Here is a 68540-nt window from a genome sequence, read left to right as displayed (position 1 = left end):
CATAAAATGATACTTTGAGTGCCCCAATGAAAGACTTGTGTATCTTAACCTTTTTCCAACGCTCTCAGGTAAATATGTCTTGGTCATGTATTACCTGGCTTTTTCTAAGTACAGGAATATGATGCAGCTAACCGATATCTATAAATCGATAATAGTAGTCTAAATAATGGTGTGATGCGGAAACCCATTCCAGTTGAGTTCCACCATGCATGACTCAGAAAATAGGCTCCTAACTGTGAGATGCGTATACACGTGCGCATAAAACCGCCGTGCTTGCTGAAATGGGTCTTTGCTGGACACCTCCCTCACCGTTCCTCATGCCAATGTAAACACCATGTTGGCTTTAATGCAGTATCACTTGGAACAAAGAGGCATTCTCTCCCAGGCACCGGGGGAAATTGATTTCCCACATGGTTTCCAGAGGCTTTGGGCACAGACACCCAGCTGCAAGAGGTGTCTGTGGCTGGAAGCCTCAGCAGCCGGCTGTCATGTGCCCAGAATGACTCCAGAACGATGAGCTCCAGTGCTTGTGAAAGAGTCTCGAGCAGAGTTAACATGTATTTTTGTTTTTATTCTTCGTGTTGTGCTTTCATCCTACCCACATGTCACGTTTACTCCTGTTACCAGTTCCTCAGGAAATGATCAATGCCCAGAAATAGGACTGTAGTCGAGGCCCACAAATGTAATTTAGCCCCAATTGAGCCTCAGTGAGTGACATTTGGTATCGGGGATACTGTGTTACTGTATTTATTTTTTAATTTACTCATCAAGCACATCCCAATTGAAAGTAAAACGTCATTGCAAATCTTTACATTTTAGCCTGATGGCTCTTCAATTTGCATCAAAACTTGACTCCTCTCTAACTAATCTAAAGTGATCAGTTGACCTATATTGTATGTTTTTGGAGGTGGGAGGAAACCTGTGAGCCCAGAGAAAACCAGCGCGAACACGGGGAGAACATACAAACTCTGCACAGATAGGCTTCAAGCCGTCCTGCTGCGAGGCAGCAGCGCTAAGAACTGTTATATATTGGATAAAAACCTGTATAATGCCCCCATAGGTAAGGCAACTGTCAGTTAGCTTAGCTTAGCATGAGGTCAGGAAGCAGATGGAGAGTTTCCAAAAATTTCAGACTGATCCATAATCCAAGATCTCTTCTGGATCATCACCAAAATGTAATAATCTGTTCCTGGTAACATTCCCAACATTTCCTGAAAGTTCCATCAGGATCCGGCCAGAACGTTTTGAGTTATCTTGCCAAAAGATGGATAGACAAACAAACGTAACCACCTCGGTGGAGGTAAAAGTCCTCCTAATAAACACCATGTCAAATCGTTTGCTTGTTCATCACTGCTGATGGAATTACCGGTAGAATTGAAAATCATGTTAGTCGAGCCACTTCCAACATCGTATCTATTTATAACATAACTATTTTTAACTTCACAGCGAGCAACAGTAGTTGAATATCATTCCCTTAGTTTCTCAGTGAGTCACGATGTTTGCCAAAATACTTAACATGTTTTAAGATTTATACAATTTATCACACACTTGAATGAATTTTCAAACTGCTTCCATGTGTCCTTGCTGCGCTGGATGAAGCCCATTCTTTAGTCTTTCGCCTCAGAGCTCCTGCTTTACAAGCCCTCTTGTTCCATGACAACAGCCACTCCTTGTTTACCTTTGCCTTTTTGCATTGTAATTCGCGTCAGAGCAACAGAAGCCCAGCCTCAGGAGGCAAACGTCAGGCTCCCTGCTTCAGAGTCGTAAAAAGGCAGACGTGTAAGCCTGACATTAAAGTTTGTATCATCTTAGAATATGAGACACATTTATGAAACAACATGCTTAATTTCTCCCTCCAACATATATGCGTTCTATTTTTACACCTTCTTTTTTTAGACAATTCAATAGCCTGACTGTCATAAATGAGTGTATTTCATAAAGCCTACTCAAATATTGACCGTGTTAAACACGTTGCTGCATGGATGAAAATGGACCTTTGGTTGAAGTTTGCACTTCCTGAGACCCTTCAGGAGGTTTTTTTCTTTTTACCCATTATTTTGTCTGTTGTTGTTGTTGTTGTTGTTGTTGTTTTTTGGGTTTTTTAAAGGATTATACAAAATCTCCCAGATAGAAACTTGGTGAAATGAAGGGAATATTATGGATGAATGGGGTGTCCCCTGATTTTCTTTTATTTTTTATTTCTTACTCTTACTTTCCCTATCGAAGGCAAAACAGCCAGTCCAATTCCCACAAGCTTCAGGGAAGGGAAGGGCATGACTAAGGCAAGAAACCAATCAGTGTTCGTTCGGACGCACATAAAAGAGCCACAAAGGAACCACAAAGGAACCTGGAATTTTGTTTAAAAGTGTTTTTCATTATGCCGAAAGGGCAAATTCCAACGTCTTCATTAACTACGTAGACATAGCTGAACTGGAATCTAGGAAATTTTGAGGAGGAGTTAGAATAGCTAAAAGGAAGGTATGCGCTATAACCATTATATTTCACTCAAGTACAAGTAATGTTGTAATATCTAAGGCATGTAATCCAAGCATTTGTTGTGACTTTGCGGTTTGTCTTGTTTGTTCGGTCACATGACTAACAGTTTTTGTCTATATTTAAAGCTTGAAGGTGACGTCTCTAACTTCTGTCCTGTTAGTGGCGCTCATGTTTACTGCCTTTAAGATCAACATTGGCCAATGATGCCTAATTCCACACTGATCCAGGATTCAACTGTGTGAAATCTGATAAGCTCTTCTGAAGAAGAGCTAAGCGGTCATCACGCGAGAGGTCCCATCTGTAAAGCTTGCATCAGGATCAGATAAGAGAAGCTGATTTAGCCCTTATTTAATGTTCAACTGTGGACTGATCTGTTGGAATCTTGAAAACAGCTTTGCTAAAGCAGCAAATTTACACTGTTCAACCATGTCATGCTATAGTTTGACATAATCTGAGTTTAAAGAGCATTTTTCTTTTAATAAATTTGACAGTGGAATAGGAATAGTTGAATGAAATTATTTCATGTTTTTATATGTTTATTTGCTTTTCTGCCACGATTAAAACATTCATGTTTTAAAATAACAGGATGATGATGAATATATTTATTAGATAGAATGTTAGAGTACAAGTACAGTCACACAGTAGCATGTATTACAGTACAAATAAAGTCAAACATCCTGCCTAAGAGGAGCATTTCAAAAAAGCCCTTGCGGTCTTGTTTCCGTTGAAAGTCCGTAGTACATAAATCATCGACAATTAACAATACAAATTTAACAATACAAATAAAAATAAAACATAAAAATAAAACCAATATTCGATAACTCAATTATCGAGGACAAGTACAGTCAGCAGATGCTTATCTTAGATTAGCATAAAGACTTACATGAGTAAAATAACACCATGATTTTACACTTCAGTCTTTATAGGGAAAAACACAATCTATAAATATGTCATTGATTACATTAATCTGTATCTTCCAGCAGGGCAGGATTAATTTAGCTGTTTTCCCTGTGTCTGATCATTATGCTGAGGATTTCTAACCAACTGCTGTCCTAAATATATGCTGCACTGAACTGAGAGTGGTCTGGATTTTGTCATGTACCGGTAACTCTTAAATACATGGCGGATAAGTATAATCCCTAAACTATTATACTGTACTTATTTAGAAAACCTTGACCCCGAAGTGTAAAACGGGAGACAAATCCTATTATTTAATCCCTGTTTGATTTTCTTGCCTCGCTCCGTGTCTGCCTGACTGCGGTTGGACACACCAGCCTGCGTGTGTCCAGACCTGTTTGGTATGCAGACTCCTGCTGTTTACAGCTCCGAGTCAGACTCCAGGCCCGGAGTTTCCGGAGCTCCATCCAAACGCGTTCGTTGCATTTTGCTTCAAGCCCGATGTCTAAATATTCCAAATGGAATACCTCCTTTTGAGAAAATGAGATGTTTGGCTTTGCATAATCTCTTGGCTGCTGTTGTCATAGGTAAAATGGTATGCCGGTTTATAGCTTAAGAAAGGAACTGGAATGTTGTCAGTCACCTTGTTTTCATTCAAGCAAGAGCGGCCTGCATGTACTTTTCTGGGCTTGATATCCTCTTTCCTCTGCCAGTATTATCTGTGCCGGGACTTGTTAGTATCGGTATGCATGCATGTAAGTGCAACAGACCTGGGACAAACTGTTGTTAGAAGCACTTTGGGCCTTGAATTAAGCTTTGGCTTTAATGGTGTTATGCAGCATTTATGTAAAAACGATCTATTCTACACACTTGCCTCTTTTACGTGTCTTAAAAACTCTTTCAGGCTTGTGTACTGTTTTAAAAAAATAAAGCCCCAGATAATTTAGCTTGTGCAGTCTAGTCATGCATCAAATAGCTGCTAGACAGCAGCCAAGACAACAGGAGGGTCTGAATGAAGCATTTCAAATATGTCAGCAATAAAGCAATCATCAGGGCAGTTTGAGGCAACGGAGACGCTCGCAGAGACTTGTTTGTTATTGATCTTTTCCGTTTGTGTTTTCACTCTGACTCATTGTGCTTTTGATATTCCCTGTGTCCTGTATTTAGATACAGGACACAGGGAACAATGGTTACTCCGTACCAGCAGGCAAACATGAAATTAAAGCAGTTCAAAATATCAACACATTTCACATCATTAGCATCTCCTGCAGCGCTGTAGCGAGATATTGTTGCTGCTTGGCCATATAGAAATGTTCCTTTATTTTGGCAAGTTCTGATGTGAGATGAGACTTTGCTAATATTCTCCACATGCATTGCATCTACCAGCTCTGGCCTGCGCAAACCAACATCGATCGAAGACTGATCCTCCAAGCAGATGAAATATGCGCTTCTAGTTTGGGGATTTTTAAAGCTTTCACTATCATCTTGAGTATATCGCCCCGTAAGATAAGATTCAACAGCATTATTTTTTGTCTCTTTTGAGCGACAGTTTCTCGAAGATCTTCTGTCGAGGCCGCTTGCCAGAGTAAAGTCATAAAGTCGTACAACCACTTAAACTTTAAAGCAACTCACAGCAAATCCAAACGGTGTTTGAAAGTGCCGATGTCCTTTTTTTGTTAAGCTTTGCTGCAATTTCCTGTCCTGTTTTCACAACTTCAGTGTTTCCTCCAATCTGTGAAATGGGTTGTCACATGATCGACGCAGGCTGCTTGGAGTAATGTTTGGTTAAACATCTGCAACTTTTGAGTTAAAACACGGCAATTTAGGATTTGGAAAAACATGATGATGGGAATTAATTGGTTTTGGGGGTTGGATATTATTATTATTGTACATTTCCAGGTCAGATATTTGTTCATATTGACTCCAAACTGAATTAAATTCCGCAGATGGATTTTGTCAAAAGGTTTTGACAGATGGATTGTGTATTTTTTCTGTTTGCGACTCATGAAATACTTTTCCAGTTGTGCACACAGCACATCTGTGAAGCGTGTACTCATACACTCATTTTGCCTTCTGACCTATAAAGGAAAATTGTGTGGCAGGGAACATTTAGTTTTGACAATTTCTGCAAAACCGACTTACCGACGAGTACACACTATGTGTTTGAATTTGTGTAAGGGAGGATGGTTAATAAAGTTAATCTCTGTATTTGCACTACTCGTGTCGGCAAAGTGGGGGAGGGCAGTGTGCAAATGGCAGGTGTGGCTTTGAGAGCCCTTTTGTGATTCTGCAATTCAATTCAAGTGTAGCAGGTCTGGGGGGAAAAAGGTGAGAACATTTAGTGGCGTCTCATCTACAGGTCATTCTATGAAAATTAATTTTACAAACTGTTTTGACGTGTAATTTGGCCTGAAATATAATTCTGTCTTGTAAAATTAGGAGTCTTAAAATTACATCCAGTGACCTTCGCCAAGTCAGATTTTTGCCCTTTATCTCTAGTAAATATTTGCGATGCTTTCTTTGTCACACAACTAGTATCTACAAAAGTAATGCCATTTTGTTTGAGAAGGAAATGGGGGGGAGTTAAGAAGTTTCCAGTCTTGCGCAGAGGAAGACATTTTCTTCTGAATGTGGTTTAACAGACAGGAAGCTGCAGAAACCCACTGCTCTGTGACGCTGTTCCTGTGCAAGATCCACAGGTCAGTTTGTAGGTGTTTTTTTGTTCTCATTTAAAAAATGCGTCATCCAGATTTCTGGTTGTCATTATGCCTCATTCTGCCCTTCAGCGATGTTCCCTTTTTGTTACAAAGGATTTTAGTCTGCTTGCTTTACTCGTATTCTCCAGAAAAGCTCAAATCTAATCTTCCAAAAATGCCACCTCACCTGACGTTTTCCCGTCGGCCTTGGTTTGACCTTGGCATGGCATGTCCAAATGTCTCCTACTTTAAGGCGACATGGTAAACGCTGGCTGATACACAGTGCACAGTGGTGGTGTCTGTTCCTGATGCCCTGTGTTCTGCAGCTGAACGCGATTAGCCAGCGTCTTCGCCTCCCTTTGTACCCGTTTTTATCACCACGCTTACAATGTGTCCTGAGAACCGCCGTGAAAAAACACTCCCTTTTTCACCTCGCTAAAGCGGATTTGAAAACTTGGTGAGACATGCTGCGTTATGCAAGGTTGGATGATGATTAAAATGTGGTAAACACAGAAAATAATGTACACAAAGCAATTTTTCTCGGGCTGTTGCTTGACAGTGCTGCAGCAGTAGTTAAAAAACAAAACCAGCCGTGTGTATTTTGGTCTGTGTTGATGCAACTTCTTAATTACTGTCTTGTCTTGCAAACACTTTTTTTTTTAGGATCAGTCCTTCTGCTCTTTCTATCGCTCAGTTAAGATTTTTTTTATACTTTTATTTTGTTTTGCTTTGCCTAAATGGCCGTATTACTCCAAATGCCATAGTTGTATACTGTCATGTTATCTATTGATGTCTTCATGAAAACTTGCCCGAAAGGGAACAGCTATTCCGAAAGGATGACCAGGATGCTCTGATGCCCATGTGGGCTATCACAGAGTTCCAGGAATGAGCCTCATATCACTGAGTCATTTCCCGCACAGGAACCCAGAGGATCCTGCAAAAACAAGTGGAAAATACTGACAACAGTTCAGCAGAAAGGCCACTCCGTTTCTGCCATCTTGCACTTTCTCTGCAAAGCTGAACTAGGAAAACTCAACAGCTGTACGTCTGCCTTTTGAGGTGATCTAAAATGCATCAGCACCACGTGATGGAGGTTAAATCATTGCATTGACCCGATGGAACGCCCCCCCTCCCCCCTTCAGACACCACCAGCACCAGACATCTTCAGGTCCAGTGACTGTCATGTGGTGTGTCATAAAGGGCTCAGGACGCTGCTCAATAGCCATGTCACCTGAAAAAAAATCTGCATATTTGTAACCCGAGCTGAGAATGGCTGATAAGCAAAGTTTGCCCCGGTCCTGCTCTTGCATCTCACAATGTTTGCACTCGCCACATGCACAGTGAGTCATTGCATAGTCATTCAATTGCCTTAAATTACCTCCTTTCATGGTCAACAATGAGCTCAGCTGAGGAGACTAAAGCGGGGGAAGTAGGGCCTTCTGGGAATGCTCCATTTGTTCATGAATCCTGACTCTAATTGGTTGTTATTGCGACTGGCAGTCACCACGATGTAGGGTGGAGTAGGTCAGCGTTTGTTTCATAATCCACTCCAGGCTGTCGTGGAATAGGCAGCTGTGAGACAGTTGCTAGAGGAGTAAGCGATTTGAGTGACAGATTATGTCATTACAACAGAGCCCTGCTATCAGTATCAACGTTAGCATAAAGGCTGCTATTTATGGATGTTTTCATCAGTAATAATTAGACAATTACCAGTAAATAAATTAGCTGCTACTCTGATAATGGGTTTCTCATCATGTTAATTCAGATTCAAATGGTTTGGACTTTGCTGGTGAGCTTTGTGGGAATAGATGCTGTGCTGTGATCGGTCCCATTCTTGTGAATGCGATGTTTCAAGTGCGCTTTGAGTTTGATTTCCTCAGGTACAAATTGCAACTTTGACTCATAAATGAATGTCAAGTCACTTTGACCTCACAAATCACATTTCTGGAATTCGCACACTGATTCTGGCCAGCCTTTGTGCAGATATGTAACCGGGTTTTCCTGCCATTATTCAATTCTGTTGTCCTGGAGCAGAAGGGGAGATCCTGACCATGTTTTACAGTTATTTAATACATTCATCAAGTGGAAATTAAAGGCACGTCTTCAGGTGAATTCTAGCAAACATTTAATTGATGTGTTTCCCTGAAAACTGACTATGAGAAATGTCTGCGTTGAATCAACATTGAGGAAGACCATACGCTACCAGTTTTATTATTAGTGTCGGGGCTAATTCACTGTGTCGCATTTAATGTGGCTAACCTGTTGCACGTTAGCGTTACCGGTCACCATGTCAGTGTGTGTTTATAGCTAATGGCTACTGACTGCTGCAGCTAGTGTTACCCTGCCACATCACTGAAAGAATTGAACTTCTAATTTTACTCGTTTGGCGCCCACAAATAACGGGGCATCAAGGCAAACATCTGCGGTGACAACTCTGTTAATCTACCAATTAGCTAATTAGCATCTGACTTCGAGCTTATTAGTGGGACATTTGTATTGCTCTGCGTGGTTATTGACATTTATACAATAGTGTAAACTATAAAGATATATTTAATAGTTTCCATTAACATTTTCTTTGGTAAACAATTGCTAATAAAAAATAGTTTCAGGCTATCACTCTTATTTGGAAATGTAGTTACAGTCACAAAATTACTGTATATTTGAGGTGGAAAAAATTGCTTAATTTACGCCTAATACAATCAAAAACTTAGTCTATGAAGAAATAAAAAATCCTTCTTCTTCTAATTGACAAGAACAGTGACCATCCATATATTTTGGTTTTAATATCAAGTTGTAGTGAGTTTTTTTTTTTATTCCTGTAACACCTCGCAATTATGCTTATTTCCTCGGTTACATGATAAAAAATGGGGAAAAAAGCCTTCATGAAAATATTTGATTCTCTTCTGTTTGCTCCTCAGCAAAATTTCTGTATCCTTGAAAAACATGACAGAGAAATCGCCAGGAAGCTCTGCCAGCTTTGCTCTTGTACGACTGGAGTTTTTCTCCATGTTTGTCTGAGTCTGCTCTGCCTGCATGAGGGGGGGCGGGACGGGGCGTGTCACGGAAAGGTCAATCCTTTTTGAGAACGTTTGTCATTTGCATATTTTAGTTTCCATGGTTACAGGTTGATTTCATGCTCACTCGGTGAGTGGGATCTGTCATGAGTGTAGCAAAACTGTCCAATAGTTTTTCACAAAACATTATGAACACATCTCTCTTGAGCTGGAAAGTACCTGATATTTCCTGTAAATATGCATCCTCTTTTATTTTATTGATGCACTCGAGAATTGCAATTAATAACTTTATAAACTTCTTTGTAGTATCCGTGATCTTTCACATGTAATTTTTTTTACAACGGGGTCGTAGTTTGGTTGGGGGTGTGTGGATTCAGAGGGAGGACGCCAGTAACGCCATACTAAACTGCTCAAGCTTCTCAAAATAAAGCCCCACCCAGAGCAAGTCACAGACGGTCTGTTTGCTCTGTGGGCTATTATGCATTGACTAACATCCCTGTAAAGTCCCGCCCTTCGCTGTTCTCCTCCTCTTCGTGACGTCGAGCATGCAGTTACAACCGTCCCCCTGTGCTGGCACAAGGCGGCTGTTGTCATGCGCTCAGGCATAATGCTGTATGCGTGCCCCATCTCACTAGTGACTGTCTCTCTTGTATCCCTGTCTGCAGCCATCGCTATGCCAACTGGGCCATTCAGCGCAATAACACACCGACAGGACGGATGCAGAAAGTACACACACTCCCACACCGAAAACAGTTTGAAATGTTGTGACACGAATATACGAAATTTAAATCACTCGCACGTGAGATGACAAAATACAACCACACAGAACTTGTGTCAAGAGGGGCTGTGTCGTCACAGTTTTCCCAAGAATTCTATTTTTATTTTCTTTTAAACAGTGGCGTCGTGAGAGGGAAAGACAGCCCAACAGACTGCTGTGCTCTATCTCGTGTCACGTGGTGTGTCCTGGTCCAGAGGCCAAGATGAGGGCTATAAAACGTCCGTCTGTTTAATGTGAATTTACAAACGGATAATCACGTTAGCTGGCAGACGCATGTCCAGCAAGCCTCGCAGTATATAGCCCCTCTTATCTGTTTGAGGGTGGAAAAACGGCCCGACAAAATCTCCCCTGCAAAAAAAACACACGAAGACCTTGGCTCTGGTGAGCTGCAGACAGATGGCAGCAGCATCCAATGCGTCTCTGGGAGGAGGTGGGCATGGACTCTGCCCGGCACCGGGGGCCTGACTGGAGAGAAACATGAGCCCATTTCCTCGCCGTGTTCTGTGTCGATTCTCAGCAGGGTGATAAACTAAGCTGGAAAATTAGTTTACTACCTACAGGAACTACCCAACTACACCCCCCCCCCCCCACACACACACACAGAGACCATCTTCAAAGTATAAGAGTCTGGTATGCAACTTAGGCAGTCACACAGGCATTTGAAAGCAAATAAGCTCCACCCTGGAGCAGTGGAAAAAGCAGGGAGGGTGTGTGTGTGTGTTTGGGTTTGGGTTGTGTTCTCATCATCGCCATCCCATACTTCTTTACCCCTGCCGGCTTCTCGGTCTCTGGCAGACAGGAGAGGGCGGGGGGGGGGGGTTGCAACCCTGGGGTGTCCCATTTATTCTTCAGCCTAAGCTCGGCACCTCCCGTCCCTCAGCTCTGAAACCGGCCTTTGGGTGTCAGGTTATAGAGACACACCTCAACACACACACATCCAGTAACAAGCATGTGACCACTAGTCTACACCCTCCTACCTCACCCCCCCCACCTCACCCCCGCCCCCCTGTGATGTCAATCAATCAATCAATCAAATCTTTATTTGCAGACACAATGGTCCAATTAAAAAGCACACATAACATTTACAACATGTGTGTGAGCTCAACAGGGTTTCTGAGGTATTATCTGCAGAGGCACATCTTCCCTCTGTGTGCGCTTCTTGTTTAGAGGGTTTGTTCAGACGCTCTCCAGCACCCACTCATATGCTCACAATATCAGCCCCCCCCCCCGAGCCTTGTGATCTCGGGTATTGTGCTTAGAGGGCGTCTTCATTTCAGGGCTAGAGACAGGCATGAAAGGAGAGCTGCCGGTAATCAGGCAGCAATGAACGGTGCACTGAGATCCTCTTGACTGTACTCTAAACTAAATGTTTTTGATATTTTACAAAATAAACGATAAATAAATTAAGAAAATCATCAACAAATTAAATGAAAATTAGGTGACGGCATGCATTTCTTTTACTTAATGTCCATACAAAGTTGACCTTTTAACCATTTAGAGTCTGAAATGGGTGGACAAATGAGGTGAACATAATATTTGATGTTGTGTATATATATGCCTGAATCCTGTTATGAGGTAATTTTTATGTTTTCAGCTGTCATCACTGAAACCACACATAGTCCAGTTATGCATCCCACGCCAGCACCTTTCGTAGGCCTATTTGATTGGACGATCTCCCCGGCTCTCTTCTCTCCTGTTGAAATTAAAGTGATTTAACATGCCCCCCTCAACATATCTTTTATTGCTCTCTCTTCCAGGTGTAGATGCTCCATCCGCAGTGGGACCCGGCCTCCGTGTTTGAGAGGGGCGAGGCTGCTCCCGCCTGGGCCACAGGACTCCTCTGAAACTTGGCTCTCGGTCTCGTTGTCGGAGCACTACCGAGATTGAAGAGGAGGCGAGCTAGAAGGAAGCCATTAACTCTGGTTAAGCCGCGTCGGAGCAGGAGCCAGCTGATATCCGAGGCTGCTCCCTGACCTTCGAACTCCACTGCCATGACGACTGCAGTGCAGCCCAGTGAACTGGTTTTTGAATTTGCCAGTAACGGGATGGATGAAATCAACCAGGTAAGCCTAAAACACACGTGACTGAAGAGGTCCTGCTAATAAACGTAAGCCTCTTTAAGGCAGCGCAAACAGAACTTGTCTCAACAGAACTGTTACTAGTAAGATTAACTGTGACTCAGAGGTTATGATCTTTAACTCTGACAAGGTGGGCGGAGGGTGGGATGGAGCGGAGGCGAGGTCTGGGAAGAGGAGCATGTTGGGAGAAGTGGAAAGACTGAGAAGCCTCCAGTGAGGTTCGGGCGCGTGGGAGGGAGCGGGTGGGGCATGAAAGCTTTTATGGCACAGACGTTACTGTGTGTGTGTGTGTGTGTATGAAATGAGAACCTGTGCCCCATGTGCCTGGTCAGGTGAGCAGCTATCTCATCCCCACACCCATGCCTGAATCCTGCAGAGCAGGCTTGATTGTGTGCGGCTCTATGCGAGTTCGTGTGTTTTTAGCGTCTGTGTGTCTCGAGAGCGACGAGTTTGTCACTGGATCTCTGAGTCGCGCCGTTCAGGCCGAACCTGACGGACAAGTTCCGAGGCTGCTTGGAAGGGATTGGATAATTCCAATCGAGCGTCTTGCATTGTTCCAGCGAAACCACCCTCTCAGCCTGTTGTGCAAGCAGTATTCCCCTATTTACCAAGTACAACAAAATCCCCCCGACACACACACACACACACAAAAGGAAAAGCTCAAGGACCATACTGTTGCAGCAGCCATTTTATTCCCACTGCCCGTTTTTAAGATTTATTTTGGCCACAAAAAAGCTGTTTTAGCTGAGTGAAGTCACAATGTGGGTTCAGTCGTGACCAGCCATGCTCTCGCCGTTTTCTTTTGAGTCGGCCAGTAGCAAGTGGACAAGTGCGTCAGGTCGGGTCTAACAGCAATGGAAAGGTCTTTCTTAAAATCCTAATCTCAAGTAAATATTCAAGATCAAAACCTTACGTGACTCGTTTTTAAACCTGCTGGCGTCTCTCGTGTGAAGGTAGGCGGCACAAATATGGTAGTTGGACGATTGAAAGTGGCTCGACTGCGAAGGGGGAAGTTAAAACGGAAGTTGTGTGGGGAACAGTTTTGCGCAGATGCTTTTCTTTCAAAGGTGGAATGGGGAACTCAGAAATGCAAATCCACCCGATTCTTATCGCCTCTGATTCCCTATTCGAAGTGGCATACGAGTCATCAAAGAGGAAGAGGTGATTGAAACCGTGACGACGTTCACTATTATTTATCGGACTGTCTTACAGGTTGGATGCCGGCTCTCCCGGGAGCTTCGCCCTACTCGTAGAGTCACACGTTTTAACACCAGACTTTTACTTTCCACAGCTATTCTCTTTTTCAAATGGCGAATTTGGTGCCTTACTTGACAACGCAAGACCAGTTTGAAGCAAAAGGCGAATCCAGTTAACAATCAGAACAGCAGCTTCAGACTTCTCATGCTCTGTCAGCAAAACTGTGGGATTCAGACACTCTGCATTTGAAGGGAGGGCGTGGGAGCGGCTATTTGTTTCAGGAGCTCAGCAGACCAACAGTCGAAATGCCTTTGTCTGCACCCATGATCGACTCTTGCTCAAGGACAGCAAACACCCTTTGAGCTCGGGCACGGAGAAGCGGCAGCCTCGCTGTCTCGCTGTCTCGCTATTCGATAATATGTCTACCGTAGTCTGTGATTGACGGGAAACATTCGGCGTATGTCAAGGAGGCGTAGATAACGTCTGTAGTCAAAGCCAAACTCAGGGTTTTTAATTGCCCCGGGAGGTCTGGGCATTTCGTTGCTGCGATGACGTAAGCAATTTGTTGATGATTGTGAGATATGATAAAGGTCTTGCTGCTTTAGGTTTACAGATGGAGCGTTGAGCACATTGGATGCAACTACGAAACAGTGATGGTGAGCTGCGGCTCCAGGTCTGGAGGCTGAGCCAGTTAACACTGTAATTAAATAATAAGCCCATCTGTTAGTGTCCTGGTTAAAGTGTAGCTGACTGGGAGTGTAACCATGGACTCCAGTGACCCCCCCCATTCTCACCCCCCATAGCTCAAAGTCCAGACTCCTGGTATTCCCCGGTAGACGTAAACGAACAATGCACACTTGTGCATAGAGACGATTCAGCCTTTATTCATATTCCTCTCATTAAACACCTTTTCTTCAGAATTTTTTTATTTTAGTTTTTTAATTGCATGACAGAGAGTCATTAATAATTTATTTTATTTGTTTTGTGATAAATCTCGGTCACCTCTAGGCCAATCAACAATGGAAATGTCACAGTCGATGCCGCTCAGTATTTGCAGACATGAACAAGAGGTGTTAATAGTGTGTCTTATATACTTTTACTGATATTTGATCTCCGGAAAATATGTATTGTACTTCTCCTGAGCTAAGTCTTGGTAGTTGAGAGTTGATGGAAACGACTTGTCTCTGCTTCAGTGTGGTGTAATAACGTTTTGAAACCGTTGCTCAAGCATCCGCAGCATTAACTTGTCACCACAGACGAGCAGCAGCAGCAGCGGCCTCGGCCCGTTTTTCAAGCGTAGTCTCCTGCCACCCTCTGCTGGCGAGGAGACTCTGAGTTGCGTTGCTTTCTGAATTTAAAGCAAAACTAATGTTCACCTTGGTGTTTTTTTTTTTAAATCAGACCATAGATGTCATTTATGGCCAGTTGAGCCAGAAAACTGCGACTGAGTCACGCAAAGGACTGAATTGCCCCCCCCTCCCCCTTGTGCCTCATGAACCAAGCATCCAATGAGCGCTATTGACGCTGCATTTGTTTGTCGAGCTCTTGTGCATGTTAGGCTCCTCAGCTGCTCCTCAATGGTCCGGCTCAGACTCCCAGTAATTCCCTGTGTCCCTCCCCAACTCCCTGCATCGGCCCTGAAATAAGAAGGAGGCAGGAGTGTACAATTCCCAGAGCGGCTCAGGGCGTGATGAAAGGGGGTGTTTGCCTGCAGTTCATGATTGATCCATTAACATTCATTTGCGCTTGTATATATTTTCTGAACGTAAGATTACCTCCTCAGGAGAAGTAGGCCGAATCAGACAGCTGGCTCCGGTCTTCTTCAGCGGGTCCCTGTGGGCCGCTGCAGCACCACAGGAATGATCTCTCCGTCACGCTATATGCCTCCCCATTAGCAGAAAACGAGCATGAGTCTACAGTATTTTACAAGGGAATAAAAATAAGAGCCCAAATCTGGTTAAAAGATTAATATGATGTTATCTGGGGTTTTTTATGTTGCATTTATGATGTGCAGTGGAGGAATTAATGGGGTTGTTATTGCATAGACTCGCAGGTATGTGCAGAGACTGGCAGCCCCTGTCTCCCAGTGATAACTCCGGTGTTACATCATCTCTCTCTCCCTCTCTCTCTCTCTGTGTGTGTCTTTTCTCTGTTCAGCTGGACGACCCGTCAGTGTTCCCAGCTGTGATTGTTGAGCAGGTGCCGGCGGCCGATCTGTTGCAGGTCTATTCAGGCTTGGAATCTGATGAGGTGACCAATGGCATCATGGTGGACACGACTCTCCATGTGGTGGAGGAACAGTCCATCTTGGTGGGAGGGGTGGACCTTTCAGGTATTCGGATATTTTACTTGGCTATAGTTTTAAAGGGAAAACGCCAGTCCTGATCAAAACAGTTACCAAACATGGAAGCCCACATAAAGCAGGGAAATTACAATCTGTATATTTTATTTCTGCCCTGATGTGCAACTTAACTTTTGCTTCTTCGATTGCAAATTATTCAGAGTATTCAGATGTGGCTATTAAATTTGATTGGCTGATAGAGACCTTGTGAAATTGTATACTTTCAAATGAGAATAATAATTTGTTAGCATAGCCTCTAGTGTCACGGGGAGTCAGCTACAAATACAAATAGGGGAAATTGTCTAGATTCACCGGAAATACATTTATTTTTTTAAATCAGGATCACATTATATAAATATATAATATATCTGATAGCATTGCCAGCAATCCAGCGGTGTCTGATGAAGCCCTAGACATACAAGTACTGAAATACCACAAACATGCCAGTAGTTGGCAACAAAAATGTACAATTGCTGGATCTGTTGTCCCCGGTGGACAGAAACAACTGTCTCGGGCACGGAGGACAGCATGGAGACGAATGCAGCTGCAGCAGCTCTTCTCAACATGGAGTCGCCAAACAACATTCTGGACGAGAAGCGTATGAGTAAGAGCTTTTACATATTTAAAAAAGATCCGATCTGAGACGTGATCTGACATTCTGTGTTTCTTGTTTTGTTCTGGTAAAGTTCACACCTACGGCATGCTGGAGTCAGACTTGACATATGCACCGCTGAGGCCTGACCAGATGGGTAACGGCGCCCTCGACATGTCCCTGGATGAGGACACTTCATCCATGGATGAGATGGCGCAAAAGTCTCCCTTAAAACCACAGAAAAAAACCAAAGGTGACAACTGCTGTCCTCCTGCTCCTCCTCCTCCTTGTTAGATCGCTTGTAATTATTTATCCTGCAAAAATGTCAGTGTCATCGGTAGTTGAATGATTCTACTTTGACCCCTCTGTGCATGAAGTGCGGAAGCCTCGGGCGGTTCGTCCCTGCTCTCCCATCAGCACTCCGAACCTGCCACTCAAGAAGAAGAGCAAAGAGGGCAAAGGTAAGCCCCACTAACTGGTCTACTTCTCTGTAATGAGCCCATAAAAATCAAGGTCTCTCCTTCTCTTGTGCACACTTGGTTTCCTCCTGCGGAATGTGCATCCGTCAGTCCTCAACCCCTGCAGTCCGCTGGGCTCGCGTCGGGGCGAGCTAATGGATGGGAGGGGGGGATCTCGGATTGCTGTGTTTCGCAGGGAAACAGAAGTGATTGTAGGCTGGAGGGCACAGCGATGCCCTACCGATAGAAACAGACAAGTGCTGCTCGGTGTGAGCCCTCATTTCTCCGTACAGTGCAACACAATGAGGCGGGGGGGCAGCGGGTTCAGTTGCATGCATATACATCACCCTGTCAAGATGTCTGGGGTGCAAGCAACTACCGGGGAGCCTTGCTTTATTAACCACTTCTCGCCAAAGCATCTTACAAATGAGAGTAATCTCTTCTCCGGCTCGGTATAATTAATTCCCTTCTCAGGCGCGCGTTTACACTCGGCTGGAATAGCAGCAGCTATAAGAAAAGACCTGCTTCTCCTCTAACCCCGGAGCTGCAGCATAAGTAAAATCCTGCATTACTAAATTAACCGGAGGTGTTACAGTGGTTTAATTTATTCCCTTAATTTTGCAGGCAACACAATCTATCTGTGGGAATTCCTTCTGGCCTTACTGCAGGATAAAAACACCTGTCCCAAATACATCAAGTGGACGCAACGGGAGAAAGGCATCTTTAAGCTGGTGGATTCGAAGGCCGTATCCAAGCTGTGGGGCAAACACAAGAATAAGCCCGACATGAACTATGAGACCATGGGCAGAGCGCTCAGGTAGGCAAAACACACAAAGGAGTACCATTCCGAGGCTTCACTGTCAACTTCGACTTTGCTCCATTGATGATAGTCGATTATACAATAAGCAGGTCTACTTATTCCTATAGGTACTACTATCAGAGAGGAATTCTGGCTAAAGTAGAAGGGCAACGGCTTGTCTATCAGTTTAAGGAGATGCCTGCTGATCTGGTGATCATCGAGGACGACGACACGGGCCCCGATTCCAACAGCTGCTACGGAAACCAGAGATCATCCAGCGGGCGCTCGGTCGTCCGCGGGGGGTCCAAAGGGCACGGAAGGGCTCACGGTCAGCACCAAATCTCAATGAAACCGATGAAGAAGGAGCCTCTCGATGAACTTCTGTACCAGGAAGCCAATGTTTGCCAGACCGAGCAGCTCCTTCAGACCGTCAATATGTTGCAAGCCAGCCAGGGATCGATTGCCCAAGAGCCGGGACACGCTATGAGGTAGGAGATTAGCAAAATTACACAGACTTTTAGCGTTTTCCAAACTGCAGATTATCCCACGGACGCTTTAGAAGAGGAATGATTTCATTTGTGATCCGTCAAACTACAGCCAGATTCCGTGTGGATATACATTCATATTGTATTCATATCCTAGTGGATTTCCAGAAGTCTGCCTGCTCTCTCTCTCTTTGAAATGAACTGTTCATCTGATGACTGTCTCCTTTCATGGCGGTGAAAGGATGCCACTCCACCGTGAAACAAATTGTCTTGTGGCTAACCTTCACAATGCGGTTTCCATGTCGTCTTCTCAGGACCATCGCCGGTCCAGTGTCGCTCCCCATGGTCCTGACATCTACTGGCTCTCTTCAGTCCGTCCCTCTCACCACTGTCCTGGCCAACGGAGACGCCAGCCACTGCTCCCCACCTCAGGTTATTTTCCACACCATGCACTCCGGCACACAATGCAGCAAGGACGTGCTCACGATCCAGGCAGCCTCTCTAGCAGGTGAAGCCGGCAGTCTGCAGGACGGCCTCCCTCAGCAGCTCCTGGTCACCAGTCTGGGCTCCGCCTCCATCCCCACCGCCTCTCCCTGCACGTCCCTTCCAGGGGTTATCACTTCAACTGCTTCAAATCTCAACGGCCTTCCTCGTTTGGTCACCATCAACACAACCTGTGGGCAGACCATGGTGGCGCAGCAGCCCGGCACCGTAATTGCCACCGTGCTCAAATCCGGTGATCTTTCCGGGTTGCAGCTCAAAGAAGAGCTGCTGGACCCCAGCTACTTCCAGTCGATGGTGAATGGCGATCTGTCACTATCAGCAAACACATTTGCGAAAGAAGAGATGGAGGTAGGGGAGGCTGAGCTGCAGTATAGGACTGTGATCATTGATAGCAGTCTAAGCCAGAGCCAGGAGGCTTTAAGTGAGACGATACTTAACGGACATTCCTCCCAGACCGGCAGCCCCAGCGAGGGCCTGACCCCGGTGGAGGAGCTGGAGGTGCGTGGGGAGATGTCTCTGCAGCCAGAGCAGGGAATCAAAGGGCTTCAGGAGCTGCCACTGTCTGTCCAATTGCCTGCAAACTTTATCCAGAAAAAGACGGAGCCTGCAGAGGCTTAGGAGTGCAGGACTCTTCCATGCAAGTTGAACCAAAAACAACCATTGAATCCACTTTGACCCCAGACATGTTTTTTTTTTTCTTTTCCTACCGTAGTGATCTGATCAAAGATCAGAGCGAGGAATCATTGAGCAAGTTGCTCTTTAAAATTGGTCAGTTCAGCCTCAGGATTTATTGTTTACTCACATATTTTGTGACTATGTGCCTAATTTTAGAAATCAAGGGAGTGTTTGGTTTTTCCAGTAAGTCATTTTTCAGATTTGGGATTCATTTCTATAGACCCCCCCCCCTCGCCCCGTGGACAGCAGCAATCGGATTAACCAGGAATCACCGTCTACCAAATGTGCCAGTTAATAGTTTTATCTTACGCCGCTTTGGACTGTTTTTAAAGAGGCGAACAAAACAAACCAAAACTGGGAATGGAATGCCAAATGGTGCAATGAGTTCAGATTTCCGAGGAAGTGCAGAATATTTGTGTGTGTGTGTGCTTTTGGAAGAGATGCTGTGTCACGGTGTCCGGGTGAGAAATATCGCTCAGAATTTATTTGAAGAGTGCCTTAGAGGAAGTTCAAACAGCTCGAGACTCTTCCTGTCAGATATCTGAGAAAGTGAGCTTCATATCTTTTCAGACTTTGAGACATGAAAGAGCATATTATTCATTTATTTTCATATAAATAGAACGTTAGGTAATCACTCTACATTACTCTTGGCCTTGAAACACCGTGTTAACATGGAAATGGGAATTTTCTGTCCTGCTAATAGTATAGCAATGCAGACCATAGGCACAATGTAGAGAGCGAGTGAGCAGGAATTTTTTTAATGTCAGCTTTTGCTCCAGAGGACCGGATGTTTAAAGTCTGTTTATATGAAATGGAAATATATATGCGTGTGTATACATATATATATACATATATATATAGAAATACAACTGAGATTCAATTTTAAGGCCATAGCAAATTTATTTATTTTGTGAATTTCTAAATTCTGTGTGGAAGAAAGTCAAATTTATCGTCTATTTACAAGTGTAAACATGAGGGGAAATACAAAGATGAACTTTAATAGTAATGCCACAACGCTTGTTTGGTAGCTTTCTTTTTTTTAAAGACAAACATTTTTTCATTTGTGTATCATTCCATTTAATTAGCTTTGGTTTTTCCTTGATTTTTGGACTTGATTGCTCCGTGCAGCAACATTATTCCGCTATTATATCCTCGTATTGTAGATAGCAATTTGGTTCGCTTTTTTATTTGAGCAGACATACCTCTTTACCTTTTTTCTCTTTATGTTTTATGCATGAACTGCATTAAATCTCAAACACAACAATCACTATGTTTTTGAAATTAGCTTTCCTGCCCTGTTTCTTTTGTGCTCTCTCCGCTCATCTCCTTTTCTGAACTCTCCCTCTCCTGCTCTCGGATCAGTCGAGCCAGTGCATCCTTTTATCTGCTTCCCCACATTGTTTAAGGACCTCTAAATCCAACCGTGTGATTGGCCCTCCTTGCCCTACCAGCGATGAAGCCATATTGATCCCGAGTTGTATCACAGTTAAATTGGTTGTATTTTTCACCAGTACTGTTGCTGCAGAGTGAGGACATTCAGATGAACCTTCCTCATCGGCACCTAAGAACAGGAGTCAAACGCTGCTTTACAAGCCCACATCGGCCAAAGGGCTCTGCAAAGACACTCTGAATGTATTCATATTGTTATGCAAAATCTTTGACAATCTATAATTACACTGGGTTATATTTGCTTCAGACTTTGTCTGCTTTTGAGTGGGATTTGCTGTTTATTTTTAATTACTGTATTTTTTTTTGCATTGTATATATATTCCTGTAACTGTCCTGCATTTTCCTTAAAGCACTATTGTCTGTAAGGTCCTTAGGTATGTCGACTGCTTAAGTTTTGTTGTTTCTTGTGTCTTGGGTGGTCCATTGCATCCCATATGCTGAAAATAGAGTAGGATTTATAAGAAAAACTAAATGTACTAATTAAAAAACTAAATCTTCACTTAATGTTGGTCTTATTCAGAAAAACGTGACATCATGTGAAGCAGAGATACAATGTCATGCATAAAAAAAAGAAAAATAGAAGAGGATCACTTCATAAATTGATTTCTGCTGTGGAGGTGATGAAAATGAAATTTGGTCCTATTATTGGGCTGCTGCAGCGTTCAGGGACGCTCATCCACATGGCGTTTGAGGAGAAAGAAAAAGCTAGTGTTGGAAACTGGATTGCAGCCATTAGCGTGCCAGAGACTGATTGGACTGTACTTAAGTGCAGTACTTCTCCAGTTGCTGTGGGTGGATGAATACATTATCATCTGACATGCCCAGAGCTGAAGACAGCAGAGTCTGTCACCACAGCTCGCCGAGCGAGGAGTGTGTGTGTGTGTGTGTGTTTGGGCTCCGTTTGACAGTCAGGTTTATACTGAATTGGATGGATTCTGTTCGAAAGTGTGTTATGTTGGGGTGTGTGTGTGTATTTTGGCGTTCATTGGTTTGGATTGACCGTCTGCATGCTAAAGCTTGGAAAAGGAGGGTGATGGTGTCGAGGAGGCTGTCTGGCAGCAGGACCTGCCTATTGTGCCTGCTTTTCTCTACACCCACGTGCACAGCTGTGCACCACACAATCAAATCTCGCCATGGGGTTAACACACACACACGGCGGTCCATCGATTGCCTGCCAAATGGTAAGCGGAGGCTGATATAGATTACCAAAAATAATGAAAAGCTACGAGCAGCCCTCGCGTCTGCGCTATTCCTTTGTTTCGTGAGTCAGAGACCCTAAAGATGGAGTGAGATTCAGGCCCTGGGAGAGGAGGACTATTTCTGTGTCGCCTGCAGCCACTGACACAGCGCGAGTGTTTACCGCTGTGCCATGCTGCCTCTCACAGTGGGAGCAGTTGAAGGATGACTGCTGACATTACTGTGCCTCCAGCCTGTAGCAGGAACAGTATAGGGAGCGTATTTAACCATCAGGTCACCAGACTGGCTGCAACATCACACGGAAAGCGACTCGGTGACTGCAGCTTCATGACCACTGCAGCCCATTAAATCAGCAGCCTTGCAGCAAAGGCCAGATTTAAATAGACGTCTTTAAAATGTGATGGTTAAATCACAGAAGAGGGAGTAAATATATTTAATGGCCGAGGATGTAGCATTTTATTTAAATATCAGTTAGAGACGCGTCTGGTTTCTTGCTGCAGCAGTACACCTCTCTCACCACAAGATGGCACTGGCTATACATGCCTCCTCAGTAGAACCCCAGCCTGTGAGTGGATTGGAGAGAAGTATTCCTTCAGGTTACTCATCTAAATGCAGACACTCCTCAGGCATCAGTTTTTGCTCTTCTTCACCCTAGAATAGCAACTCATGGATCTAAATGAAACAGTGATTATTTGAAAAGAAAATAAGCGGCTGGAAGCCAAGTTTCCGCCGCTTTTTTTTGATAAGTAACAAAAGGGAAATATTCACATGTGAGCCTTGATGATAGTGCATGGCCGATTCCTCAGGCCTGGTTGGCAGAATCCTTTGAACTGTGCTAACCTAGTAAATGCTCGGCATCTCCGTTTGTCCTGCAGAGTAGTCGATCTTGATTCGTCTCTCAAAGCAGAAATAAACAGGCTGGGGGGGGGGGGGGGGGGGTCCTAGACAGTGCATACAATGCATGTGAAATACTGCAGGGCTTTTTGAAATGATCCACTATATCCTTTTGGTCCTGTCTCCAAATACAAGGGAAGAATTTCCTGTCTTATGTTTGCCTCAAATTTAAGGGAATAATGTAAACTGATTATAATAAAAATAAAATGTATAATTACATTACCTGTAGATGAAGAAGTGTCTCTGTACTCGACGTGTTGCCAGTGGTTAAAAAAAAACAAAAACATTCATGAAACAACCTACTGACTCGGCTACATTAATTTAATTGACCTCATATTTGTTACATCATGAGACACATTTCAAAAGGAATCCATTAAAAATGAGCTGTGGGTTTTTGTGCAGTGGATCGGATTTCTTTTTCCCCCGCTGATCCTCTTCTGCTCTCATTTAGGTCCGAGTGCAGCATCGCCCACCATCCATTTCCTGGTTGCTCTGCCTTGATGACTTCTAATTGTGAGACATTTCTACTTTTACGTTTGACTTTCATGGTTAATGCTGGACCTTTGTCCCAACAGGCATAAGGAGCTGACAGGACGCCTGCTGTAATATCTGTATCAGCTTCCCCAGCCAGGGTAAGTCGTCCCATTCAGCGATACTCTCAGGGCTTCCATGGCAATCTGCTCTCACGACGACACAAAAGAGTCTTCGGAGACTTCTCTAGATGGACAACCAAAAGCACCTCACCAAAAAAATGACACGTAACACTGTTTCCCTGCACCGACGGCAGCGATGACTTCATTCTGACTGAATCTGATTCAATGATCCTTCAACCTATTTGATGTGACAAGCAGAAAACATGATGAAATGAGTTATATAAATGGTGATTTTTATGAACTTTTCAAGCCCCCCCCCCACCCGAGGCGTTGCCTTACACTTTGTCAGCGTATTTGAAGTACGCTTGCAATTATTGCATTTGACTCTTGCTATTTATTTTTAGTTGACATGCCGCTTTAGGCTATTGACTGTATTGATTTAAAAAATAATATGTATGAGCATATCCATAAAACATTTACATAAAGTGATATGTTTTGCCCTCTTTTTCTCAGAATCCATTTGCTGCCAAATAATATTAATGTCATTGACATTATTATTATTACACTGAGTCAACATCAAGATTTACTATGTAGGCCGAACAATGCATCATTATGCATCAGATACACAAGAGTGTACCTATAAAAGCACACACATCTAGCTTTTCTCGTCGAGGCACTTTTAATCTAATACTAAAGGTTGCTAATGAGCATCGGAACTGACGGAAGAGGGAGGCCTGTCTATTTTCAAGGAAATCATGCCTCATGTATGATAGCTGATGTCATTTATACAATGAAAACCTAACTGGGAAAAGTAAACTATGACAACAAGAGTACTACACTTTTGTCTCTCTGTTTAGCTTCTGAATATCCCACACAGCTTGAATACTCGTGGGAATTTGAGCGCGCCTTGTTATTCTGATGACAGAACATCAATTACAGATGCGTATCTCCTTTTCTCATCTGTTGGTTGAAGATGAGTTATTTCAACTCGACAGATTGAGACGTGGCGTTACAGATTAAAATCGCCTCGGCAACGAGGGAACTGTTTGAACAGTAGCATTATTTAAAGCATTACGAGGATGGCAACAACAGCGCAGACGACAAAGAACGACGCAGTCGTAGCGGCTGAGATCTTCAATGATGCCTCCCTAGTTTAACGTGATTTTACAAATAGATAAAGTAAATGAGATCAGACCTTGCGAGGGGCGTAGGGGTATGCGTGTCTCATCTTTAGATGAGCTATAAATAGAAAAATAATAATTACAGAAAACTGACACAATATAGATAGGTTTATTCAAAAGGATAATGTGACGGCAGCACTTCCACTGTTGGTACATTGCTTGCACTTTTCAGCATACTGCAGTATTAGAACCATTGAGGTGAAAAGAAAGAAAGGAAGAAGAAGACACGGCTAAGTAACACACAGATAAGAAGATAAGGAAAGAAAATTAAGACGACAGTAAAAATGACCAAGGCCACTTAAAAGCACATAAAAAAATTATTAAGTGCCAATTAGACTGACACAATTTCAATGGGCCCATCTTTAAGATCGCTTAATAATCATCTGCAGGAGACTCTGCTCTTACTAATGGTCTGGGGTCTATTTGTCAGCACTTGCCCTCCTCAGACCCTGCCTAGCATACGGGCAATCCACCAGTTGCAAGGCATGACAATCTGACAGATGACCCGACCTCCTTGGTAGTAGTACGGCCATGGGTTGAAGCCACCCAGGGGCTCGTGGTATCGGCGGCAGTAGCGGTAACCACGGCGACAGTACTGGCAGCAGTAGCCGCGGTTATCCAGACGGTTATCCAGCTCGATTCCAACTTCTCTCTGCAGAGGACACAAGAACGGTCGAGTTTACAATGGAACGCGTGACAAATGCCAGTCCTCCTTCTGAAGGCAAGGGCAGGAGACGAAGAGGAGGAGGAGGAGGAGGAGGAGGGAGGGGATCGCTTGAATTGATGAGCCTGCTTTGCTTGTAGGTCAGCAGAATTTATGTAAAAACCAAACGTGAGTGAAAAGATCACAATTGATGTCTGTGGAAATGCAAAGTTGTGCCATGCTTGATGGCTGTGACAAAGAGATCAAGACAGAGGTGGGGGGGGGGGGGGGGGGGCGGCTTGATTTAAGGTCCACGATGCAATACCCTTGACCTTTCTATTATACTAGAAGTACGGGACCGTCAGCCTCACAAGCTCCATGTTTGAATCCAGCATTTACAGCCTCTCACCGGCGCCGTCGCTAATCAAAAGGCCTCTAACGTCGGTACAGCGGTTACCTGCATAATTACACTCCGTCTTTCATCTCTGACTTCTTAACTCCCTTGACCGATGCCGGCAGTCTGCACCAAAATGCAACAGAGCATTCAAAATGAAGCGCTCCGCGTCTTGGCGCCCTCCCACTGACCTTGACTTTAAGTGCATGGCACATTCCTAAAGCAATTAGCAGAGTAATGATCGCCTAACAAGGATTCTTTCATTTGCTCTTCCTGGCTGCCTCTCAATTTATAGAGGGGCCAAATGAAACCCAAACTGAAGGTAAATTGGGTAGAATTAACGGCCCTTGGATTTTTCCATTGTGCTGGTTGGTTCGTGCCCTCATACACTCGTGGGGCTGAGTGGCATGCCTTTGATCAAGAGCAACGCTAAATGGGCTTTTGAGAAGGGCCACTTAACTCGCCACGCAAGTCAAAGCAGCAACTGCCCTCAGTATGCATTTGACCACATTTCAATCTCTTTAAGTAAATGAATCCCCCAGAGACAATCTGGCGCTGTCTCGCAAAGCCGTTTGGATCCAAGAGTCGGTGATTTCACATTTAGAACTAACCAACGTAATTCTTCCAGTGCGCTCACAGTGACTCAGCCACATGCAATAGTGCAGAACGGAACACATCCCATGCTGGGAGCAGATAATGCGTGGGAATTATTTAATAGGACAGGACCGGCAGGAACAACTTCCAGTCCCCTGCTGCATTAAGTATGGATCGTTCCACAACACACCCATTGTGTTAGATTTCTTTTGTACAGCAGCTCGCAGACGACAATCCTGTACAATAAAGTCACCATTCTCAAAAGAGTACACCGTGCATTTGATGCAAGATATGATAAATTGTGTCAAATTACACACTCGTGAGACATACTTAAAACACATAGCAAGGCTGTGACAGATGATATCTAGCATAGCTGGGTTTGATTTATTACTATGACAAGTGCAGGTAGGCAATGATTTATTGTTTCAGTCAACTTTCAGGTCATCAGCTTCCAGGCAATAATCTGCTCTGGAAACGACACGAATGCTGTCAATGAACCAATGATAATCTTATCTGCTCCTCGCAGCCCGAACCGGGATGTTAGGAAATCCGGCGCTCCAGCTCCGAAAATGAAGACAATATTTTATTCAAATGATGCCAGAGTTTTATCAAAAACAAACAGCCAATCGGCAGCATTGTACCTTAAAGACAATTAATCAGAGCTATCCTTTTAAAACGGAGGGTCCCATATTAATCACGCTGGCTTTGAGTTTGCCGTCTCCAGTGGGACGCTGCCGTGATAAGACTGGTTCACCTTGGGAAATCTGAGGCAGTCACTCAAAAACAAGCAGCATTAATGAAGAGCAAAAGCCATTACCCCTTGCTGCATCTGATTTCTTCACAGACACACACACACACTCGCTGGATATGAATGAGTCTGCAGAGTAGAAAACTGTGCCAGTCATTCAATAAGATGTAATGAATCAAGGTGTGACTCCTCTAATCTCCACACTTGTTGGTGTTATTTCACACAGACTGATCACTGCTCTTCATGAGCTTGAAGCGCGCGCCTGGCTGTGTTATTAAATCTCATAGCAGAGCTCATCACATTCACACTGGGATCCAAGCAGCAGAGATAACATTTCTGTTTTATATCCCACTTTGTATTCAAAACTTGTTGTTGTTTTTTTGCACAGGGACAGTGCAACATATGCTAACCTGGTCCCAGATTCTCATCCCACCGCGCCCGCCCACAACAAAATCGGAAATAATCGAAGAAAGCAATAGTCAATGCATGTCAGCAAACTCTGACGGCTTACCGAAGCGATAAGGAGCTTTAAGTTTCCTGTAGAGATTTCTCCCGAGGCACAAAAAGCTCCTGCTTTGGATTCCGTTACCTTTCTGAGCAGTCATCCACCGCGACCATTGACGGCGCTCCAGCGATCTTTAAGGCTTGTTGAAATTTTGACATACAATACTAAAGGCTGAAAAAGACGCCAAATGTGTTTGTACATGTGTGCGAGTGCGAAGTCAATTCTCATGAGAAGTCCGTCCTTGCTATTTGGGTCAAGCACCGTGGCACTGTTCCTATTGCTTTATCAGATGGCGGTTATTTAGGTCGGAAACTCAAGGGCCACCTCTGATATGCGCTGCAGTGTAGCACGGCCGCGGTGCCAAAAGGTCGGCTTTATATATACCGGTACTGCATGTCTCTCAGCCTGCGTCACAAGGACTCAAACAATGACTTCGCTTTACAGACACACGGGAGAAGGCGGCCCTGTGAAATGCAGGAAGAGTGAATTGATGCTTTTCATGTGCTTGGCTCGCTGATAGATTAAAGGCTGTAGGTAGAAAGAGAAATAGCATGCGTTGGAGGCTGTGTGTGTGTGTGTGTGAGAGAGAGAGAGAGAGAGGTGGATCATTGACTGACTGCACATTTACATGAGTACTGAACAAAGCATATATATATATATATATAAAAAAAAGGTTTGGCTAACACATTGGGTGTCCCACTGGAATGATCGAGAGTTCAGACCCCCCCAATTACAGACCGCTGCCCGGCCTCTGCTGGGCCACAAAGGCCTTTGTTATCGCCGGACCCACAAACGGAGCCCGTGTGGCTGCTGGAATGGATTTCAGCGGTACGCGTAGCTCGGCTGATACATGTAGAATGCTTCAAAAGAAGCGCCAAGTTTTTCATCCCCTGGTATGTTTTAATTGCATAGCAATCGCATTTCCTGTCCCAGACGACGAGGAAGACGGCGGAGAAGCTGATGGGAAATTGAGGAGCCGAGCAGAAGGTGTTTCTGGGATGGACCTGATAAATGCCAACAACAGAGGACGTCTCATTTCGCTGGATGTGTCCCTACCATGTCCCACAGCTCTGACTAGAAGATGGAGCCGGAGCCATTTCTCTTGAGCCCAGCTTTGGTGGCGACTCGCCTGTAAGTGCTGCGCATGTGTGTTGCGTGACTTTCTTCCCACCTTTCATATGTTTACATCTGCGCTGTGTGTCCAAGTGCTGCTCTATACGATTCCCCCAACAACTGAGGCTAGTGCTTAGGGGTTTACACAAGTAGTCCAAAAAAAATATGCTATTTATTCATCCCATTTGTTTTTGTATGTTTTGATAATTAAGACATCTTAATGACACTGTGACTCATCCGTGCAGCAGAGAGTGACCTTGGGAGAACTCTCCGGAGCCTCGGAATGAAGAGGGGGAAGAAGGGGGCCCACTGGGCGCTGTAAGGCACAAGTCGCTGGCTTCGAAAGCCTGGATATTCCTCTCAATTAATGGAGACATTAGGGGAGTCTTCAATGAACTCTCCTTACTTAAACAGATATATAGAGCAGTTGCTATGTCCTCCAGTGCACAAAGTCAGTTTTAACATCAATTAGTTAGCAATTTATATGCAGAAAGACTCGAGGCTGAGCTGGAGCTGGCAGACGTTGCTTTGCTGTATGGGGAGGCTCACTTACGTAGTCGTTTACCGGAAGGTGGTCCAGGACGTCTCGGGTGAAACGCTGGCCCGTGACCTCCGTGTCAGGCGCATCCACATCACCCACCTCGGCATCTGATTTCATATCGAAAAGAAGGAGATCATATTCTTGCTTTAGATTCCAGTTTTTCTACTCTTTGATGCTCCTGGGTTAACGTTTCGGCACGCACACGCTGCAACGGGATGTTATTTACTTCACAAGAGAGGACTGGCTTGCACACATCCAATAGCAATCCAAGTGCAAGATGGCAATGAGAAATACTTTTTAGTCTCTTTCTGAAGACAAGGCAAATGTACTAACATTCAATAGAAATATGCTGGAATTCATCATCATCATCATCTTTTTAACGTGCCTGTCAAACTGTGGCGCTGCCGCCGTTGTTGTTGTTGTTGTTGTAATAAAGACAATTTTGAAAAGATACTAATTGGTAAAACCTGCATCCTTTTGAGAAATATCCCTTCCAAAACAATCACATCTCCAGATGATAAAAAGTAATAGAAAATAAAGTAAGTTCTTACTAATTGCTTCATTGCAGATGGAAATATCACTCTTTTTTAAAACTTTCAGATTGCTAGAATTAAATTTTGTTTGTCACTTTTATTACTCCTGATTTGATAAACAGTGTGTCGGTGTGCTCCCTTGAATCTACCTTATTTGAAAGCCATATTGGTTTTTTCTGTCGCGCATCAATGTTGTTGTGTGTGTGTGTGTGTGTGTCTGTTGCATCTACACAGACGCTGAGATATGGTAAAATGAAAAAAAGAAATTCGACTTCTGAATTGCGTTTTATTTTAGGGCTGAATTTACTAGCATAATTTAGATAATGTATACTTTTTTGCAGCACAGAACATGATATGATCATTATATAAAATAAGCCTAAATGTTGCTACAATGAAATGTACAGGTGATAAAATTTCAAGAACAGCTCATTACGAGCACTTTTATGTTGGATACTAAACGTGCTTTTACTTGAATGCAACTCAGAGAGTAGCTCTGGAAGTCTGTCTGGCTCTCGGGCACACATCTGGCCTCTAGGAATGCCCTCCAGCGGGAGAGTTAATAGCCTATGTTTAGAGGCAGAGATGCCCCTTGCTCTCACCACCCAGAAGGGAGGGATGGATCCAGTGGATGGGCAGCTCCTGGCAAATCTCCCAGATCTTGGAGCCAAAGAGGAATGCAGAGTTAACGATAGGCTCCTCGGCAGGAACCCACACTTGGGAGTCATCCACCCTCATATCCGTGGCTTCTGTCTCATCACCCTGTTATAAAACACCATACAGACGACACACACACACACACACACACACATTCTGCATGTCAAAACTTACAAATATGTTAAAGCCCTGCACAAAGTACTGTCTTGCGTTTGCACTCTCTCCTCCCTCCAGGCTGGACGTTTTTATCTATCACCTTTCTGTCCGCTGAGAGGGCGGCAGCTTCCTGACTCCTGACTCCCACTATCCTGACTCCCCCTCACCCTCTTCTCAAGCCTCCGGCATGCTCTTTCTATGATGCGTCATTGGAATTCACAGACAGTGATGCTTTGACTTTTAAATGACTTTAGAAGTGGTCTTCATTACTCTGAGCGTGGCTGCAATATCGTTTAATGTGACAGACACAATAAAGCCTTGCACGCTCCCACCCCCCCCTTACACCACCACCACCACAACGCTTCGCTTGTCACCCAGCACTATCAGTGGGCTTAATTTGTTGATACTGTAGTTCATGAGCTGTAAAGTAAACTATTATTGCTTAATGATAGAGATTACTTGTCAGTGTTTTGTAATGGAGACATATGACGGGGGTGGGGGGGGGGGTGGGTGGGGGGGGGGGGTTAGCTATGCTTGCCTCTAACAGCAGAGATATTTATTTTCTTCATGTATATGTAAATAAACACACAAATACCCCCCCCCCCCCACCCCCCCATTCCCTTGTTAATTAGCAGCCCAGAACAGAAAAACTGTTCACTTGACAAATGTTTTTACAAGGTGATTTTCTCCCAGTATAAAGCTTAATTGCACATTAGTTATGCTCGACGTAGTAGTCCTCGGGCTATAGAAGGAGCAGGAATCATTTATTACGGGTTGCGCCCCCTCTCTCATGTGCACCCCCCCTGTCACTCTTGCTTGAATTAGCATTTCAGATTCCATGCTGGTTCCTGTTTGTCATCTCAGAACACATTTAAAACCTGCAGAGAAGGGAAGCAAAACTTTAGCACACTGTCACACAGATTGCGTTTGTGGAACGGGAGGCATCTTTCTCAAGCTTTTGACACATCTCCTCCCCTGCCTCGCCATTTTTTTAAAAAATGCGGGCGGGTCAGGAAACTAATGACGACTCAGAGGACCGGCGCAGTGAGCTTGCGTTGGTCTGGACGGAAGGTTTGGTCTGACATCGAGCTGATGCAGTTCCTGTGGCTGCAGAAATTAAAATCAAACTGGAGAAACACAAACAGCCCTCTCTAATTGGAGCTCTCAACCGCTGAAGCCGAGTGAGTCTTCTCTGGAAAGTAAATGGAGGTCAGGACGGGGGGGCTGTTTGACTTCACAGTTGAGAAACAACTGCAATAATAACTAATAAGACGGAGCCTGAGGGGAGTGGTAAAGGTCATCATTTTAACATGGGGCAGGGCTTTCTAAATGCCGGTTGATTGCAGTCTTCCCGTTTACACACACGCACACTTTTGAGAGACTGTTCCATTTTTCCATTGACAAACTGTAGATTATTACAACACAAGCACATTTGTTGTTGTTGAAGTATTGGACCTTGGGAATGATGTTAATTTGTATTGTGCAGCTTTGTCCTGGTATATGTATTATTTCCGCCTTCAGTGCATAACCTAATTATACATCACTTGTGCTGCAGTTAATGAATTTGCTTTTGTCTGCCAATGCGTCCCAATGGGGGAAACACTGTCTACATGACGCATGGTTTATAGTGGTACTATGTTTGCCAGAGCTCAACAATGACCCCCCCCCCCCTCCACACACACACACACACAATACCCAAGTGTTTTCACATGTGTACAACAAAGGCAATGGTGGTGATATTATGCAGTGAACCAGGCTAGGAATTTTAGTTGAACTTTGACATGCAAATTCGTACCACTGACAAATAGCGACCCGTCTTGACGGCGCCGATGCTGACCTTTCAGCGAACGGCTTGATCATAAATAGAGGAGGAAGCTTGTAGTTGTGGAAGTGCTCTGCAAAATTGGGCTAGCAGACAGTTGGTTGAGCAAATGCATCTTTTGAATGAACTCTGCTAGCACGTTGTTCATAGAGCGCCAGTCTTGGCTAGAAAGAGGAAGAAGCTGAGGTAATTAGCGGTTAGCTCACCAGACTCACACTTTCACTAAAAGAACCAGTCGTTGCTACTTCGCTTTGACAAACATGAATTTGAGAGAAAACAAACTGTGCTGTGTGCGTGCAGGACTTTGCTGCAGTCCTATCCTTCTTCGGTGCACTGTTTTTTTTAGGTTTGCATTTGTCCGAGTGGGAGGTTTTGAGGTGAGCTTTTGGCATCCATATTAAGTGGCCGTTTAATGGAGCAAGAAGCATCCTTTGACAATGTTAAGGGATGTGAGGGAGGCAGCTGGTGGTTTCCGTGTCAGACTGGGAGAACCAGAATGAAGCTGAGGGATTACTCCTTAGACCTTTCATTGAGAAAATAAATTGAAAAGGGAAGGGAAAAAATCCTGGCAAATAATTCATGTTTGTCACCTAGTTCTCCCTCGCAGGGGCCGCATTTCCTTATCAGCTGCTTGCAGTTTTCCCACCATTTTTGCCATTGTTTTTAGCTCGACTCTGAAAACCTGACACATTCTGCTCCGAGCCCTCTCTGCTAAAAGCCTGGGGCTGGTTAAACTAGGAACCATTATGGGTTGGCTTTAACCCCTGTGCGCTTCATTTGTGTCACAGCGTGAGGGGAAGGAAACCAGAGCTGATCATCCCTTGGGTCGCACTCGGGTGGGTTCTCACACCGTCTGATGTGAGGACGAATCTGGCTGAGGTCAAGTCAAGGTTGCTGGTTATTACCTAAACATGCCCTTTGAATGGCTAATTATTTTTGTTGAAGCTCTTCTTTTATCCGGACAACTTGGTCCCCGTGGCCCGGGAGGCGCTTCTTGATCCTTCCACTTCTGATCAGGAGCAGACCCCTTACTGGGGTGGCACCAAGTCAGCTTCTTGAATCAAGTGGATGCAGCTTGGGGATCGAGAACTAAAGAACTTTCCCTTTCTGTTGTTTCGTGCAGCTAATAGCATTCACAGCTTGCCTCTGCAACTTGCAAACACTTAATTTGCTTCATTTGTTCTTTAGTTTCCAACTCATTTAGTTGCTTTTGCTTGTCTACAAATTTATCTAATAAAGAGTAATTTTAGAAGTCATTTTGTCCAACACCTTAAAAGAAAAAATGTTTCTTTCCCCACAAGAGCTGGGCCATAAAAGCTGTGTTTCTATTGTGATATCTACTCTTCTTGCATTAAAAGATATCCTCTAGAGCTGTCTAACCCACACTATTGTTTATCAGCAGATGATGGCATTATGCACAGCTCTAATTAAATTCATCTTCCAGAGGGTGGGAACATTGTGGCAGCAGAAACATAGAAGTTCCAGAGCACACCAGAAATGTCTTTTTTCAGTTTAGTCATGATTACAAATTTGTCGAGTTTTGGAACCAGTTTCGTTTAATTTTTATGTTTTTATAAGGAACCAGACATTCTCATTTTCCAGTTCCAAAGTAATTTGTTGAATTTCTAAGTCTAACATATAGAGTCAGAATTTATTTAGGATCCTCTATGATCATGAAATATTGTTGGACCCACAATCCATTGCTGTATTTGGGCCAAGCATAAGTGGGTTGCGTTGCTCATCACTGGGCCAGACCTATTTAGCTACATAGACATAATAAACACACTAGGAAGATAAGGTGCCTTTGTAGATTCAGTTTTTAAATTGTATTTTACATAGACTACCGGTAGTTAAATGCATAATATTGTACAGTTTGAGGTGCTTACAGAAAGCATTTGTTGAGTTTGCAGGAAATGAGATTGAGCTGCTTTCCTCCGTTTAAAATCTTTAGTTTAAACTAAGCTGATGGCGGCAGCATCAAATTACCATAAAGGAATAAGAGTGGAATTCAACACACTCCCACCCCCCAATTTGTCAAATACAGTAGCTTGGTCAGAGGCCATAAGCCTCAAACAGAGATGCTTAGCCAACCCTCACCTTCAAAATAAAACGTGTTGACATGTATTCAGCATGATGCTATGACATTATGTATACTTTCGGCTTTTACTAACATTGTGAAATGTTCACAGTTGACTTTATTTTAAGCAAGAACAATAACAACAAAAAATAAATGAGAGGATGGGTTTGAGGAAAGAATGAAATTACTTATGAAACTAACGTATGTGGATATAGGTATGATTAGTTATGTAAATTACATGACGTAAGTTAAAAAAACAACATCTGTCTGATTGGACGGGGGTTTAAGATAATAAATAAGAAGAATATGAATGCAATTTCTATGACAGAGTATGAAGACGGCTTCAAAATTCAATCCACAACTGAAACTCTAGTTGAAAGGCAACTCTTTTATTCTTATTTAATAGAAATTGATGCACGTAACCATGCACTATACTCTTGGTAGTCAAAATAAAGGCTTCCACAACGAGTAAAAGCCCTCGCAAGTTTCGCGGCCATAGAATATTCACTTTGGAGCTGTGAATTAAGCCTATTAGGTGCCACAGTGCACGAAAGAAGATGGAAATTGCTCAGGCATATGGTGGCTCCTTGGCAATTAGCATGTGCTAAACTGGATCAGACGCTATGAGGATGAGAGGGAAAAAACAACATGTTTGGTTTTTGGGCATAACAGCTTGTGTTCTTAAAGTTAAGACTGTCTGGGCTTTGCTGAGGCCGACAATTGGCTTATGCTGTTTTCAAAATGAAGCTGTGAGTAGTGAGCGTCAGATATTTGCCAGCTACAGTACTTTTTCCCAGCTACAATGTGAAATGTAAATGAGAGCGTGCAAGCGGAAGAGACATTTGAAAGAGGGATTTTCTCTTTGAACATACAGTCCACTCAGTGAATTGCACTGTGACATTGAAAAATTGGGAATTTTGATTGATTGAATCTCTTCCATTCCTTTCGCGGGAGTTCAGACACAACTCTAAGGGGGGGAAAAAATGGGATGCTCATACTCAAGAGGAAGGATCCTAGTGAATTTTACAAAGAAATCATCTTTTAAAAATAAAATTTTAATGCCTTACCTCTCACTAAGACCTCTCCCACACCCTTCTTCCTTCAGGCTATTTGGATAGAGCGTTTGGAGGAGATGATTAAAAATTAATATTGGCTCAAGATTGACGGAAAACACATTTGATGTGAACCACAAAGAGGCGATGGATTTGTGGGCAGCTTTCTGACAGTTTCACAAGCACCAGAAACCCCAGCTAATTCTTCAGAGAAAGGGGTGGGGGGGTAGGATGAGATGGACAGACGGAGGATTTGCGTGGTGCTCACACAACTCTGGTTATCTCCCTAGAATATGCATGACAGCCTCCGTAGAACTACAGAGAGCCTGAACTACAGACAGCCGAGGGAGGATGCATACCAGGAACTCAGTCTCTTCAGCCTCCACCTCTGCCACTGGTGGTAGTTTCCTGGTTTGAGTCCTGATGTAGCACCTCTGATGTTCGGCAAACCGGATCCCAGTGATTCCCTTTGAAAAAAGCAAAAAACAAAAACTAAAAAAAAGCAAAAGGAAAGGACTCTCAGAAATTCAGCAGCTCTCTGTGATGTGAATGTCCCGTAAACACGCGGAGCAATCATTTTAAAACACAGGTTTCTGCTGGTAATCAAAGCATTAAAAAAAAAAAAAAAGTCAAAGAAGTTAAAATCTAATGTGTGTTAATGAGATGTGTTTTGATCTCTTCCTCTTAGCATGGCTTCAAACTGGTGACGGCGCGGTTTTTGCAACACAGCTCTTGCTTTCAAGCTGAATAGAAGGGGGGAAAAAAGAAGGTGGCGTTCCATTGTGACTTTATAATACCTTACAGCAGGATACAGCTCACATGAGAGCCAAGTGACATTGTTGAGAATGAAGTGTTTTCTACAGAGAGTGCCCCTATTGAATTAGAAAGTCATAGGTCCCTGTCACTCTCGTAATCTGCCCAGTCAAGTGTGGAGTCGCTCTCTTCAGCGCCACTGATGATCCTCTTCTGTGTGGACTCCTCCATTCAGTCTGACACACAGCCTCAATAGGCATGAAAGATCTGTTAATTTTCTCTCGCCATTATTCTACGTTAATCTAACACATTCAGCCGCAATAACTCTGTAAGACTTTCAGGAGATCAGATTGTACCCAATTTTCTTTTCTGCAGAGAAGAGCGGCTCATTCAGCAGACTGCATTAGAGCAGACGTCAGGATCCACATCTGCCACGGCTGCGTTAAAATGGTATCAACTGAAAATTGTACGAGCGGCAGCATGAAAATGGTACTTGATTCAATCTAAATTTAATTACAGTAACACTGTGATTGCTGTGACATTGCCTCTGGATCAGTCTATTTGACCATGTGGATGCTGCTTCCACATGTTTGGCGGCGCTGCCACTCTGGAAAACAGATCCCAGACGAGACCCGACAAGATACAAAGTGAAGCCTGCCATAATCTACCGCATGCAATTTCGCCTGCGTGGAAAAAGGATGGGACAGTAATAGTCTCACGCACAAAGCATAATATGCCAAGCTTTATTGTGATGAGTCTCGGGTTTAATTTGGGTCCAATGAATTGGCGAACTGCAGCAGGAGAGGAGAGGGTAATGTTGTGATGAGACGCAATGATTGCTGGGGTTGCTCAGTCAGAAAATGAGGAGTGACATGAAACACTGGGATGAGAAATGGAATAGTGATGTCATTTTAATAGACAATGTTACACTATTCACTTATAACATCCATGTGCAAGAGAAAGCAAATGTCTGCACCATTAATGAAAAGCAGTAAGTAATATCACCCAGTGTTGATATTATCAGTGTAATTTATTAAAGGGAACATTTATAAATCATGGAGTTTATAAGTTTAAGCCACAATGACTGTGAAGTTGTTTTATAACATATTTTTCTGTTTGTTTTATTTCATCCCAAACTGTACATTTACAGACATTGTTTTTACATCCCTGAACCCACTGGCTTTTTGTTGTTGTTAACATGTTAAAATATTTCTACAGTATTCTATTTCTTGCAATAATTAACTGCAATATAAAGTGCAAACTGATTAATTTCCCTTCTAAACATTGAGCATTTTTCTTTGTAATTTGAAACTAATTTGTATTAGTCTTATATTGATGAATAGCTTTACATTCAAACTCCAATTCTGAATGCAAATGTACCTTTTTTCTTTTAACCAAAACTAATGCTATGTCTTTTTGAAGGATTAGCCACAATGAGAAGGTGCGGCAAAGTCCCCACTAATACATAACAGGCATAAACATACCATGTTATAATGTAGCAACAGGATTCTGAATGGAATCTAGTGGGAGTAGAATTAAATATTAATTTGGTTGTTTATCTTGCTCTGCTAGAATCTGGGAAATTTAGGCGTCTTGCTGCTGAACCTTCGAATGCTTTTGCTTATTTGAATTTGTTTGATTGATACAAAACGTATACTCAAAAATTAAAGCAGTAAATGTATTTATGCACAAATTTGAATTCAGGTAATCTACTTTAATATTATGGCGATTTGACATTTAAAAAAACATTATTCATTTTTTTGCAGCAGGTTATCTTTAACATCCTTAGTATTATTCATACAATTAATTATTTATTATATTATCTTGAATCCTCTTTCCAGTTTTATGCAAACATGAACAACAAAGCTCAGTAAAACATCACTACAGCTCAGTTGTTGTACGGTTTGAAGTCGTACACTGATTTGTGTACGCAAAGCAGTTTGTCATTTTATTGAATCACAGTTTTAGAGCAATTTAAGGTCAATTGTCTTGTATGCGGTTTTGTTCCCTTGCAAAGAATATTTATTATGAGTTTACTCTGTTTCTCCTGGTTTTTCCCCTCTCATTTGTCTAAATTTGTAAAACAACAACAAAACACAAATGGAAACAATAATGGATTGATTTAGTATATTTTCCACAATCCTGGTACCATAATCCCTTTATTTTCCATTCCTCAACAAGCCCTGAGGCTTAATGAAGACTGTTTTAGTCGTGGGTTTGGTCATTTCATTAAGTTAAAACAACCCTTTTATCCATTAAAAAGTCTAGTAGAATTTCAGCACACAATGTACAACTTAGAATAAATAACTGTAACCCACACAATGAGGTTTTGATTACTCTGATCACTCTCTTGCGTCTTTGTCTTCTATGGCAGAGCGCGGAATCAAACCCACTTCCTCAGGGACTGCCCTCCAGTAACAGGAAGTGGAACATGCATGCATGCGTTTGATTATGTTGGCTACACCCACCCACCAAATTGTGCGCAAACATCCGGGATGTGGTAAGGGAGACAGAAAGAAAGAGGATTGACAGCAAAGGGAAGAGTTTTTCTGGGTGCTGTGCTTGGATAAGGTATTTTAGGTTTACAAAGAGCATTTTAACACAAACAATAAAAACTCAATGCAGGTATTTGTTTTTGGATGAGTTGTATCCTGTTACATTCAGCCTTGCTGCCAAACATTTCACAGTCGATAATGGGGGCGGATGGAGAATAAAAGCATTCATTACCCAGCGGAGCAGCATGCTCCCCTTTCCAGTGTGCAGCAGGTGTAACCTCCTGCACACTCAAGCACGAGTTGGGAATGAAAGGCGAGTTAATGAGTTCTGGTGGAGACAAAATTGTAGTTCAAAGGGGTGTGAGAAACAAAAGCATGTACCGGTAGATAGATGGGCTACTTAATTATGTTTGCCTCTGCACTTTTTAGTTGATCTCCCTCTCTTCGCTGCAACAGTTTGTCACAGAATATAGGACTCAAATGTTTAATTATTTTGTGTAACTCTAACCAGAACTAAGTTTTGTTCCTGTTTGATTCTTCGACTGAATCCAACACTTTCTTACAAGATTACTGAGGATTATATCTGGGAAATGTTCACAATTTAAGTTATATATTAAAAATGTAATAAAACAAACAAACCCCAATGCCATTCCGCATAATGTTTGGCATTTGAGTACATGGACAAACATTTTCCATCTTGCATTGGGTAGTTTTTGGCCACATATACAGATCCTGTTGTATAATCTTTGCCTTGATAATGTGCATGCAGCACAAATGTTCAGAATAAAACTTCTGATTATGTGGGCCTTTTTGATCCAATGCGCACACCTCACTGAGCATAATTTCCATAAATTTGATTCCCAGATGCTTCAGGAGCTTTCTGATGGAAGAGCAGAAATAATACTGCAGGAGGAAAAATGATTTCAACAAAGAATAAATTTAGTCAACTGGCTGTTTAAGAGAGACACGATGCGAACATTACATTACCGTACTTTCTCAGGTGAAGAGGGGACACAATTGCGATGCCGGGATTTCAGTAAAAGAAAAGTGACTTGCAAGAACTCGTTTAACCTTGTACTCACATTTTTGAAGTCGTGCACCTCAAGAATTTCTTTGCTACCATTTCCCATTCTGAAGATCTCAGTGCGCTGACCCGGGTCAATCTCCATCACACTTTCTGTCTCGACACCGTCCAAGACGGCTTTGTACCGATGGTCATAAACCTTCAATGACACAAAACAACCTTTCAGAATAGAATAGAATAGATCATCGAGACAGTGTGTGTTCTTTATAGGCTATATCATCGTTTTGTGCCAAACTATTGAGAAAGGTCAGCGAAAGCAGTGCCTCCTGAAAATGACAGCCATAATTTTTCATCATCTAAGAACTTTGCGCTGAATATGAGAATAGCCTGCAGTGCAGTGCATAGTTGCCCACATCCTCAATCCCCCTCCCTCTAGAATTTCACATAGTTAGTGCTGGCAGCTGTTTTCCGGAGTTGAAAAAAAACCCCTAAAACTGTAGTAACTTTGAAGAATGGGCGAGTCCTCCTCTCGAGTCAGACCCACAAGGAAAGCAGCAGGGAGAAAAAAAAAAGGCTGAACTGACAGCAACAAGAACTGTTGAATCACACTCTCCTCTGAATTTAATGAAAAACTTACATAACAACTGCGGCTCAAATCGAAACAAAGGCAATTTGATCCAGAAGTCATTTGTTTCTGGATGAAAACACAAATCAGTGTTAAGAACTGTGTTGATTTCTTTCTCGGCCTCTTGGCAGCAACACAAGTTGTAGTGGCTCCTTTTCTCTCTCCGAACTCCTGTTTCCCTGAGATCGAAGTAAAAATCCACAAGCGATGGAAGCAAAGAGAAAGCCATACGTTTTGTTTTGTTGCTATGATCCCAGGCTCCCCGTTCGTTCTTGATTATGGTGGAAGAAGGGACAGGCATTTTTTTTTTTTTTGAAGAGTGAAATAGTCCTTTGTTAAATTAAAATCATTCAATATACATTATTATTGTTTTGCCATGTCTGGTGGTAACTCAGTAAAACTTTTAATTCACCTACAGGCTGTTTGCAGCCACCATAAAGACATGCCTCCCATTACTTTGTTGAAGGCGACAGTTTCACCATCGAGAAAAACCGTCTCTGCAAGGCTGGAGAAACCGTGTGACGATGATGCTGATCATCTGAGTGACTTGAGCAGTTCACGCCTTTCCTCCTGCCCCTCTCGGTGGTCTGTCTTGGGTCTCCCGGTGGCTTTAACAAAGGCCCAGTTGAGGTATCCACATGTCCGGGGTGGACTCCGTATGCGTTTCTTCTCCTTCCCCATTGCAGTTGAAGCTACGTTTTGCACCGAAACAGATAAAGTTGTTGAACCAACATACTGAGAGATGCTAAAATGCTTCATGGGACTGAGGGGAACTGAAGAGTTGCATGATAATCACCGATGGCTTTGCCTCTGCAAGAAACCCCCTCAACATTAAGTCAGACGTATTATTAATATAGAAAATGAAGCCTCACTGCAGCCACATTGATCACAGGGCATCTGGAGAATAACATGCTAGCAGCACAAACCAATGCATTTACAAACTCCCATCAATGATGGTTGTGCAACTAAAATATTTGGCTTGACAAGCTGCAGTAGTGAGAAATATTACTGTTATTATAATATTGATAGAAGGTGTGTGAAGTAATTAAATAAAGAGCTTTGGAATCTCCTGAGCCGTAAATCCTTTTCTTCTTCTTCTTCTTCTTCTCTCGCCTTAAAGCAGTGATGTTTATCACATCTGCTGGCGAATGTACCGTTTTTCGGACATGTACGGATAGCTCTTAAAATTCCCCGCGTGAAAAATGATTCATGCCCCCAGCTGAAAAGATACTATTAATATTTATGTGAGGTTTGTGTTATGATGGGAAATATATTGCTGAGTTCATCTCCATCTGCCTCAGTACCAAATCAGAGCCTTGCCAATGAGACGCATGATTAATGAATACACGGGGACGGGAGTCCATCATGATTTACATCCCTCATCAGAAACATCTGAATGTCTTCTCAGGGTCCAACACAAAATTAGCTTTCACTTTATGCCCTTTCACATTATCAGTATTTACCATGTTTGGCTCTTGCTTATCCTCAGCATTCATTTCAATTCAGCGCGTCATGCACAGAAATGACTTTGCGAGAGAGAGAGAACAGAGTGATAATGATCAAATGGGATCCAATAGACGAATACTGTTAGAATGGCTCCAGCCTATAAATCTGCATTAACATGGGTCACAGCAGGCTTGGCTCAAAAGAGAAGAAGAACTTAAAATAGTCACGGGAAAACCAAATTAAGATGGACTTTAAATGTAAGTGTCAATTGAGCAATTATGGCTAAAATCTGAGCTATTAAACAATCTCAAAGTCTGTGCGGTGAATTAAAGTTTTATTAGAGGGCTTCTTTTATATTAACATAAAGGTGGAATGGGGGGGGGTTAATAGATTCTGGAGGTTTATTGATTTGTGCTAAAACACTGAATTACGTTTTCAGCAGGACATCACTTTTGATGAAAATCCAGCAGTGAGAATCTCCCCATCATCCCAGGCTGAAATAGATAATAATGCATTACAACAGTTTGACTTCAACCGGTTCAATATCCGAAGCTGCCGCTGTGCACTGTAATTGGCCTTCTGAAAATAGAAACGAGTAGCTTGTGTATGGCCTTTTGATGCTTCTCTACGCTGACAAACTTGCAGTGCGATTCATGCTGCAGTAAGTGTGAGATTTTAGCATATTTCTCCCTCATTGTGATGTCGATGATCATTATAATGGGGGGTTGTTCTTATTTCATTTGGATATTTGTAAGCAATGGGAGATTCAAAGAGGACTTGTAGCATCTCAAACGGTAATCTACACAATCCGTTAGTTTGCTGCAAAATGTTAAAGATACACAGTACAATGATGTTAATAAGCTATCCTATGGCACCGAAGAAGAACACAATAGACATATGACACACCCTCAGTCTACACAAAGGCTTTGACGTGACTTCTAATGCATTTAAAACTCTTAAAGACTGTGACATTAAAGCTGCAGTGAGAAGATCATTAAAAAAATTCACCAAATAGTAACAAAATCTACTTGCCAGAACAATCAGGCACTTGTCACGTTGATCCTTGTTAAACTTATACCTAAAATGTTTTATTGGGGGGTGGGGGTGGGGCACACAAAGCTATAAAAACAATTACATTTTTTGGAGGACAAATGTTTCACCAAACAGTGCATAATCTATTACCTTTGCACAAGAGGAAATGTTTCACCAGCTGTTAGCAGGATTGAATATAAACTACAAGACAATCTCCCCTGCAGATTGGTCGACATATGCTGGATATGGATTCCAGCTTCCAATGCAGGGACATACTAGTTTATTTAACACTTTAAATCTGCTTTTCTTGTGTTTTAATCTAAGCTGACTGGACTCTCTTCCTCGCTGTATGCACATTATCGCCGCGAGACGACACCCGACAAAGCTGATTTGTTTCTCTCGATATTTTTGAGACAAACCCGGCTCTGAAAAGCATCGGACGTGTGTCATTACAGTAAAGCTCCCATGTTATGGGACTGTTTAGCAAATGCTTCTTTAACAGAAGCAAATGGTGGATTTGCCGGAGACTATTTTATCTGCTTTTGGTGCCCTAGTGAGTATTTGTGGCAGCAGGAAGGCTTGTGTGGTTGAAACTAAACTGTGTCATTCATGGTAACGAAGGAACATGTCAGCCAGTGCACAGTGAAGCTCATTAATGCGTTTTAGAGAAGCTGTATGGAACACAGGAAGAAGATGCATCAAGCTGTGAAACACACATAAGACTTGTTAGGAGATTCTTTTCCTGACAGTAAACTAGTGCACTAAACTCTAAAAGGCTTTGTTGTATATCAAATTGTCTTTATTACCTTCCCGAGGAGGTTCACGGATCGGTTCCCTTTGTTTGTCTGTTAGCGGGATGAAAAGAAGCTACATAACAGATTTCTATGCCGTTCGGTGGGGAAGAAACCTTGAAAATTTGGCGTGGATTCAAATTGAAGGGGTGGATCCAGGAATAAAAATAATATATTTTGAAAGTTGTAAGATGTGGCATTTTTGACAGTTTCTTCAGTTATGCGTAAATCAATTGATGGAACACCTTGAAATTGGCTGGAAGCGTGGGGATTGTCCCAAAGGGGGAAGTGTAGAATTTTGAATTAGCTCAGAATAAAAGGGTGGATCCATGATTTTCTTTCACTTTCCTTTTCCTTGCCAAAACCCCGAGGCAGGCGGGTTTCCAGGATTCCGACTTTGAGTCGACCAAAGTGATTTTGCGTGCGCCTTTTTTAATTACACAAGTCGTCTTCTTTTGATGTTTTTTAACTAGCCTCACTAAAGAAGAAATGTCCGTCTCATCCCGACACTCCTGGAAACCGCTTCTTTAGCTTCCGATTTTTAGATTGATTACAGCTATCACACACAGGTGTGCTGCTCAAATGTGTGAAACGAGAGGGCCCAGGTCCGCTGTCAATTCATCAGTTTGTCTCAGCAGATAATTAATGATGTAGTGAGGCAGGATTGTCATTTCGACCTCCCATCAAGTCAACATTGTTTTCTAGGCTCTTTTAGTCCCAGGAAAAAATAAATAAAAACAAATAAAGCGATTATTCCTGATTCTCCAGCTGCAAAATGAAGTAACTCTGGCGACTCTGTTGGGGGATCTTTATTGAGGTTGTGTCATAGCAATGAATTAAATTAGCTTGGATTTTTAATTTTTTTTTACTCATCTACAATAGTCCTATCTGTAGATTGACAGGAGCTGTAAGACACATTTACACAAAGTTAAATTTTTACCAGCTGGCCAATCAGTCCAAAGTATGCAAGCAACTGAGTGCTGTCCTAGTTTTGAAATGACTCTGCCTCAAAATGATTTTAAAGTTTAAAAGGCAATAGTCTCTTATTTCAGCTCTGTCTCAGTCTTCACCACCTCCTGGTAAGTATATCGCCACCTTTTTATGTCAAATATCTGAGAATAGAATCCCTACTCTTAGCTTGATTTTTAATAACTTACATTTCAACAGCTAATAGAAACATTCAGAGCCAAACTGTAAATGTCAATCAATATCTGCAACAAGTCCCTGCCTGCTTCTCATTTTCACCAGAAACACGTCAATATGAGGAATCAAATAGTCCAAAGATTGCAGTCGGCGGGGCTGAACATGGCCTCAGACACTGATGGAGGCCAGCGTGACACCAGCAGATACGTATCCCCAATGATTCTTTTGTAGTGCGTTTAAACGACACAAAGTGCTGCTGTCATTGAACTCACTGTAAATATTCACAACCATATGCCAATGGTCTCATATCAAAACCAAGTTGTCATAACAAAGAACAAAGTCCTGATTGCACGGTTTCCCCGACATGCTGTCCCGACTCCAGATCGACAACACACCTGACCTCTCCCTCTCACAGCTCAACCCGCAGCGCAGAAATCCCAGTAATTTACTCCTTCCTCTGGAGATTGTCGGGTCAGATGCTGTTTCACATACTCACACCCCTTGGATTTGTCGTCACCTTGTTGTTTCTGTATTCCTCCTTTTTCCCTGTGCACTGAAATGGCTTCCTGCCTTGCACCAGCCAGACTGCATGTCCATGCTTTAAGCCTGCAAACCTCTGCCCTACATCCCATTCATTTCACCCACGCGCTCTTTAGGTTGTAAGACAAGAGCACATAGCAAAGAAACCGGGCGCCATTCCGAAACGCCCATTGATTACCTAACAAACACTAACGTCAAACCAAAACGTTTCATTATTACCCAAAATATCTTCTGCTGGGTCCGAGGCCGATGCGATGGCTGGTCCCCTCTCATCATTGCGATATGCATCTATTCTACATGCAATATGAGATAAGCAATTCTGACCCTCGTAGCGATGGAGTCATTTAAGCTCAGGAGTTCAAGGCGATCTGCACCGAACCCTTAACAGGCAATGCCTTGCTTATTTCCTGTGTTCTGGCATCGCCTTTGAAGTGGTTCTTAACAACCTCCAAGTATGGTTCCATACACAGACTCGCATTGAGTGGAGTGAATGAGAAGTGGCAGGCACAGCCGGACCTGAGGGTTGTTTGTGCGCTGGTGTGGCACCCGTAGGCATTAGGCAAAGGTCACACACTGTAGATGTTGTAACAGGTGAGCGGTTCACAGTTGGTGTGTGTGTCTGTCTGTGTGTGTGTGTGTGTGTGTGGGGGGGGGGGCATCTGTCTGCAGTGGGAGAGTGAGGTTTTGCATCTGTACGTCTATGGAGGAGGCAGCCGTTGATGTGAGAGAGATGGGTTAATGGCAATATGTCCTCCCAATTGTCCTTGAGGCTTCCAGTCAGGCGGAACTGGACGCCTGTCACTCACACCGGGGCGGTGATGGCGGTGGAGGCGGGGGCTGGTAGGCGTGGGGTACAGGGTGGTGCAGGGGCTGCACAGTGCGCCGGCCTCCTGGGAGCCACAGGCAGCCCAGTGATACATCAAGGTGGAGAACAGTGTGTCCCTTCAGTCTTCAGTGTGTCTCGTCTGACTTTAGACAATATATTTTTGGATGAGATTTTGAATAAGTCACAGACTATATAATCAACAATGGCTTTTTCAGCCCAGTAGGAATAATGCTAAGTTGTTATACACTATATATTACTACTAATAATACACCATTAATTTGCAGAGAGTACACTTTTTTATGACGTGTTATCCTTTCCACAAATTGGACAATCGGTACGAGCTCACCTTTGCTCGAGGAGTCATTTCTTCACATTTTGATCCCAGATTATGCCTTTAGCTGGTTTGAAGTGACAGTTTGTTGTGTTTTAAGAGTAAACTGCAAATGAAACAGACTAGTTGCTTCTTCTGCAGTGACTTGGAAGAAACGGGAACTTAAAGCTTCCTTAGTTGAACTGACAACAAAACTGCAGATAGTATTTCTATCTGGGTGACGAGTCAGAGATGTTGACGCCTCTAGTCTTTCTTTTGTAAAGAATTACAGGACTAAAAATGAGAAAAGATTGGCTGTATAATAATGTCTGTCTCAAGAATGCACCGACTCAAAACAGTGGGGCATGGAAAATCAGAGGGTGGTTTTCTTTCTTTCTCCGTTTCCCTTATCTCTGCTGCTGCTCGTCCTCAGGCCGCCTGCCCTCAACTTATTTTCCAGATCTTAAGTCTCTTTACACGAGCGGTCGCATATTTAACATCTGCTAATGTCTCCCAGGTACTCTGGTAGCTCCCCGGTTGGCCATAGTTTTATTAGGGCTTCTCATTTTTCTCAAGAGTGAAAATGGAAACTGTCTGAAATCGCCCCCGCAGAGGTAAAACCTTTAAAAATGAAATGAATGCAGTTACCTATTGCAGTAATTAATCCTCCCCGATTACAAATAATTAAATTCACACACGTACATGCAGAAAAGTAGCATTAGAATAGTGAGGAAAACAAGCCTGGATTTTTGGAAGCAGGGAAAAAGCAAGGTTCCTGAGATACTGCCAAAAGACGACAACTCACAAGGGAAATAATTATGGCCGGTAGGGAGGAGCAGCGGTACAGATGGCCCTCACACATGTAAAACACACGTGTACATTGTCTGCCAGACTCTGTGTGGTGTTCATGCATTTATGGATGTGAGGTGAGAACCAGAGAGACAGAGAGAAATCTGAATTTATGGCATCTTGAGAGGATGATTCTCACGGAAGCCGACTACCAAGCCTGTCAATTCCCAAGATCTGGAGCGTTTCGATAAAGGAAGCATATGGTCTCCGGCTTCCAGACACACGCAGGCTGGGGTTTGGTGACGTCTCCAGGCAGCTGGTTCTGAACGGCAGCCAATTCTTTTTTTAGATTCAATTTTGAAAATACTGGTCAGCCTGACTCGCGAATGTGTCATCAACTCAGGTGATGCAGGAGGAAAAAAAGAGCCTGTTGGCCCTACTTGGCATCAGCCGCTGTCAGGACAAGCTGACAGTGACTATAATAGAGTCAGCGCAAACAGTGAAAATGCAGCATGGCTGAACATGACCAATTTTATGATGATGTAAATGTCTAAATGTTTCAGTGTCTGTGCCAGTGGTACTTTTACTTGCATGTGGATTGAAAATGAAACCAATTTCACTGTGGAAATGGCTACGCAACAACAACCATTCACTTAACATTCAGATCAACAAACACATTAAGCTTTCTTGGAAACAAATTCGGAGCAATCTTCCAAAATGCAAAGCCGAAACATGTCGTCTTGACTTTTGCCTGGAAGCTATATGCATGCGCCCAGTCAGTGTGTAATGAAAGGATGCAATCAGACTCTGGTGCTAAATAGAAACTTTAGCAACGCACTGAAAGAGTCTTGCATTGTAATTAGCGCCAGCCTTTTGTGTGGCTTTGTTATATGAGGTAAATAGCTGCATGCAAGCAATTATGTAAATCATCTATGTTTTATCAATAGCACTTACAAACAGCAGTATTGTAAGTGCCTGATATTCTTCAGTTCATACTCCTCACTAAACTCTGACATGAAGAAAATATAACTACTTTTATTTTGCTAAAATGCATAATGTTGTGTATTTGTTGTGTACTTTGCACTTGTGTACCAACTTGATGCGTTTTGGAAGCCGGAATCACGATCCGAGTATGTAATGAATGCAGCATTAAATAAAAAAAAAGGTTAAAATGGGTTGGCTTGGGGCTAAAGATCTTTTGGGAGGACACACGAGCAATTACTGTAAGCATCAATTTAAGGTTAAAATGCTATTTATTTTACAACTGCTATTGCCAAACTCAGGTTAAGGAAAACACAGAGGTCATTAGCCTTTCAACACAAATGCTACACTGTCAGAAAATCAAAACTTAATGGAGCCATCTTCCGAGAGCACATTAGCACTCTCAAAAGAAGCAGCTCCAGGCCTACGTTTTCCTTCTAAGCTGTTAGTTCTGTTGCACAATTAATGCATTTTTCTCATTTTGACTTTCACCAATTCCAGCTGACTTTGGGCGGGAGTACATCCTCAAGCCATTCAAGCCCCACACAGAAACACGGCAGGTGAATTCTTCGTCCAATGGATTTGAACATTGGACCTTGCTGTGAGGCTACAGCGCTAACCATTGCGCCATCATTCCACGCAGGCGCCAGTATAGTCGTTCAAATTGGCGAGGATCACGAAGGATTCCAGAATTGGGGTAGATTCCCAAGTGGATCACTTCACTGGATAGAATGTCTGACTAATAGTGACTATCATCTCGGCATCTTCTTCAGTGTTCCTTGCACGGCTGTTCCAGCTGCGAACCCAAATACAGTTCAGAAAGGTGTTCTGGAGAGCACTTCGGGCTAAAAAGGTGGCGATAAGAGGGAATAATAAAATAACAATAACCTGTTACGAAATGAAAAGCCTCTTGCATGAGCATCTTTTTGTCAGAAGTGATATCTGATGGCTTGTGGAATGAACGAGCAGACAGCGCAGTGAGGAGTTTTAGCAGCGCTCTCACACGATCACTCCTCTCCCGTTTCATTTTCATTGCTGAAATCAATTCACGGTGGAGCCTCTGAATCTTGAGTGCAGCCTACCTTTCTTTCCCGTCGACCTGCTCGTACCTGAGAGGGGTGTAATGACCCACTTTCTCTTCTCGTCCCACAGCAACTTTGCCACTTACCACGTTTGACCACCTTGCTGTGGTCGACTCCAGGCTGCAGCTGCTGTTAATTTACGGGAGCACTGTACACTCCTTTTCCAGCTCTGAAGCATATATGACTAATCACACCAGTCATTTTAAACAACTTGAGCGCTCTCTGGCAATAAATCACCTTGATACTTGCTGCTGCGGCCATAACGGTGCTGCGTTCAGAAGGGAGGAGGGGAAGGGGAACTCTGGGAGCTATTCCGTACTTTCGGTCAACACAGTGCTGTGAAACAAACTTAGGGACTGGGACGTGCTGTTTGATGTTTGTTTTTTATGATCGCAATAAAAATCTAAGCGAGAACAACAAAGGGTTGTATTTTCACTGCACAACACTTTGGGGAATATGGTTTTTTATTTTTATTTTTTCCCCCTGGATGTTTTACTTACAATGTACACATAAGTTCCTTTGTTTCTAAAATCTTTTTTTTGTTACAACTTTAAAACACATCATTATAGAAGCTTTCCAGGACAGGGAGTTGTGCGTTAAAATAAATATGACACCAATCCTACCCAGGCTGAAAGTGAAACGTGAACTTACATTTAACTGTTTGATCTTCTTCTAACATAAAAAAAAAAAAACGTTTAACCAAAACCCCCAGATAATCCAGAAAGAGGAAATAGCCCAGCAGGGGAAAAAAAGGGGCTTTCAACATTTATCAGCAACTGTCAACTGCACAGAACAGTAGAACCTCACAGGGCCTCGCAGGATGGCCTTAAACTGGCCTTTAAAATGTGACAAATGATTTGACGGTCACCAAATTCTAGAAGCGAGCATGGGATGGGCAGAAGTTGTGAAAAATTAAGTGAGGCCCTCTGCAGTGGGGAGTTGTACAAATTTAAATAAAGTTAAACACACACAAAAAAAAGGCCTGAGGTATGTACTGTGAAGCTGTTTCAACATTCCCAGGATATCTTGTTATTAACTTCAGTCTGGCTAATTAGCCCCACGAAGGTGATCATCAACTTGACCAATGTCAGAGTAAACATAAAAGACGCCGTGTTCAGAGCATCTCGCTGGTCATCACAATTCCATCGTGTATTCTGCTAATTTGCTGTGTTGTTGTGTTTCACAGTTTAAGCTTCATTCTTCAGTTGCAACCACAGTTTCTCTGTTAAATGGACCTGGAAGCTAATAGCAGCGCTCCTGTCGTCTATTAATAGTATAAAAGTAAAAAGTAAATGCTTTGCTTTGGAGCTTAAACCAGTCTCTTTTGAAGAATGATGGTGGTAGACCAACAGAAGAAGCCAGGAAAAAGTATAATGGAGACCATTCATTCAGTTTCTTCACCACCGAATTTGAAATCCGGTCCAAGGGATCGACTGGAGCCTGTCCCAGCACTCTTACCGGGCACACCCCGGACAAGCTGCCAGTTCATTGCAGGGCCATACACATTCACACACACACATTCACACACACACACACACACACACACTAACCCTAACCCTAACCACCTCACCCAAGTTGCATGTTTTTGGTGGTGGGAGGGGGCAGGATATATAACTGAAAATAATATTCTGTAACTTTGGCTGAAATCACATGATTTTGAAATACCCGAAAGTGACTGCGGTTATTAGTTTAACATTACAATGATTTGGTTCCAACAATGGAGTGATCCATCTTCCATTTTTGGCTCCCTCTGCCTGGTAACCACTTGCCGGCGCTGAATAACAATGCGTCATGTCAAGTGTGTTGAATGAATCCTGATGCTCATTGTCGAGGTGAACATGCTATTTGAAAATGAACAATCTCCTGTAATAAAAGAGCTATTGTGCTTTATGAAATATTCATGAAAGGTATCCTGTGGAGACTCAGAGACATTCAGATGCATCTCTCAGAGTCTGAGGCAGATCATAACAGACAGAATACTGTAACCAGTCGCTGAGCTTCCCAACCAGGCAGGAGGCAGACAGTCAGAAGTTGGCTCACATCTAGAGTGAATTTGGTGGTGTGAAAAAGTATTGGAGTCGCTCCTGATATTCTTTTACTTTTTTGCTCATCTCACACAAAACTGACAGATCTTCAAACACAATTCAGTATAGAACAAAGACAACTGATGTCGTCATCTAACGTGGCAAAAAACACGCGAGGACAAAGGCGATTGAGATACATCAATCTGGCAATACAAGGCTCTTTCTAAGGCCGTGGGTCTCTGCAGAGCCACAGAGATGCATATTATCTACATAAAGAGAAGATGGAATAATAGCGAAGAGCGAACTGACCTGGAAGTGGCCAACCTTCCAAAATTCCTCCAACAGAATGCTCATTCAGGAGTGGCCTTCAGGGTGTAAAAAGAAGTGTTTGCTTTGAATTTTTGCTGCTAATCATTGCACATTTAGCTATTACACAGGCGCATATTGAGTGATTTTTCAGACTGGTGATTTATACACCATTTTACTTTTAAATGAAGTCACCGCCTCAGACTTTCCTTTTTGTGTTTTCTCAGGGTGGCTTAGTTCTTTGTTACATCTTTTTTGAGATGTGAACAAAAACAGAAGATATCAAGAAAAGGTTCAGTACCTTTTTACACCAGTCCATGTCTCCATGTCACTCCGGCACTCATTTATTTCATCTAATAAACAGCAGCACACTCTGTGCTCTTGCGGCTAAGTGGCGTTTAAGAGAAAAACAGCTTGTTAGAGTTGTAAGGCTACAATTAGGATCCTTTAGATGCAAGGCAATAATTTGCCCAGATGAATGGCATTGCTAAGAGCTGAATAGATTTTGTGCCTTTTTAAGAAAAGAGTCATGGTAGCATTATAATAAAAGTTGAACTTCCTGAGGTTCAAAGGCACAAAGATACTTTCCATTTGTTGAGATTCACTTAATAGCAATAATATTTCTTCGTTGAAATTATTTGTGTGTCAATTTATACATAAAATAAATTGTACGGGTGAGCTATAAGAAGCCAGTACTACACGTTTATCAAATTATTGTTCCTGCTACAAATACCAATAACAGCAGCTTCTGCAGGCATCCATGTCAGGATGATGAAAAAGTGGGAAGCTTGTCTCCATCTCTTTGTCTTTATCAAAATGCCGCTGCCAATCCCAAAACAGCAAAGTGTACCCCCCCCCCCCATCACTGCTTCACCTGTACCTTCTACCATAAGAAGAAGCCAGCTTTGCCTGTGCTAAGGGAGAATCAGAATCGATTTATTCGCCATTGTCAGTGAAAAGGATTCACAAACTAGGAGTTTTTCTCGGTGCAATCGTGCAACATGAAACATAAAATCATGACAAATGAATGCAAAACTGCAAGGCCGGGCATGCAATACAAAATATAGGAAATAAAAAAAAAATCCACCATAGAAACAGCAGCATCAAAAGTGGATCCGCTGCTAGAGAGCGACACACACAAAGAGTCAGCCCTGGACCGCTCTCCTAAATAAAATATGCTGCTAAACACAACATTGGAACAATAGTCACGTCGTCTTTCCTTCCAATACAAGCTTCATCCTGCAGAAGTAAAAAAAAAAAAAAAGAGCACATATTTTGGCTTTATTTTCCAAATGTAGACTTGAAAACACCCCCCCCCCCTCCTCCGACACAGAGCTGCTCTAAGACATACAGTCTCATAATTGTTCAAACACAGTTTACATCCCATCTCTGCCTTGAAGACACAATAAAAGAAGAAGCCGCCGCCCTATGCAGACACAGGACGATCACACTGGAACTACGGGTGCCAATCTTTGTATGTCAGTGCTTGTCCTTTTTTAATAACACTGAAAAATACTTTAAAGACTCACTGGGGGAAACACAGCACATTATGCACCCAGTGATTTGGGTTTATCATCTCACACCAACACAAAATATCTAGAGCATTATATGACTTAGACTTTCAGCATTTTTGAATATTAAATGTACCTGGTTCTTAGTGGTCAGCCACTAATGACAGACATGGAAACCAAGCTCTTAAAAAATTAATTGATGTAGGCAGTTCGAACTATGAAATTAAGTGCTTTTAAGCTTTTATTCAAGCCTTCACCATGACAATCCACCATTGACTATTATCCGTAACAACTTGTATCAGAGTTAAGGTCAAATATTGGAACAGGAAGATGCTTAGTTGGATTTAAATGCTGGATTTGTCCGAGGTACATATTTTTTTATTTTTTTTTATCATTCTGTGCAGAAAGCTGACATCTGTGAGATCATGAGAATATCTAGGAATACCCAACCTGCCACATGCAATAAGATTTGTACGAGGAAACACCATAAGACAAAGCGACGGAGTAAGACACACAGTTCACTGCATCCTCCTCCATTGCAGAACACGAGGGAGAAGGCTGAAAACTATTTTAAGAAATTATTTTGCACCATAAATCAACAACAACTGAATCGGCTAACGAACTAACCAACTCTTAAGATCTCAGAGTGATTGCTGTGTTGCCAGAATATCACAACTTCGAAAAACGGTTTTTCCTGTTTTTCCTCTAACACATACATGCGCCAAAGTTTTAATTATAGTTCAAGTGATCTGTTTGTGATGAATGGAATGCCGTTATATAAATCACATAGCATGCAATAAAAAACTCTCCCTATAAAAATCTGTTTCTCAGCTGGAATTACTTCCGATATTAATATGTAACGTATGACAGCATTGTTATTAATTGAACCCTGCAACATTTCACCCTGGCCATTATTTGTTCCTGCCACAGAGCTAATGAGCTCCACATTATCTCAGCGTGAGACAAAGGCCCAGAGGACTGACTGCCCATCGGGGGGTCTCAGACCCCTGGCGTAAGCACTTAGAAGAAAGCAATGTTTCCAAAATGATGGGTCTGCATTCACACTGAGAAGACGGAAAGACAAATCAAAACAACAGTCTTCCTCCTCGTACGTTTTCCATAATTTGTGCCTTCCATTTCATCCAGTCACATCGTAGTCACTCATGCAGGTCAATGGATCAGTCATGCAGCCTCCATGAATATAAGGGAGGGATCTGGACAAGCTTTATCGCTATGAATCGACAAAGTGAGGAAGATTTTTTTTTTGCAAAGGAGAATCAGCAGACGACCATGAGCTTTCATTCAGGCACAAAACAGCAACATTAGGTAATTTCAACATAAGCTGTCGCTTCAAGTTCCAACAAATATGTTGGTTGGCAAGAACATGCATCACATGTTTGCGCTGCACTAATAAAGAAGACGTGCAATTAACTCCAGAAGTAGTTTTGGTGCCTTTGGTACTTTTTATTGATAATGAATGATGATTGAGTTTCTCAGTGGGACAATCTTCTGACCACTGCGGTAACATATACAACTTGATGCGACACCAGAAATAAGTCGCAGCAGGTCATTCAACCATTTTTCATTTTATTTCAGTGACTTCCTGTAAATGTATATTTCATCATTAGTAAGGGTCATTGCAGCTTTCAAAATAAGCACAGTTGGATTCCTACAATATGTTTTTTTTTTTAAATATTAAAACCAACTTTTAATAATCAAGTTAATGAAGCCTTCATCTCTAATGTCACATTGCAAACAGGCTCCCTATCAGTCCATGAAAAGGCCGCATCCTCAAAGGAGAACTAAATGAAATGCTCTTTTTGGCAGACATGAGGTAAACAATCACTGAATGGAAGAGCAAATATCACAATACTTCAGATTCATTGATATGCGTCGTCTCTCCTTCCAAAAACAAGTCGTGAGTAGCTTTGGCGCTTTGTGCTATAGCATTCTGAACCTGGACAGGAATTGGGTCAGTGCAATTCGCAAAGAGACCTCCAAATGTTCTTCGCTCACTCTTGAAAGGTTATTAATGCTAACAGCTGAGATGTGGAACTGGACACGGTGAAGGTGTGCACTGTCCAGGAATGCCGTCTGGTCACAAGGGTCACCAGTTAGTGTTCTAAAAATGATGACAACACGATGGCATCATTTTTGACCTGCAAGGTCTAATGTGTGGTAAATTGTAGAATGTTGCTGTTCCAGTTTCTGCTTCTGCATTGTGGCTGTGACTGCATATCGAGGATCTAAGCTGTGCAGACTTTGCTGGGAGAGAGAAAATAGATGCGAAAGCTCAATCGTATTTGAAAATGTAAAACAGAGCAGAGGAGTCTGCTTGGCAGACGCAGAGATGGGACAGGGAGGTGCGAGAGGATCAGAGTCCTGGAAAGAAAAAAACCTGAAAGTAGCATTTGTGTGTTTTACCCGTCACACTCTACACATAATATGCTGCACTTAAGCTTCAGGAAGCCTGGCAAAATCAAGTAGGGACAATTAAGATGATGATTCTAATCTCCCTCATTCTCTGCCGAAAGCGATTCTAAACTCACTTTTGTATGGCACGTGCCACAATAGATAACTGCTTTTGCGTTTAACCCTGCTGTCACGTTTTGTGTAGAACTCCTCATCCCAGGAGAAGGAGAATGTGGCACACCCGCCATGACGCCTTCTGACCTTCGAGCAGTCCACGGGCAAAAATTTAGAAGATCCCCCAGCCCACATCCCCTCCCTCTTCCTGATTGAATACAAGGAATAATGTGACATCTTGTTGAGGATCCTGAAGTGAACTAATTTGACAGCCAGGGGGAGAAACACCAATGTACACTTAGAATGAACGAATGAGCGTCACATCCCATCAGGTCTCGGCAAACTACCTGTTTAGATGAGCTCCATCGGCTCCACAGAAATAATATTTCCCCACGTGATACAGAGAAACCGAACAATGTGAGGAGAAGTTCGATTTCTAGACACAAATTTCTAATGAAAAACAAAAATCTGGAAGAATTATAAGAATTATATCATGATCAAATGTTCATATTCCGTTCCCTCCTGTATGTTGACATGTGGTCACCTACTGGACTGGGTGTGTATGCATGACCTCTATAAAAATAAGCACTAAATAAATGAACAAAGGCAGTGGTGGGGGTTTAGGCCTTGCAATCGGTGTGATCAGTGGAAAAGCAACAGGGGCCACAGCATTTGCTTTAAGAAGCCTGTCCTGACGGCATTTAAGAGGCCATCAGGAGCGACAACTCAGCAGCTACCTTGGGAAAGGCATCAAGGTGTGCAATGCAATTTCAGCTTGTATAATGGAGTACTTCTCTCATGTCAGACATTCATGTACTTTGCAGGCGGTTTTGCCATGCAATCCAGCAGCACCTGTGCTCCCCAGAAAAATCTTGTTTTCAATGTCTTCCGGTTCACAATTACTCGGCGCCTGGCTGTTGGTCTGCAGATAATCTCACTCAGAGTGGTTGGTGAATTAAAAATAGAACCAATTACATATAATGGTGCGAAAATGTCATTTTTGGATGCTGTGTATGACAGACATTCCACACAGCAGATGTGAAAATTGCGTTTTTATTCTTCCTTTTTGAAGTGAATAAAAAAAAAAAGAAAAAAACGCTGATTCGGTCAAGGTGAGCGCGATGTTGCTTTTCCACTGGATTTACGAGGCAGATTCGATATTCACGGAGTAAACTGGTAATAACAGAGGATTAATTTACAAGGAGGTAAAATCCCAGAACGAGACTTAAGCCAATCTAACACAATGTGCGACAATGTGCGCAGACCCCATTGTGTGCAAGCACATCCAGGCTTTTGACAAACACGCAAAGACACACATAAAGATAAAGTGATGACAACATGTCTTCCCTAGACCTCCCTTATAACATATGCTCTCAGGTAATTAAAAGAAGAACTCAAGTGGTTATCGTGTCATATTGAAATAGGAGTGGAGCAAATGACCAAATGTGGTTATTAATACAAAGCTGGGGGCACAAGGTTATGTTGCTTTGGTGAATTGTGAGGGCAGACGCAAAGTGTTCTTGGCTGCAGTCGTGCTGCGATTCTGACTTCTAATTAACATGCTGAGGTTGAAGTGTTATGTAATGTTTTTGAATCTGTGTAATATGCAAAATGTGTGTGTGTATCCATTAGCGATTGTTTTTAATGCAAGTAAGTTCTTACGTTATGTTATTGACCTAGAACAAAACATACTTGGCGGTTGCCAATTTTCAAGTTAAAGAGCATTTTTTGAGAGGAGAACATGTTTTGTTCTCGATGCATTTAGAGTCTAAATGAAATGCAGAATTTGGGCACATTTTGTTTACCATCTGCTCAGCTGTGGATTGTCAGATTAGTTCGTTTTGAAGAAAAGTCCAACTGAGCAGAGCATCTATTTTATCAAACCTGGCGGTAAAGCGCCATGCTGTTCAACGCCATCGTCAAATTGATGTCAGGCTCCTTTCCCAGGGGTGCGCCCGCCTTGCTTTCATTTGAATAAGATTTTCACTGAGAAAAGAATGCGACTCCGAACAGCTCATTTGCACCTCACATATTCAGTTGTACCAAAAAAATAGATGTCAAAACAGCTGGAGAAAACAGATTGCACAGCAAGAAAGGACCAAATCAGAACATTCTCTGCAAACTGGTTTTTCACTTGTGGATCTGCTCAGAGGTTTTCTTTTACAGTAATTACTCATTTAATATACACACTCTGTGTCTGGTCATTGGCAGCTTTATACTTGTAATTCATAGAATATGTACTATAACTGCAATGCAACTAACAAATGCGTACAATGCAGCAGTTAGGGATGAATTAAAATGTGAGTGCAAACTCCCACAAAGCTCTAAAAGAGCATCTCGTAGGCTGAGCTGAACGCCACATATTTATGTTAATTACCCCAAAGTTATGAATCTCCTGTTTGTTACTGTTTAGGTAATTTCTTAGATAAATTCATGTGAAATTAAGAGTAAATCTTTCCTAATATCTTTGCTCTGAGTACTTCAACTGGTATATCTCAAAGAGTACATGAATCTTTACTTATTCCCTCCGGAAACTGAGTTCTATGCTGGTAATCATTAGCGCGTACTTTCCCTGAACTATAGTATAATTATGATCCCACATTGTTACCCTATTAGCACTTGCAGGCACTGTAATGTAACGATCTGTGTTGACTGAACTGGTACACCATCCATCGAGAGCAATTACACAGCACATTTCCGTCATGTAAAAATAGGTTTTGCAAAGTAATTAAAGACATGTCACTGACAGACACATATCAAATACTGTATTTACCTTGTAGTAATAACATTTCAGTACAACATACCACAAAAACAACATTTAATGTTGTAAGAAGGCTTTAATGTCACAAAATAAAAACTTCTGCTACAGCTGGAATTTATTCCGAAGTGCTGAAAGGGAATCAAATCAATGAGCTGAAAGGAGATGAAAACATTCTAAAGTTGGTGACAACACCTTGTTGAGTATTTGGGCTCTCTAATCTTGGGAAATAAAACCTTAACTACGACTGTCTTTACACTCAGTTGCCTCCTTGCATGTAGCCTCTCAAAGGATGCGTAGCCACTTTCGAACTGCTCTGTGTTTCAGAGAGCTTCCGTCTCCGCGTGACAGACAGGCAATTCTCTTTTGAAGTAGCCTCACTTTCTTATGGAGAGGCCAGAAAATGAGCCTCTGCCACAAGACCCCATTAAAGCAAAACCCAGCGTCCGCAAGGTTTGATATTCATTGCCCGGGCAACCTCTGCCATCAACACATTTTGTGCCACGTGAGAATGATCACAGCTTATTAAAGTGGAAATAATGACTGCTCTACCTCCGGCATGAAATATTTAACAAGGACAAAGGAGATGGCTCAGAGGTGATTCCTATCTATGTTGAAAGGAGAGGACATGAACAGCACCATCTTTCCCGGAAGTGGAGACGAACCTTAGTTAACCTGAGCTCAGGAGAGCTATCAGTCACAACAGAAGGTATGGAGCCACATCTTGTCTTGTACATTTCCCCGCTTCCACTTCATCTCAGCATACACAAAGATCTGTGCATTCAATCATGTTTGAAACAAATGCAGTGGCCATTTTTAGTAAACATTTCATTCTAATTATTTCCTCTCGCTGTACTCGGAACGTGCGGAGTTTCCAGTGTGTAAATGTGAAATTATTGATGTACCATAGCTTTTTTTTGGGGGCCTCTCGGGGGAAAAAACACGTGAAACAAGCAGAATAAAAGAGTTCGCCATCGAGTGTGATTGAATTGGATTTTACAAGATGAATTGCCTGGACCAGAGTTTGTCCCAGTCGCATTGCCATGAGGTTTCAGTCATGCTGCGGGCATTCTGGTCAACAGCAATTAAGAAAAAACTTCGGTTATCAGGATCCCTTATTCTGAGACGATGTCTGCAATGCAAGTGTGAAGTTGATAAATAAACAACAGGCCAAAACCTCCAGCAATAAATGGAGCTTTGAGGTTTGTTCTAGGAAGTCATGAAATTACAGGTCTCACAGCCAAAACATGAAGGGAGCAAAACACAGTTGTTGTATCCCTATCCCCACACATCTTTTAATCTAACAGTACAATACAGACTGCAGACACTGCCTATTGCTCTTTGGGTGGTTGTCCATCTCTCTTTCCTGAGTTATTATTTTTTTCTTTGATGTAACTCCTCTGATTTTCTGATGTAGAGACCCCGTCTCGTTGTCATCGGGACCACACCACAGGCACAAAAGATGGCAATCCGGTGTCAGATGGGCAAACACTGATGATGTTTGCAACATCAATTCCAAAAAGATTGGATATTACACACAATGTCAAAAATACAGAATGCAATGTTCTTTTTTTTTGATTTTTTTTAAACTTCCAAGTAGGATGGAATACAGCATTAAAATAAACGATTAACGCTCAGACTGATTCACTTAATAGATTTTTTTGAAATTATAAATATATGGCCCTTGTAAATTTGATATTTCAAACAAGTTGGGATGGGTGCACAGTTTTAAAAGAAGATTTCTCTTCTATTATCGCTTGAACTATGATTTGCATTGTTCAACAGTTCAAGGTCATGCATGTGCTTCTCAGAATTAATGGCACCTTCGTAGCCATTCAAGTGACTAATTCCACGTCCTTTGCATCTTTTGCACGGAACAGCTCATGTAGATATGTAGACTCGTCAGACCAAAGGACACTTTTCCATTTTTCTTCAGCCCATCACAGAGAAGTTGATGGGCTTCCTGAATTTTCTTGCTCTATACAGTAGCTTGTAGTTCACACAGTAGTCTGGACTGGGCAGCAACTGTTTGCTAAGAAGAGTTTTCTAAAGGAGCCCATGTAGTAAAATGCTTCCCAGAATATTCCTGTTATTGATCCAAACCTTTTGAGATGTTGCTGGTATGAATTTCTTTTCTTTTTTTTTTTCAATCATTAATTAATTTAATTTAACATCACTGAGGTTCAGGAAATGATTCTTACCTTGGCCAGGCTGGGGCTCCACAGATATCTTAGGCTAAACACACAGAGGGTCAAACCAAGGAAGACCAGAGCCAGAACCAGAGCCAGTCGCTGGTAGGTGAGGCGCTTGACCTTCTTCTCTTTGCCCTCTTCAACCTGCAAGCAATTCAAGTTTTGCATTACACGAAATGTACGACTCGTATAACATTAAGAACAGATCCTTCTGCCCACGACTCCAATGCTGAATATCTTGTGATGTAGACTTTATACTTGTTGAGCGCAACATTTACGCCACTGCGAGCATAAAATACATATTTGTTTTTAGTAGTGATTGATTACAATATATATTTGAGTTAATCACAATAACAAGATTTGACTACTGGTAATCTGTTTTTTGTGGAGTTGAAACAAATACCTGCCGGGTTGGAATAGAAAAAGGTGAAAAATGAATGATTTCCTAATCATAGAATAAGCTAAATGAAAATGCGTCAGGGAATGATGCAATCTAATTTGCATATGAGTGGGATGTCACTGTACATGACTCCGGCAGTGTTTCTGACTTTGTCATCCTGCCTTATTCATTGCTGCTGTAGCCGCTTTGTAGATTGAAGCGTTTTCTTCCAATGTGTGGGTACATCCTGGATGAGTGGCTCCTGTCCGTGACCATGGGGGGGGGGGGGCTGCTGAACTTTCAGCTCTGCTGTCTTTACAAGGCTGTGTTTGAAATGTCAGACTGTTTTATGGCACCGAAGCACCAACAAAGCAGCTGTCACAGAGAGTTACTGTGATTACTCTCTGTATGACGATTCGCCTTTAGTACACCCTTGTGAAAATCTGCGCCGGAATTATGGGAGGAAATCGGGGCAAAACATGCAGGGGTTTGAACATTTACATTAAACCAAAACATATCTTTAAAAAATGTTTCCTCTCAACGGGACAATGTTTAGTTTTCATCCAACCTCGGGGACACCTTTAACAGAATTTTAAGCAACATAGCTGAATGCTTCGTACCAAAATGCACAACTTGGGAGTCAAAGAAGACATTTCTGCTAAAGTTAGTTTTTACAGGCCCATAGTTTCTATTTCTATTAATAAGAGTTGCAAGCCACTGGTTATTCATCTGAAACAGTTCCACATCCAAAAGACGTAAGACTCTTGCAGTATCAGGTCATGATAACCTCCTTGGAGGTCAAAAACGTGTTGGCCTAATAATATAGTAAAATTATTCCTGCTTTTTCTATTTCCGATTGCAGGTTCTTCCCTTCTCCATTCATCTGGGAAACAGGTCAAGTTGTCCCAGACAGCCACGGCTCTGCTTCTACAGTTTAACATCAGCATCTAAAAGAGTTGCCAAACCCCCCCACCCTAACTATTTTTGCAGTGAATGCGGGGTCATAGTGGACGTAGCCTCACACTGGCCTTTATTATGATGAGTTCTGATTTTAAGGATGTGTTCCGTTTAAAATGATAAAGAATTATCAACTTTACTTTTTACGCTTTCAAATGGAAGAAACATGTTCTGGGTAATTGTTGAATATAGAATTCCTGATTTCTGGAGAACACATCAGCTTCACGACTTTTGGAAGGACAAATGACGGATGGATTCTAAAACCTTCCTCTTCTGTAGTGGAGATATTATAGACAGTCGCCGCACACAAAAAAAGAGAAGGAACTTAAAAAGCATTGTGAATTCCTAAGTATGATGAAAAACAGAGCTAGAAATTCCTGGCATTGTGAATTTCTCAGAGTGGAAAAAGACTGTGGCTAAAATCCTCGGCTCTCCAGTGGGAGGTTGCATAAGCACTGGAATCCAGAGGACAAACCTTTCTGTGCCTCTGCTTTGAATATTGGATTCTCAGAGGAGGAAGGAGGGATTGAAAAAGGGATGGGGCAGACTGACTGACAGAAGTAAAGGCAGGGATGGGAACAGAGTGAGAAGAATCAGCCACTGCCAGGTTTAGGAGTTCAGAATCAGTCGCACATATCCTCCTCCGTCTTGCCTGGTGCCCCCTGCTGTTATACAAAGAAGGACCATTTCATTTAAAAAAAGGATGGGAGAAAGGCCCAGATGCTTCCCACACAACAAACAAGCAAATGTAGCTGTTTATCACACTTATTTACTCCTGTCAAGAAGAATATTTAGCCAAAGGTGACCATTATTCATGCAGCATTTACTTTTTGCTGCTCTTGCTCTGTTGTTCACAAATTCTAACAAGTCAGGCGTGAGGGGAGATAGAAGGAAATAATTATTCCAGTGCGGGAAAAACCTCATTCCCCCGGTCCCTCAGAAATTCAGAGCAAAACGACATTTCTCCATGTATATTTGAATGCTGCTTGCACACAGGAAGCAAAGAGTCCTCCAGGTATAAAGCAAATGCAAGTGGTTCAGATGAGAGTGAATTCAAGAGTGGACAGAAAGTAAGAATCCCAAGGTGAAATGCCAAAAGGGATAAAAAAAAGAACCTTTCTTAAAGAACTCAAACGATCAAGCAGCCGTCCTCTTGGATTCACAAAGGGTATGCTGACAATATAGTCCACTTAAGGCTGACAATAAAGTATCACAGGATTCCCCAAGATTAAAAAGAATATATAAAAAATATCACTACTGCCACCTGTGCTTCATTTATGAGCTGTAGAAGTCTGATTCCCCCCCGTCTTCCTGACACGGTGGCAGCTAATGTTCTGCAAAAATATTACTAGAATTATTAAATTAGAAATTAACTTAAAATCACTATTATTATTAGATTTATTAAGTGCAATAAATAAAAAATTAACTTGACTCACATCTTTCCAAAGAACCCGCTGACAGCTGGCTTGATTGTGAGCCTCCATGATGCAAGCATGCACACAGGAGGACTTTCTCCCCGATTGTCTCGACTGTGTAGAATACTCCACACTCCGCCTCGCTCCATTCCACTGCTGTAATTCAGGAGTGTGCTGAAGGGGAGGGAAGTCTCAAATGGAGTGGAATTACTGAAACATTTGCAATACCCATTAAAATCAAGGCAGATGTCTCCTCTGCCTGGCTGCTGCCATTTCAAAGGTGGAAAGCCACGAATGGATTTAGAGTGAAAAGCCTACGAGCCTACAGTGAATGGTTTACTCACCATATCTGAAAGAAAATGCACGAAGGACACACATTTTGGCTGTGAGGGAAAAAAAATTATACCTCAGAGATGATTATACTCTTTCTGCTTTTGTCCATTGCTCATTCAGTCCATATTAGAAGCAAGAACTCATTAAGATGAATACCGTAATATGAAAGAAAGAAAGACATGAAATATATTTAAGGAATTCACACATTTAGTGCCGGTCTACTCAACCAACCACTCCGAAGGACCTAGTCTAAACTCTAAAGAATATTCCACATTCACCGTCGCATATATAACTATCCGTCTAACTGTGTTGTACATTTCAGTGCTGTATATTGTAATCTACATAATATATCTATTCTTAGACAATCACACATAGACATCTGGAGTGGCAGCAGCTGAAGTTACACACACAAATGAAGAATCAATGGACTCCACATGCATCACAGGACACATAAAAGAAAGTTGTCCCTGAAATGCTTTTAAACCAAAACAACAACATCAAAGTTCCTATGAATTATGAATCATAAGTTCCTTTCCCCCTCATTGAAATAGAGTATAAAGTTCATTCAATTAAAGCTTAACTGCTGGATGATAAGACTTCGACTACGAGGCATTAGATGCGACAAAATATTAATAGCAAACAAAAAAATTCTATTTTTGACAGCAACTCCAGGAGATGAATGTGAAAAGCATCTCCTGCAAAATCTCGCACAAACATCATTGAGTGTAACACAAAGGTTCAAGTGACTCAAGGATAAGCAAACACATTTTATATCACCTGCGAAGCTGTTGCCAATCAAACGTACACCTTACTCCTTTATGTCGAGACTCTCAGTTATCCTTTTAAAACACGCCGCTCATCGAGAGCTGGTTATAAGAGAACACCAGGAAGGGGCTTAATAACACCTGCAGTAACCGGAGCGCCTCAAACATCGGTGTGGCAGCTTATCGTTTCTCTTCTTCTCCTGCCCACTGAACTGTCACCGGGTGGATCTGTTGCTTTACCGACGCACACTTCCTCTTCCTTTCTCTGGAGACTGACAGCTGGTGGGTTTGATGTGCTCCACGGCCTGGCATGCCTCCACCCTGTGTGTCTTTGTGATCCCTCATCCAGCGCCATGCGAGTGCGGTGGGCACGATTCCCTGGGTTGATCTGAAATAATGTGGTTAAAAACCCTCTTCTTAATGTAGCCTCGCTTCATTACGAGCTGGTGTTTGCGGTGATCAGTTGTGGCCTTGCTGCTACCTCTCTCCCCCTGGTGGGGAAACTATACTGTGCCCTGGAACATGTGTAGCAAGGCTGTGCACATGCTCAGGACATGATACAGGCTCCTACTTCTTTGTGCAACTTCTCTTTTCTTGCGAATTGCTGCACTGGTTCATCTGCAACTGTGACAAACTAGCCCTTCCCACCCATCGCCCTCACTCCTCCCTTCCTCACTGGCACTCTCTGAAGTTTAATAAGCTCTTGGAGGACTGACACGGTTTGCTCTCTCATACATACAATGCACCTTTGTTAGCCTCTGAAAAAGTCACTGTAAATCAGAGAAGGCGTGATTGCATTGCATCCGTGCTTCCTGTACCGTTTTATTTTCAGCACTGTAGTGGAAACGTTAACCCTGTTACATTTCTGTTTGGATAGTTTTAGCTCGTGTTGTTCAGCTCGAGGTGACTTATACTTGGAAACAACCGGAGCACGGAGACACATTTCCATCCCTTCTTTTTCTGCAAGTGCTTCTAGCCTTGCAGGGGCTCTCTTATTGAGCGCGGGTCGGAGGATAACTGGCAACTCGTCCACACGGCCAAGACATGGAAAGACCAACAGCTCTTTAACGCCTGCAGGCGATGCAGAGCAACCGATGTATGTTGTCAGGCTGTGGGAGGAAGCCGGTGTACTTAGAGGAAACCCACGTGCATGTGGGGGGAAAACATGCAAAGAGCACACAGGTGGATTTGAACAAAGAACCTTCTTGCTGTGAGGCAAAATTGCTACCTTCTATTCTATACCACGACACCATCCAGTTTTTGTCTTTCAGCTAACTGACATCCCATAAACGCAGGGATTTTCAGTCTCTTGAAATTAAATGATTTTGCAAAACACAATTTTTTTCAATAGAGAGATTCATAGATTTTTGTAGTCTAAATTAGGATACTGTAAATAAATTGTGGATAAAGTACATACGGGTTAGCAAACTAAAACCGTTGGTCAGAGTTTGAGGCTATTTCCATCACCTAATCAGTGGCTGTAAACAGATTTAGTTTTGATGTAGCTCTTTTTTCTTCCACCTCTCACTCCATTATCTTCTCCTACTCTTCATTTAGTAAGCAACTAAAAAGGTTTGTTTACTAGAAGCCCTCCCATTTAACAAAAAAACACAGCAAAAACAAACATCAACAACGCTGCTATTCTATGATTAACAATTACAATTTAATTGCTTATTATGTATCAAATTTTAGACGTGGGATGCAATAAGTAACCTAGGCCTGCTTTATAAATTATATTTCAGATAAATTATGTTGTGCCTTTTTCTACTAAATTGATCTGCTATTCTTATTCTTTATAGTTACGTTAACATTTTAAACATCTTATACATGTATTTAATAGATTTACAGACAAGACACATTAAGATGTGTTCATGTAACATCATGAACATTATTGCACCACCTGGATAACAAAACACTTCATTTCATAACATACACAACCTAGAGCTAATTTTGCCTTAGCAGCACATCTTCTAATAGCGGTTGAAGTGCAGCGTATGAAGCACACCTGTGTGCCAGCTTATTTATACATACAAAACACCTATGGGAATTTTAAACGTGTTAGAATATTGTGATTCCAATCTATTATTAACAGTTTCCCATCCCACGATTTCCACTTCACACTTGATTTACACATGTGAAAACTGCAGCTCTGTCAATGCTATCTGAGGCGGAGCATTCCATTGAAATTGGTCAACCTGCAAAGCTTTTAGTGTGACGGGGAACATTTGAGGATAGACAGTATTAAGTCTGTCAGATCTGATAGCTGTGCAACGTGGTCAGCTCTTTCCCATTGATATAAATCCTCACAATTACTGTGACATTTTGCTCGGGTAAATCAAGTAGCGGGTCCTTTTTGGAATAGTGTTGTGTCAGCAGCAGAGTCGAGCATCCTGGGAGCCTCATTCCCCAGATAACATTCAGATGGAGGCAGAGGCTTTGACATCCACAGAATGGAATAAACAACAATTTAGTTTTGGAGTACATACTAGATACTCACAGATTAGAGCAGGGGTTGATGGGCGCAGCTTTAGAGAACCAGGATGAATCACAAAATTAACATGTACTCTATTCTACTCATGCTCCAGGTCAGATTGCTTTTAATAGGGATTTTGTTTTGTTTTGTATTTGTCACTTTTGTAAATGCAGATTGAGCTCTATGATCAACAATGAGGCCCACCACAAATCCTGTACTTCCTCCAAAAACCCTCACAGAGTATATTCTTTTGTTTCTTAAGGCTGCCTCTGAAGCGTTGTTGAGCATATTTGTCAGTGATTCACAAAGAAAAAGATAATATATGTGTAATATATGTGTAAGAAAGATAGAAACAACAAAGAAAGATTGAGCAGGATTGAAAATGTATTTGCTTTCATTTTCCTCCTCCTCAGAAAGCTCTGGATATTGAATCACTTTCTGCCGGTACAGAAACCGGGTCCATCAAGGTCAAACGCAACACACGACCCTGTATGATTTCATTATCCGTCTGCTGCCGCAACGCAGCTACACTACCTCAGTCTCTCATTGCTCTGGAAAGGAGAGGTGGGCCAGAACGGGCTCATCATGAACAGCCAGGCACGGATCCTTACTCAGTCTAGACGAAAGAACTGATCACCTCCATCCGTCATCTTACAGGATCCTCCTCACGCTTCAGTGATGGCAGGAGGCAAGAGCGTCACCACACAGGAAGTTTACACGTTGCTCGGTTTTCCAGTCACCTCCCACTTCATCAGACTGTAGCTAATATCTGACAGGTCGAGGTACAAATGCAAAAATATTCAGTGAGGCCCAGTAAACTAGTGATATTCACGGGTGGAACATTTGATCAATCGACGATTTCACAATCTGACTCTCCATCGATATGACACAAACTGAAACTGATCCCACTGCTGTTTGCAATACGGATAACGCACTCCATTATTATTATTATTTTGTCCAAAACACAAGACGTGCATGAGGTCATAGGATCTAGAATCAGGAGCTCTGTTTGTCTCCCTACATTAGAAAATATTAACAACTTTCGGGAATCCAAAATGAATGACCTTGTCGCCAGGACAGCTCACATGCACAAAGTTCAAATTTCAAACTTACCGGAGCCATAAAGCGTTTGGACAGCCGGGGAACATTTGGTTGAAGGGCTGTAGATCTCATCACATCAGGAATTCTTTGTCTGCATTATTCAAAAGGCAAAATGTGAGGACTTCCTTTGCAAACATCACAAAATGCCCTTCTTGTGATATTTAACTAATAGAAACGCAGAAAAATAATTTATGCAGTTGTAGGAGTAAACTGATATTGACTGGATCATACTGTGGCATGCTGTCAAACGCAGACCGCCCTGTACTGCTACCACAGCTGGCCAAACGCTGTCAGGATCTGGGGTGGCTATCACGCAGCTAATGTTAGCCACCTTTCTCTATTTGGTTGGTGGTCATGGTTCTAGTCCTACTTCAGCTTCGTCTTATTTTGTAACCATTTATTGTATTTATGTGGTAGTTTTGTCTCCCACTTTGCACTTTCTTTTATTCATTTCAGATACGTGAGCATTTTAAATTAACCCACACATTTCAGATGTGCATTGCGAAGCATCCAAAATCACTGTATTGATTTGCATTTAACCCTTGGCTGGTTGCACTTTGTTTAGATTTATTTCTGGCTGAGGTTTAAGCAAATTCTTGGTAATTCTTCAGGGCCAACACTGATATATCAAATGCAGGGACAGTCATTGTCTCTTGTTTGGTTTAATAGCTGGCAGAGTTTCAGTCTGAGAGGGTTTCACTCGTGATTGGTCTTTTTCTTTCGAGTCTCTCCCTCTAAATGCCCTTTTGGCACAGGCAAAAAGATAATACCAGTCCCAAAGCTATAGACATATATAGTGATTTTGTCG

At 42.4% G+C, this 68540-nt stretch overlaps 2 protein-coding genes across 2 annotated transcripts; one reads left to right on the top strand and one right to left on the bottom strand.

Annotated features, from left to right (window-relative positions):
- The first annotated feature begins 11872 nt into the window (after positions 1–11872).
- On the top strand, positions 11873–21031 carry elf1 (E74-like ETS transcription factor 1). The gene is made up of 8 exons (XM_068740154.1): positions 11873–11944; positions 15314–15488; positions 15997–16101; positions 16184–16342; positions 16467–16550; positions 17172–17364; positions 17475–17834; positions 18146–21031. Exons 1-8 carry the CDS (start codon positions 11873–11875, stop codon positions 18951–18953), a joined length of 1956 nt encoding a protein of 651 aa, XP_068596255.1. The 3' UTR covers positions 18954–21031.
- Positions 21032–24437: 3406 nt separating this feature from the next.
- tnmd (tenomodulin) lies at positions 24438–63130 on the bottom strand. The gene is made up of 8 exons (XM_068740155.1): positions 63083–63130; positions 60320–60454; positions 39487–39627; positions 35516–35623; positions 29995–30154; positions 29918–29926; positions 28875–28969; positions 24438–24976 (listed from the first exon to the last, which is right to left on the bottom strand). The coding sequence occupies exons 1-8, from the start codon at positions 63128–63130 to the stop codon at positions 24767–24769; spliced, it is 906 nt and encodes a 301-aa protein (XP_068596256.1). The 3' UTR covers positions 24438–24766.
- Between the last annotated feature and the right edge of the window lie 5410 nt (positions 63131–68540).

This window comes from Brachionichthys hirsutus, chromosome 6 (assembly GCF_040956055.1).
Source record: "Brachionichthys hirsutus isolate HB-005 chromosome 6, CSIRO-AGI_Bhir_v1, whole genome shotgun sequence".
NCBI classification, from domain to species: domain Eukaryota; kingdom Metazoa; phylum Chordata; class Actinopteri; order Lophiiformes; family Brachionichthyidae; genus Brachionichthys; species Brachionichthys hirsutus.
Note: the sequence above shows the minus strand (reverse complement) of the source record. Positions and strands in the feature narration are given on the sequence as shown.

Excerpts from the sequence above, each read along its gene's own strand:
- elf1 (XM_068740154.1), top strand. The coding sequence starts at position 11,873 with ATGACGACTGCAGTGCAGCCCAGTGAACTGGTTTTTGAATTTGCCAGT. Across the intron at positions 16,551-17,171 it reads GAAGAGCAAAGAGGGCAAAG|GCAACACAATCTATCTGTGG; the intron begins GTAAGCCCCACT and ends TTAATTTTGCAG. Across the intron at positions 17,835-18,145 it reads GAGCCGGGACACGCTATGAG|GACCATCGCCGGTCCAGTGT; the intron begins GTAGGAGATTAG and ends TCGTCTTCTCAG.
- tnmd (XM_068740155.1), bottom strand. The coding sequence starts at position 63,130 with ATGGAGGCTCACAATCAAGCCAGCTGTCAGCGGGTTCTTTGGAAAGAT. Across the intron at positions 30,155-35,515 it reads CTGAAGAGACTGAGTTCCTG|GGTGATGAGACAGAAGCCAC; the intron begins GTATGCATCCTC and ends GTTTTATAACAG. Across the intron at positions 24,977-28,874 it reads ACCTTCCGGTAAACGACTAC|AGAGAAGTTGGAATCGAGCT; the intron begins GTAAGTGAGCCT and ends TGTCCTCTGCAG.